This window comes from Hyperoodon ampullatus, assembly GCF_949752795.1.
Source record: "Hyperoodon ampullatus genome assembly, chromosome: 13".
In the NCBI taxonomy this organism is placed as follows: domain Eukaryota; kingdom Metazoa; phylum Chordata; class Mammalia; order Artiodactyla; family Ziphiidae; genus Hyperoodon; species Hyperoodon ampullatus.
Window position 1 is genome coordinate 18020639 of NC_136926.1, and position 70303 is coordinate 18090941.

The following is a 70303-nucleotide window of genomic DNA, read 5'->3' on the forward strand; positions in this document are numbered from 1 at the left end:
CACCTACTAAGTGCCAAGGGGCTGGTCCTGCAGCTGCAAATGAGACAGATGTGATCCTTGCCTTATAGGAACTGATACCCATTTTTCAGATGAGAAAACTGAGGCACTGAGAGGGAGATGCTCTTGCTCACGGCTCCCACCTCATCAGTGGCAAAACAGAGTTTGAACCCACGGCTGGCATAGGGGCCAAGACCCAGCTTCTTGACCCAAGATGAGTCACTTTTTTGCATGGGGCCTCAGTTGCCCCGTCCATGAAATTGGGTTCAGGAGGGAGCTGGGTTAACCATAAGGATGCTGAGGGCTCATACCTCTTCCCCCTAACTTTGGAGAAGAGCAGACACCCTCCCCGACCCTATCTTCTCTCGTCCCCTCCATCACCTTCCTACTAACCTGAATTATCCCTGTCATTTTCTTTTCATTTGAGAAGGGTCTTTCTGCAGAAATGGGCTCCAGACTAGTTATGCCCATGACTCCTCTGCTTCCCAACCTGGCCCAGCCCCAGCCCCAGCCCCAGCCCAGAAGGCCCCCAACAGATGGGCTTTCCATCAGGGAAGTATGAGGGGCCCCCTGTTTACATTCCTCACTGCCAGATAGCTGCCTGTCTGCTCTGTTTAAGATCCTGGAAACCCAGAGTAAAAAGTTTCTCTTCCCCATCCCCTCATGGAGGGAGCTTTGGAGAGGCCACACTACCTTCCAAGCCTCAGTTTCCCATCTGTAAAATGGGCACAGCAATCCCTACCTCATAGCCTGGTGGGAGGAAGGTTTACATGACACCCCCCCACCCCACCCCTTGCTCAGCGAGTTCATTATTAAGGTTTCTTTTTGGTAAATGTTTCACACTGGTGGTTTGAATTTTATTTTAATTTTTTGTCTGTTCGTTTTGGCCGTAAGGCATGCAGGATTTTAGTTCCTCGACCAGGGACCGAACCCATGCCCCCTGCAGTGGAAGCACGGGGTCTTAACCTCTGGACCACCAGGGAAGTCCTCAAACTGGTGGTTTGAACACATCACTTCCATTAAGGTTCTCTGTCTCCAGCGATTCTCAAATTCCACTTTCTAGCTGCCGAACCGACACCCCATGGGAACTATGTCTACTTGCAAGCTCAGGAGGAAGGACGTACCCCACTGTCTTCCCAGTGGGAGAGTTAGCTCAGTTTAGTAAAAACAATAACGATAAAAAGGGCTAAGAATGCTCCTTGGGCTCTGCACAGACCTGGTGCTCCCAGCATCTTCACTGTGATGTGAGGTGGGGACATATCTACACCGCACTCTACAGAGGGGACACTGGAGCACAGAGAAGGGACCAGCTCTTCAGTTAGTGAGTCACAGAGCTAGGGCTTGGGCTCAGGGAATCTGGCTCGAGGCTTCCAACCAGTCCCGGCAGAAGTGAGCTGCCCGTCCCATGGAGGTATTCAAGTGTCTGGGGTAGAAGGTGTGTCTGGGTGGTGGGGCTTACCTTCGCCATCTGATAAAAAAAAAAGCACTCGTTGATCTCCTACTCAGTGCCAGGCTCCGTGCTAGGCGCTGGCTAGAGGTGAAGTTAAGAGGAGCTCACATTGATTCAGTCCTGGACCTGCACTGTCTGTAACACAGGTGTCTCCCCTCCTGGACGTGAAGCTCCCTGAGGCCCGGGACCTACCGCAGACCTGGCTCTGAATTGTCTGCTGAATGAATGAACGAGCGAAAGCGGGGAGGAATCAGCGAGATGCCCATTAACAGATGAGGAAGGAGTCCCAGGCTGGCGAGGTCAGGAGCCCATGATCTCAGGATTCCAGCCAGAGCCCCCTCCACGGAGCGCCTGCCCCTCTACCAGGGATCATGACGCCCACTTTCCAGGTGAGAAAACTGAGGGCCCGCCTCTGCCCCCCGCAGGGGAGCCGATCCCGGGAGCGGGGTAGGCTCGGTGCCACAGCTGCAGGGCGGGCAGGGTGGGCGGGGTGCAGTCCGCGGGCGGCGCGCGAGGTGGAACCTGAGCCCGGGGAGGAGGGACGCGGCGGCGGCGGCGGGCGGGCGGGAGCGGGGCCGGCTGCCGAGATTCAGGAAGCGCCGCGCTCCCGGCCGCCGGCGCCGAGCCCTCCCGGAGGTGAGTGGGGCCTGGAACTTCGGGGCGGGGACCCCGGGAGGGACGGCCCAGCCGAGGACCTCGCGCGCCCGCGGGCACATCTTGGAAGCTGCGGAGTGGTGGCCTGGAGCGCGGGAGGCGCGGGACCCGCGGGGGGCCCTTGGGCCGGGCACCACCTCTCTGGGCTTCGGGTTTGTTACCTGCGAAGAAGGCGCCAACGTGGGCTCTGTGGATGCAGGCCCAGGTCCCCCAATATCCAAGCCCAGGAAGCAAACACAGAAGGCCCTGCAGCCCACCCCGGAGTCACCTCCTTTTTGGAGGGCTTGGAAGAGGGAGTTGGGGTCCTGAGGTTTGTCCCCCACCTCTGGTAGGGAAGTGGGAGCCTGGAACTTCCAAAGGCCACTTCTTAGTTACTGAGTCCCAGAGAGATGGCTCTTTCCCCGTAAGAGCCAGGAAAATCTTTAACCTCCCCTCCAGCTCTGCCTTGGAGACTCCTGGGAGGTCTCTGAAGACAGGGAGAGACCTCCCACCCTCCCCGCATGGCTGGCCGTTCCAGCCACAGGCACCCCTGCCTGGCTCAGCCCCAGCGGGTTTCTCCATCTGTCTTCCCCATTTTGCAGATGAGGAAACTGAGGCTCTCAGGTCGGGGATGTAGCCAAGTGGAATTTAAACCCAGGGCTGTCTGGCTCCAATGTCCTCCCTGCCTGGTGCCCAGGGGGTGTCTTGGAAGTTGCCCAGGAAGGGGTGGACTTATGGCTGCTGAGTGTCTGCAACAAGGGCTTCTGCTGGGAGCGGGGGTGGGGGCCTGATGTCGTGTGTGAGCTTTGGTCTGGGACGCTAAGACCCACTGGAGGGTTTAAGCTTTGCCACTTTATCTCTGGGGCGGGTACAGCGGGGTGAAGAGGTGGCCTTCAGCGGGGTGAAGAGAGGTCAGGTACGAGGGTCGGCCCAGGTCATCTGTGAGGTTAAAAGTGGGGCTTGTGTGGGCCCGAACCCTCTCTCTGCCACCCCACTACTGTGTGACCCTGGGCTGCTCCCTCAGCTGCCTGAGGGACAGAGAGCTCATCTGGAAAATGGGGGTCGGCTGAGGGTGAACCCCGGGGCTGGAGTGAGGACAGCAGACCTGTGAGGGGTCCCACGCTGTGCCTGGAGCCCCAGCTGTTACTATGCTCGTGCTGTTGTTGCCCCAACGTCTTCTTAATGGAAGGGGGTGAGAAAGGTGATTGGCCATTTCCGCATTTCTCAGCATCATTCTGTTTGAGTAACAGAGGGAGCCAGAAAGGCTGGGGGCCCCTTTCCCCACCTTCATTGATCAATCGGAGCAGGGAGGGGCTCCCAAGACAAATGGCAAATGGCGGTCATGGGCCAGTCAGGCTCACATTTGTGAAAGCAGGGTGGGGTCATTCTGAAGTGGAGTTTTCCGAGGTCTAGGGAATAGGCACCTGAGGAAAAAGCGTGCAAGAGAGCGCCAGTGGAGATGCCTGGGATTCCCCAAGCTAAATCCAGACCAGATGCCTTACATCCGGGCCGTGGATGTGGACACCCCTCCCACCTCCTCAGGTGTGAGCTGGGCCTCAGCCATTTCCTTTGTCCATCGAACCCTCCGGGAAAGCCATCCTGTGCCAGCCCTGGCCTGGGCACTGAGGCACCTCAGACCCAGCCTAGCCCCAGCCCGAGGGGCGTGAACTGAGCGGTCCAGGAGAGCCGGTGAGATGGGAGGAAGGGCTGCCCCTGTCCCACGGCTGCCTCCCTGACCCTGGGGTTGCCGCTCATGCCAGCTGTGGCTTCCAGCAGGAGCACCCACACCAGACCTGAGGGCGCCCAGCAAGGGAGCACTGTGCTGGATGCCGGGAAGGGTGTGCTGCCCGTGAATGGGGGCCAGGAGAGCGCTCTGGGGGTGGCACTGTGACAATCCAGTACCCGGGACAGCTTGATCAAGGTGGCACTTGAGGCTCACCTGGAGGAATACATGCAGATGTTGGACAAAGGGTTTTTAGGTAAAGACCTGACTTCTACCTGTCACCAGGTGGTAAAACTCGGGTTTGGAGAGCTGAGACATCGTCCTGTTTGTCTGGAGTGTGTGACATGAACAGGGAGGACAGGGGATCAGACAGGCAGGAACTGGGTCAGACCCAGCAACCCTACAAGTCCAGGCTGGGAAGGACATGCCGGATGTGTGGTCTTGAAAGGTCCTCAGAGTGGGGGCCAGGCAGGGAGGCCGGTCCCCAGGCAGGGGAAGTCATCCAGGCCAGAGGTGTGAGGCCCCAGGTAGGGACTGGCAGGGGCAGCTGGAAGGTGTAGGAGGAAGAGAGCCACGCAAGCCTTGGCCTCACTGCACCTGGCACGTGGTGCTCAGTAAATCACTGTTGCACGGTTGAGTGACTGAAAACATCGTTTTGAGAGGGCCAGAGTCCTTTGAGGTCCTTCGTGTGTTCCCAGGAGGGAGGGGGCCACATGGAGCAGGCGGCTCTACCCTTCCCAGGCCCGCGGCCTGCTGTCTGCCTCAGTTTCTCCCATTTGACTCCGGGAAAGACACTCCAGGCCCCTCCCCAATTCATGGGGACCCAGGCACTAGCTCCTCTTCTTGTCACACACACGATCTGGGGAGCCAAGGGAACATTTCATGCTAGCAAGCCCTCTGGAATGCTCTGTGTCACCAAGTTGGGGCAGAATTCACCTGTTAAAGATTAATTCAGATCTCTTGAGATGCTTATGGTCCTGGGCCCCGCAGCTGCCACTCTGAACTCTGGGTGCAAGGTTCTTTCTGGCTTTAGCCAAGCGTGGGCTGCATTAGTGGTCATTACGATGGTTGCGAACATTTATTGAGCACTTACTGTGTGCCAGGCACTGAGCCCAACACTCAGTACATTTGGATGCAAAGCTAGGATTATACCCATTTTTGAGAGGGAGGAACTGAGGTCAAGGTGGTGAAGTCGCTTGCCCAGCTGGGAAGGGCCGGAGCTGGGATCTGAACTCCATTTATCTGATTCTAAAAATCCATGCCCTTAACTTCCTAAAGTGGCCTGTCCCCATTTGTCTGGATCTGGAACCGTGGGAAGATAGTCTGCAGTTTAGAGATAAGAACCTGAATTGTTCAGACACGCCTGGGTTTAAATCCAAGGCCTGCTGCCTTCTCACCAGGGCAGCTCGGGCAAGTCACCTCATCTTTCTGAGCCTTAGTTTCCTCATCTGTCAAATGAGGCTGTCAACCCCCTCTTTGCAAGGACAGTCCAAGGCACACAGATGGGGCTCTGAGCATTATCTTCTTCCTCATCCTGTCCCCCGGCCTGTGCCAGGGTGCATTTTCCTCCAGCTCATCTCTCTGAGAACCCCTCTGTGCCAGGAAAGCAGGTGGAAGGTAGCAGGGGCAGAGCTAGACTTGCATTTGGGCAAGGGGTGCTGCCTTTTCAGCTACAAACTATTTACGGGCATTGACTGAGCGCCAGGACCGTCAGAGTTTCCTGCTTTCCTAATGTAATGCTTAAAAACAGGGCCAGAGCCTGGCTACCTGGTTCAGATCCCAGCTCTCAGTAAGTTCCCTTACTTCTTGGGCCTCAGTTTCCTCATCTGTAAAATGGGATAATGTTAGTGCCTGCTTCGTGGGGTGGTTGTGGACAGTCTCCAGAGCAACACGGACTGTTCAATGTGTAACCAGTGTCTATTGCCTGACAGTCACCTTGATGGTGTCACGGCATCACCCCCACTGGCGGTGGGCAAGGCAGGAATACTGAGTCCCATTTTACAGCAGAGGAAAGAAGTAATTTGCTCAGAGAGGCTCAGAGAGAGAAGTAATTTGCCTAGGGATGCCCCGCTGGCTTATGGAAGAGCTGGACCTGAAAGCCAGATCCCAGTGACTCTGGATGCCTTGGGTCCCTGAAAACCAAGTGGGTGGCTCAGCTTCCTTCCTGGAAGGCCACTGGACTCTCCCCTCTTGGAGTCTGACCCACCTTTGTTCACATCCCAGCTTGGCCACTTGCTGCGGTGTTCCTGGGGCTGCCACCTGGGATTTGCTGGAGGTCAGAGCTCTGCCAGTTGAGGAGATTTGGGTTATTCTGGCTGCCACTGCTGCCCCGGCCGGGACTCCCCCTGCCTTGGGTGCCCTTGGGTCTCCCTGAGCTGTCACACTGGCCGAGCAGGAATGAGGAAGGGAGGCCAGGCCCTCACTTTCACTGTGACTCTGACTTCCTTCCCACCTCTGAGCCCCTTCCTGGTCATCGGCTTCCCCTTTCTGCTCCGAGCCCTGCCCACTGCAGGCTGTGTGACCTCAAGCAAGTCACCCCACGTCTCTGAGCATGTTTCCTCAATTGTGAGGGATGGTCACAGGCAGCACGCCAGGGGCATAGGAGGCCCTCACAGGTCTGCTCCAGGTGAGGTCAGAGGGTGGGAAAGGCTACGGAAGGAGGTGGTGGTGTGGCGGGGCAGACAGGAGGGCCATTGACCAAACGGGAACACGCTTATTTTTCTTCGGGTGGTGAGTAACGGCCGCCCCTCCAGCCCCCGCCCTTGCCTGCCGCCGCACAAAGCGTCCTCAGTCTCACTGGACGTCTGTTTTTCCCTGAGGGTGGAGTGGCCTGGCTTCCACCCGGATGACCTGGAGGGCTGACCACCTTCTGGGATAGCTCGTCAAGGGTATATATGGGGGGGGGCTACTTCCAACGTGTGTCCCCAGTGGGCTCCACAGGCTCAGGGGGGACCCCGGTGGGCAAGGGGCCAACTGACCTCAGACAGGGACTGGTTTGCCTGATTCACTCCTGTCCCTGTGTCCCTTGGCAGAGAGGAGGGGCTGAGGAATACCCGTGGACAGAGTAAATGGTAAAGGAAGGAAGGAATGAGTGATTGAACAGATGAATCAGCAAGGCGGGGGCATCAGGAGAACCTGCCTGCTCAGATTCGGACTTGGGTTTGGGCAAGTGTCCTGGCCTCTCTGAGCCTCAGTTTCCTCATCTGCAAAATGGACTCATGATAGCTGCCGCCCTCATGGGGGGACATTGAACATCATAGGTCAGAGAGCCCAGCACGCAGTAGGTGCTCAATAAATTATGTTAAAGGATGGGAGGGAGGACGTTAGCTAGCTGGGTAGAGGTTCAGCTGTGGAGATCTGTCTTCCCTGAGGAGAATGACTTAGCTGTTTGTGATTCCTTTCACTTATATACATGCGTTCATTCATTCGTTTGTTCATTCATTCAGCAAGTATATCGTGGATAGATACTATGTGCCAGGCCCTGTCCTAGGCACTGGGGACTCAGTGGTGACTGGAACAGAAGAGGTGCCTGCCCTCCTGGAGCTTGTGTCCGCGTTCCCATCATTGGGGGCTGCACTTTATGAGGCTCTGACACCCACAATGACCATGCAACCCAGCAGTGGGTGCTGTGATTAGTTCGCTTTTAGAAATGAGGAAACTGAGGCTCAGAGAGCTGACATAATCTGCCTGGGGTCACACATCTACTAAGTGGCAAAGCCACGATCGAAACTCCAAGTCTTTTTGTGCCCAGCCGGCTTTCCCGGTGACTTCCAAGGGGCGTGGCATTTAGAAGGATGACCCCAGGGAGAGGGCTTCATAGACCCTGAAGGGATGAACTCAAATGGGCTTAAAAGCAGGTGGTTGGAATCCTAGCCACATTCCCTTCCTGTTGAGTTGTGACCTCGGCTGGGTCTCTTGGTCTCGCCGAGCCTCAGTTTGCTCATCTGTGAAATGGGGATGAGAAGTAAACGCGAGAGTGCTCAGCACATGATGGGTGTTGGATAAATGTCAGCCCCTCCCCTCCATTCTCCCCAGACGTGGTTTATTCATCTGACAATGGAGACGATGATATCTAACTTCTAGAGTTATTTTTTGGATTAAAAGAGATAGAAGATGCTGTGTGACATGTACCAATGGGAGGGTAGGCACTGCTAATGTGAGATTTCAGGCCTTACTCTCAGCCATAATTCCAAGCAGTTAGCCAGAGACGCAGCCTACTGTTGGCATAGGCTGGTGGTGAGGCCAGCTGGGGCAGAGAGAGGATCTCAAACTGGTTTTCTGCTCCCTGGGGCTCCCTTCCCAGCTCCTGCCCGACCCATTCATTCCACGGGTGTCTGCTCTCTTCTCTGACTTGGTCACCTCGGGACTTTTGCACGTGGCTATGAGGTGGAGGGGTGTGTGTAGGTATGGGTGGGTGGGTATCCTGTCTCCTCTGGGCCTCAGTCTCCCAGCTAGGAAATGGGGCCGTGATGGAAGAGAGATGGAAACGAGGAGGGGAGAAAACTCTTTCAGAAGACCAGGTCTTCGCGTAGAGTCACAAGTCCTGGGTCACGTCTTCCCAGCTGTAAATTGAGGGAATATTAACAATGAAAAGGCAGCTGCCTTTTGTTAACATTTACTATGCACCAGGCGCTGTCTTAAACTCTTGAATTATCAACTCAATCAATTATCTTCCATTATCATTCAATCCTCACAACAGCCTTTTGGTGTAAGAGCTATCATTTTATTTTTTAATTCAAAGCGTGAATGTGGAGTCCAACTGATAACTATAAAGCAAATATGGGTTCACCCCTCCCAGGTGGCAGTAATTGTTTCCCCCATTGTACAGATGAGGAAACTGAGGCCCAGAGAGAGATGACTTGCTCCCGGTCGCCCTACCAGGAAGTGGCAGGTGGGGAAGAGGACATAAGTTGGGTAGTTTCTGAGGCCACAGAATCCTCTCTGGGGGGGCTCTCTGTGGCTGTGACTGTCCTCCAGGAGAGGGGCTGGGCTAGGGAGAAGGGGCCTCTGTCTTCCTAGCTGGATCTGGGTAGCATCACGCTCTGAGCAGGGCTGAGTTAGAGGGTGGAATCCAGGGCTGTGCTCTGATGGGAGGGGGCGAGGCAAGGGAAGAAGGAGCCGGAGCCTCCTGGGACAGGGACTTCATGTCCTTGAGCCCCTGCTGTGTGCCAGCCCCTGTGCTGGACCCTTTATGAGCGTCCAACCTCACGACGTTCCCTTGTTGCACCGAGGAAACTGAAGCTCCGGGAGGGGAAGTGACTTGTCTGAGGTCACCAAGCTGGGAAGTGTTATTGAGATGTAATTCACATGCATCTCACCCTTTCAACGTGTACAATTTAGTGGCTTTGTAGAGTGTTCAGAGTTATACAGACATCACCACTGTCTAGTTTCAGTGCCTTTTCATCACCCCCAAAATGAACCCTGTACCCATTAGCAGTCACTGTCCCCCCCACTCCCCCCAGCCCCTGGCAACCACTAATCTGCTTTCTGTTTCTATGGATGTGCCTATTCTGGACATTTCATGTAAATGGGATCCTATCACATGTGGCCTTCTGTGTTGTTCAGCGTGTGCTCTTAAACCATTCAGCCACACTGCCTCCTGGTGGCTCCCACCCTGGGGCCGGGGACCTTGGAAGCAAATGCGTGCCCGTGAGAGCTCAGAGGGGTATTTGTGTGCACTGTTGGAATCCCTCTGGCCAAGGACTTGCCGAATGACCAAGCAACTGCTGTGGTCACATTGGCCTTGCCCTCTCTGGGGCCCAGTGAGTCACCCCAGCCCTGCCCCGCCTGGGCACCCTCCTGGGTGGGGGGACCCAACAGGACACTGGGGCTCTGTCAGCCCTGGTCAGGCAGCCACTGTGTGGCAAACAGGAAGCGGGCTGGGCTGAGACCTGCTAGGTAAATACAGGCTGTCTGGGGAAGGTGCCTGGCATGGCGTGATGCCCCCTGTTGCTGCCGCCCGCCAGGGCCCAGGGAGCCTCGGGCAGCTTGGCAGGCAGTGGGTTTTGCCTGGCCCAGGGGCTGAGCTCCCAGTGGCAGCTGCTCTGAGGTGGCTGCCAGAGTCCCAGGCTCTGGGCCCAGCCACTCCACCGTCCCTAGCTATCATACCTTCCTTGGTCCTCCGTCTGTCTGTTCATCCATCTTCTAATAATGATGATGTAATGATACTGATGATGCTGACAACAGCCATCGTTTACTGGGTGTGTGCTCTCTGCTGGGTGCTATCTTATTTAACCCTCTCAACAATCCGGAGATAGGTGCTATGATCATCACCATTTACAGGTGAGAAAACAGGCACAGAAAGGCCAGTGACTTGCCCAGGGTCACACAACTGGTGAGTGGGCAGTTTGCCTCTGGGGCCCCTGGTCCCCACCACTCACCCTGAACGAGTCTTCTTCCACCCCCATCTTCCACCCTTTTCTTCTCGAGTCTCCTGGTCCTTGTAAAGTATCCACTGAAGGCATAGGTCCTGGGGCCACGTGGATCCTAGACCTGCTTCTGCCTCTAAGGAGCTGGGCAACCCTGTAAGAGCGACTCCACCTCTCTGAGCCTCAGTTTCCTCACCTGGAAGGTGGGGGGTTGGACGGAGCGGGTGTTTTCTCTCTCAGCACCAGCAAACCTTGGGATCCATCCTCATCCTCCTCCCCACCTCCCCATCCGCCCACCCACTCACCCATCTTTTCTTCCTTCCTACCTTTCTTCTCTGATGCCTCAGGCTGCACCGTTCCTCAGTGCCCCCTGCTCTTTCCCAGCTCCGTACCCTTGACCTTGCTGTCTCCTCTGCTCTTGTATCCCATTCCATTTGTCAAGCCCTCCTCCTTGCAGCCTCTCCCTGTGCCCGTCAGGTTTAGTGCTGCTTCCTCCCGCCTTCCTCCTTCCAGAACTTCAGAGGACCTTGCCTTGCAGCGTATGAATTTACTGATGCCTCGGCACGATGCTGAATGCTGGGGAGACAGCAGACACAAAATAGTCCCTCCTTCATGGAACTCAAAACTCTAGAGGAGAAGAGAAAAGATGAATAAAAGAATGATATAAGTAAATGTCAGTCTAATCATGAGAAGCGCTATAAAGAGAGGCACAATTTGCTCTAAGGGTGAACACAAGGGAGCCGGTTTAGACTGGGGGGGCCAGGAGGGCTTTTCAGAGGAAGTGCTGGTTGAGATGACCCTCAAAGAAAGGGTTAGTGGAGGAAGCGCATCCCAGGCAGAGGGGACATCCCAGGCAGAGGGAACAGCCCAGGCAAAGGCCTGGAGGGGGAAAGCCATCTGCCTTCCCTCCTAGACTGTGAATTCCCTGAGCTTCCACTCCTGTTTGCCCTGCAAGCAGGTGGCACTCAGCAGATGGAGTGCACTGATCCCAGCTCCCTGGAATTCCTCCCCCTGGGGTGGAGCAGCCCCTGCATGCCTAAACTTGCCCCCAGATTTAAGCAGCTTTCCTTGGTCACGTAATCAGGAGGATGGGATTTGACATTACGTGCCAGGGTTTCCATGAGATCAGGCAAAGCCACGGGGTAACAGTGAGGATGGGTCCCTTCTTCTACCCTCTGCGTGGGGACAGGGGGATGGAGCAAGAGCCTTCCACCTGACCCCTGCTGAGTCCAGGATTCTCAGAAGGCACCTGCCATTCACGTAGTCTTGCGGTTTGCTGTTTACTGAGGGATTAGCCTGTGCCAGGTGCTTGACTCAATTCATATAATTCTCACGATGACCCAGTTAAGTTCCTCAAGGAAAGGTGAGGCAAGCGAGCCTCGGAGAGGCTAAGTAACGCTCTCAAGCTCATCCAGCTGGTGAGCGGTGGGTCTGGGAGCCAACCCCCTGATCTGTCTGACATCTTTCCATGCCCCTTTAGCTCCTACCAGGTGCCCCCTCCTTAGGGGGGAGGGATTGTGGGTTTGGCTGCTCTGACTGAGTGCGCGGGACCATCAAAGCAGAAGGCATGACCTTCAGCCATGTTTCTGGAGAGCCTGGAGTCTGACCCAGGCAGAGAGGAAGGCTTGGGGACCCTGGCTCAGCACTGTATCTCCTCACCCCGCCCGGGACCCCTGCACCCCGGAACTCGGCCACTCCCGAGCCCTTCTGGTCTAACCAGCGCTTGCCACCAGACAGGCCTCAGCTTCTTGCTTTGTCTAGCTGTTTCTTCTGTTTTCCCACCAGGTCAGCCCCAGCAGGGCAGGAGTTCTTTGTCTTGCTCACGTCTGTGTCCCCAAGACCTGGCACACAATAGGTGCTCAGTAAACATTTGTTGAGTAAATACATAGGTGAATGGTTTCCAGTCCTGCTCTTTTTTTTTTCTTTTTTTTTGCGGTACGCGGGCCTCTCACTGCTGTGGCCTCTCCCATTGCGGAGCACAGGCTCCGGACGCGCAGGCTCAGCGGCCATGGCTCACGGGTCCAGCCGCTCCGCGGCATGTGGGATCTTCCCGGACCGGGGCATGAACCCGTGTCCCCTGCATCGGCAGGCGGACTCTCAACCACTGAGCCACCAGGGAAGCCCTCCAGCCCTGCTCTTTGATGCTTAAAACAAAAACATTTGAAATCTGCTGCGTTAAATGAACACAGCGGTCACACAGTGTGTGGGGATGTCCACGCTCTGCATAAATGTCCTTCGCTGAGCCCCAGACATGCTCCTGCTGCCATCTGGGTGCTACATGCTGCAAAGGCACTCCCAGGGGCTCACAGCAGGCATGTGGCATGTGCCCGATCACATGGGGAGAGACAGGAAGAAACACACACGATATTTACACACGGAGGAGATGAAGGAGGACTCTCAGCCTCTCTCCTGCCCTGTACCCCTCCTTCCCTCTAAATCTGGCCTGGGTTTGGAATGTGTAATAACAGCCTACAGGGCAAATTAGAACAGGGAGTGAACTCTATCCCCAACCACAGAGAACAGGGCAGTGTTTGGGGAGGGGATGGCCACAGAGCAGGCTGTGTGTGTGTGCACGCACGCACGTGTGTACACGCATATATGTGTGTGGATGTGCATAGTGGTGTCTGTACACACTTGAGTTGTGTGATGTGGAAGGAGTCCAAGTTTCGGAGTCCAGAGGCCTTCTTCAAGGCCATTCACTCTCTGTGTGGCATCTCAGAGTCAGTTTCCTCAGCTGTAAAATGGGAGCAGTAGCCCAGCTTTGCTCACCAGGCTCTGGCCGATTAACCAAGGGAGAGGCTGGGAGGGCTTGGTGAATGTTAACCTGGGCCGTGACTGCCAGGCTGTAGTACTACCACATGTGTGTGCCCGGCAGGTGGGGTGGCGAGGAGGAAACTGGGACCGTATCATAATGGCGATGATGATTAAAGTATTTGTTAAGTGCTTATTAGGTGCCCAAGAGACACCTGACTTGCCCATTACAGCAGCCCTATGGGATAGAAGCTGTTTTGCAACCCTCATTTTATAGTAGGGAAACCAAGGCTCAGAGAGATTAGCATGAGCTGATAGTAGTAACCCTTAACTCCCGGGGCTGTTGTGCACCTTGAACAAGATATTCTAAGGGTCTGGTGTGGCGCCTGGCTCCCAGGCCATGCCTTCAACTGAGGGGTTAGGGTAGCCCAGGCTCCACAGCCAACTGCCAGGATTTGAATCCTGGTTCTGTCGCTAACCTGCTGGGTGGCCTCAGGCAAGTCGCTTAACCTCTCTGAGCCTCAGTTTCCTTATCTGTGAAAGGGGAATTATAGCAGTACCTACCTCCAGGGCAGGATTTCTCAACCTCAGCACTATTGACTTTTTGGGCTGGGTCGTTCCTGTGGTGGGGACTGTCCTGTGCATTGTAGGACGTCTGACACTATTCCTGGCCTTGACCCACTAGATGCCAGTAGCCCTCTCTCCTCCGCACAGTGTGACAACCAAACATGTCTTCAGATATTGCCGAGGGTCCCTGGGGAGCAGAAGGGCCCCCGGCTGAGAACTGCTGGTCTAAGGTTGCAGTGAGGACCGGATGAGAGTGTGTGTATGAAGCACTTGGGCCCATCAGAGCCACATAATCACGATGATGATGGGGGTTTAGTTCAAAATTACTACTTCACCATAATTCATATTGATCTCTGTGTGTCTTGTCAAGGCTACGAGCAGTGTGTGAGTGACTGAGGGGGGATTTGAACCTGGGGCTGGCTGACTCCAGACCCCCTGATGTGGAGTCCCCAGAAACCCTGGATGCATCTGAGTTGAGATTTCTTAGGGCAGAGGGTGCAGGCATGGCGGGGGTTTGAGCGGCTGCCTCCTCTGGCCCCCCCCAAGGCAGGGGCTGTCCTGCCCCCGTGGGGCCTGGGACGGGTGCAGTAATAAAGAGGGTGTTGACAGCAGAAGCACGTGCCCAATGCCTCCTCTTCCCCTGACCCTGGGTCCCCATTGAGGTGAACAGGACTGGGCCGGGGGAAGTCTAATCTTCCCCCTCAATGCCTGCACCCCAGTGGACACCCTCTCTGCCTCCACATACCCCTATTCCTGCATCACTAAGCCCAGACTCATGTGGCAGCCACTAGGGGTCTCCCTTTCCCACCCGGCAGGTGGATAGGAACTAATGTCTCCTGAAGTCCTACTAAGTGCTGGCATCAAGTGGGTGCTTCAAATTCCTGAGGGCACTGACATTTCCCAAGAGCTTTAGGAGGAGGTGTGGTTACCCTGGTTTTACAGGTGGGGAAGCTGAGACCCAGAGAGAGGAAGTGATTTGCCCAGGATCACACAGCTGCTAATTAACCAGGGCCAAGATGGGAACCGGGTATATCTGATTTCAGCAACTGTGCTCCTAACCCTTACTTACTCCTTTGATTATAATCATTGACAGCCCCCAGTTTAATCCCAGGGTTGACACTGGACATGCCTGATCTCATTTACTTCTTCCTGCAAACGTATGAAAAAGCTACTACTATTGTACCCATTTTACAAATGAGGAAATGGAGGCTCAGGTAGCTAAAGTCACTTTCTCAAGGTCATTCTGCACATAAATAGCAGAGCTGGGGTTAGAACCCAGGCCTGGAAGACTCTAAAATCTAGGCTCTCCCTACCCTCTGGTGCCTAGAAGGGGGTCTGTCCCCGGCAGGAGCTCTGACCCTCTGTGTGCCCTACTGCGCCTGCCAAGAGAGGCCTCTTGCAGTGCCCTAGCCTTCCCTCCTGGCAGCCACAAAACAAACAAGGTGAGAATCAATCTTTATTTGTTTTTCTTATAATGTGTGGGGAGGGAGAGATATAGAAAAGAGGGCTTTCCAGACATTTTCCTGCAGCCCAGGTGGGATGGTAGGAGTTCCAGGAAACTCACCCTTGGTGTCCAGCCCTCCCAGTGGCATGCTGCAGAGGACAGGGGGCTGACAGCCAGCAGGGCCTTGCCCCTCCCTTGCCCTTCTCCTGGCTAAAAGTGGGGCCTGGGAGCCAGAGAGAACTGGGTTCAAGTCCAACTCTTCTCCTTACAAGCTGTGTGACTTCCCCTCTTAAAGCTCCATTTTCCTCATCTGACAAATGGGAACAAATAATACCTTTGTCATCAGGTTGTGTGTCCATGTGGCACCCTTCTAGGTGTCAGGGACACAGGAGTGAACGAGACAGATGCATTCCCTATCTTCTCGTGCTCACAGCTCAGGAATTAACTAATCTCACAAACAAATGGTCAGGGAGGGCTTCCCAGAAGAATGGACATGAGCTGGGATCGCAGGTGGGCAGGAGTTAACCAGGCAAAGAGGGGAGGGAAGGGGTCAGTGCTTGGCACTGGGGAGCAGAGTTTGTGCACTGTGGGAAGTTAACTAAATTCTCGGAACCTTGGTTTCCTGTTCTGTGAAATGGGGTCATAATGATGGTGCTGGGAAATTGAGGGCTACTGACTCCCACAGTGGGTTCATGAGTATTTCTGAGCACCTAGTGTCCCTTAAGCATAGATTTGATGGTTATGTTGTAGTAGGTGCTTACGGTGTGGCAGGCACGGCACTGGCCACTGGAACACGTGCTCTCTGCTTCAGCATCCCCATTTCACAGGTGAGGAAACTGAGGCTGTGAACCATCCACTTTCGCATCACATGGTTGCTAAATGTGGAGCTTGGAACTTGAACCCTGCTCTGGCGGCCCCGAAGCTGGCTTGGTTGGCCAGGAGTAAGCCCCAGGCTCCAGATCTGGGGACCCAGTGTGACTCTGACGCCCTTTCTCCTCCAGCTAACGTCCAGGGTAGCTGGACCCGAGGCAGACTCATGTTTCCAGGTCCCTGAAAGAGACTCTGTTGCAGCTCCTGCTGGGGGCTGGCAGCCAACCACATCTGGGAGTGGCCACCCTGAACCCCTGTCATTACAACGGTGGCTTTGAAGAAGCTGGCAGCAGTGCTGTTTGCCCACGTGGGAGGGGGCTTCCTGAAGCCGGCCTGACTCCGCTCCTGTTCCCTTGCAGGCCGAGCAGTGCAGACAAGTCCAGGGGCAGCATGGCAGATCCCAGCGAAGGCCCCCGCGCGGGGCCTGGGGAGGTAGCCGAGCCCCCCGGGGATGAGAGTGGCATCCCCGGCGGGGAGGCCTTCCCCCTCTCTTCGCTGGCCAACCTGTTCGAGGGGGAGGACGGCTCACCGTCGCCCTGTCCGGCTGATAGTGGTCGCCCCGCCGGCCCAGGCGATGGGCGACCAAACCTGCGCATGAAGTTTCAGGGAGCCTTCCGCAAGGGGGTGCCCAACCCCATCGACCTGCTGGAGTCCACCTTGTATGAGTCCTCAGTGGTGCCTGGGCCCAAGAAGGCGCCCATGGACTCACTCTTTGACTATGGCACCTATCGTCAGCACCCCAGTGACAACAAGAGGTGGAGGAGGAAGGTCATAGAGTGAGTATTGCTGGCTGCCTGGCTGAGGGTCTCCTCCTCTGTATTGAATCCATCCATCCATCCATCCATCCATCCATCCATCCGTTCACCCATCCATCCATCCTTCTATCCATTCATTCATTTGTCTACCTATTCACTCATCCATCCATCCACCTATCTGTCCACCTTTCTGTATACTTGTCTATCCATTCATCTGTCTGTCCACTTATCCATCCATCTGTATATCCATCCATCTGTGTATCCATCCATTATCTACTCATTCATTCATCCAGCTACCTATCTTTCCACCTAGCCATCCACTTGTCCAGTCCGTCCATCCATCCATCATCTACTCATTCAAATATCTATCTACCCATCTATCCATCTGTCATCTATCTGGCCAGTCATCCACTCATACAACAAACCTTCCATTTATCCACCATATACTTACCCAAAATCCATCCATTCTCCCATCTACTCACTGTTTCTGTTCATCCAGCCCGTCAGCTATCAAACTATTCATAATTCATTCATTCATTTCACTTCCATGTCTTTCTTTTGTTCTCTCTTTCTCTTTCCCTCTCTTTCTCTGTCGTCAGCTACCCACCTTTCCATCTGCCCATCCACTTGTCCGGTCCATCTGTCCATCATCACTCATTCAAATATCTGTCGACCCATCTATTCATCTGCTATCTCTCTGCCCAGCCATCCGCCCATGAAAACCTCTCTCAGGCCTCTGTGTGTGTCTGGAGGAGAGTCTTGAAGTCTGCAGGTGTCCTGTTGTCCCCTGGTCCTCCTCTGTTCCCCCTTGCTGATCACAGACTCATTTATGCCCTTGGATGAAGCCCACTCACCTCCTCAGCCCTTGCTTTGTTTCCTTTATTTATTCACTGAGCCACCGATTTGTTCGGTGACTGTTTTCTGGAGCACCCACCACATGCCAGGTAGGGTGGTTGGCCCTGGGGCTCCAGGGGTGAGTCAGACCAGATGTTACCCCTACTCAGCTCAGACACTGAGTAGCTGTCACTGGTACCTTCATTTTGGAGGGCAAGACAGGTAATAAGCAAGTGATTAGACAGTTTACTTTGGGGGCGGTGCTGAGGTGGGAGAGGGAAGCTGAAACAGAAAAGGTAGTCCAGGAGGGCTTCCTGGAGCAGGCGACGTTTAAGCCCAACGCTAAGGGGTGAAAAAGGGCAGCCACACAGCAGGGGTGGTGGGAGGAAGGTATTCCAGGTGGAGGGAAGTGCAGGTACAGGGGCCAAGGCTAGAGAGGCTCAGTGTATCCAAGAAATGGGGCCTCGCAGTCCACATGCTGTACTGGACAAATTGCATAACCTCCACGCGGAGGTGGAAACAGGCCCAGGGCAGCAAAGTGCCCTGGTGTCCCATCCCTCAAAGGTCCCGTTGGAAGCTGGTGGGCTCCCTGTCTCCTTTTCCCCTCCCTCAGATCCCCTCCTTCAAGCCCTCATCCCCACCATTACCCCAGACAGCCAGGGCTAACGGCTTTGGGGGGGCCGCAGAGGAATTGGGAGGTGGCTAAGCGGCTGAGGTCTTCAGAGACCCCGAAGCCTGCCTCGGTGAGGACTGGGGGCGAGGGTGTTACTTCATCTCATTTTTTGGCTCAAAGGTCACAGTTCAGGAGCAGATAAAATGGGGGCTGCCCTAGCCTGTGTGCCCCTGTCGTCAGGAAGCACCTCTTCCCCCTTCCCTGGCCCCCCATCACTGGAGGCCCTGCCCTGGGGTGTAAAATCTGGGCCCCGGGCAGAGGAAGGAGGGAGAGCGGCTGTCCACTCCTCCTGGTGAGCCGCTGGCTTTCTCTGCCCTGAAGCCCCTGCCTCAGTGTCCCTTCCCCCTCTGGCCCCGCCCCCTCTGTCGTGGTTCACTCTCTGCTCCCCTACACCCCCTCTTCTCCCTCCCCATCTCCACCTCTTTCTCTTCTCCATCCTGTCCTCCTTTCACAGATTGTTCTTCGCCCTTGTATGTTCCGGGCACTGGGTGCGTGAGGACATGACACAGGGCATCCCTGCCCTCATGGTGCCCCTGGGCTAGTGCTGCTCCAGCTCTTTGGCTCTCAAAACCTAGCACACAGTAGGTGCCCAATGAATGTTTATTGAATGACTGAATGAATGTGTGTTTTTTCCCTTTTTTCTTTCTCCATTGCTTCCTCTCCCCCAGCCCTCTCCATCTTGTTCTGTCTCCACCTGCCTCTGTAGCTCGGCATTTCTCCCACACATACAGACTCTGGACACACAGTAGGCGCTAAATAATAACAGGAATATCAGCTAACATTTATTGGGTATTTACTTTGGTGGGGCCTGGACTAAGCACCTATGTGTATGGCCCCATTTGTCTCAAATGTTTGTTGAATGAATAAATCAAGGAGTGAATGATTAAATAAAAGATAGAGTTGCTTTATCTTTTAGTCTGGTGTTCCTCCTTTATTTTCTTACTATCTTTGTCTCTTCCACTCTGTATATTCTTAAGTACTTAATAAATGACAAATGGATGGATGGAGGGTGGGTGGATGGGTGGGTATGTGGATGGGTAGATGGATGGATGGAAGAATGGATGGGTGGGTGTGTGCATGGATGGATGGATAGGTAGATGTATGGATGGATGGATGGATAGGTAGATGGATGGATGGGTGGATTGATGGGTGAATGGATGGGTGGGTGGATGGATGGATGGATGGATGGATGGATGGATGGATGGATGGAAGAATGGATGGGTGGATGGGTGGGTGTGTGCGTGGATGGATGGATGGATGGATGGATGGATAGGTAGATGGATGGATGGGTGGATTGATGAGTGGGTGGATGGGTGGGTGGGTGGATGGATGGGCTGTGTGTTTCTTTCTGTCTGTCTCCAACCAACACACAGTAGGTACCAGGTACAGTCTATTGGGATAAAACATTCCTTTGTGTCTCTAGATGTCTTTCTCCTCTCAGTCTGGTCCCTCCCTAGGGCTCCAGCTGCCCCCACCCCCCAATCCCTGGGCCCCTAAGGCTAGAGACTGTGGAGTGGGCAGAGGATGAGCCCTCCTATCACTCGGCTTCCTCCCCCTTCAGGAAGCAGCCACCGAGCCCCAAAGCTCCCACGCCCCAGCCACCTCCCATACTCAAAGTCTTCAACCGGCCTATCCTCTTTGACGTCGTGTCTCGGGGCTCCACCGCTGACCTGGATGGGCTGCTCCCCTTCCTGCTGACCCACAAGAAGCGGCTGACTGACGAGGAGTTCCGGGGTAAGCCACCCAGGAATAGCAGGCGGGCCAGCTTGGGGTCGGGGGAGGCCTGGCATTGGGGGTCCCCTTCCCCCTCAGCATTTTCCCTTGGGTTAGGGGGCTGCACTAGCCAGGAAGAGCACTGGACAGGGAGTCTGGTCCTGTGTGTCCTTTACCATATTACTTAACCTCTCTGGGCCTTTGCTGCCTTTCTTTGTTCATTCATTCAGCCTTCATTTATGAAAAGATTAGTGTCATAGGTGAGCAGAGTCTACCCACCTGGATTCAAATCGCACCATTACCACTTAAGGGATGTGTGGCCTCTCTGGGTCTCAATTTCCTCATCTGTACCCTGGGGAATAATAATAGCATAGTCCTGGCCTCTGAGGACAGAGAATTCCATAGTGCCAAGCACAAGGCAGCTGGGCTCCCAGGAGCTCCTGCCCCCTCTGAGGGGAGCTCTGGAGTGGGGAGCAGGGCGTTCCTGCTTCTGCTTCTGAGGCTCTGCCCCCCTCCCCGCCCAGCTTTCTGGCTCCCCGCTATAGGCTGGAGCCCAGTCACCATTGCCCTGGGGCTCACTCAGCCCAGACAGCTCACTCTCCAGCCTCGTCCAGGCTCAGAACACCCACCTCGGGGCACTAGCTCCCTCCGCTACCCCAGGGCTTCCCTGCAAATCGGGGAAGGTGGACTGTGAGCCTCTCCACCCAAGTCAGCCACCTGCTATGTGCCGGTGCCAGGTGAGCTGTAATTAACTGGCCGAGTGACCCCACAAATCCATATAAAATGTCAAGAATTGTGGCACCTGCTAGGAAGGAGGGCCTGTCTCGGGTGGGCCGGCCATGGTAACAGCTCGGGGCTGATGAAGCTTCAGGGAGATCAGGGGCCATTTTTGGAGACTTTAGGTACTTCAGGTAAATTAAGTGCGAAAGTCGGCTGACCGGGTCTGCAGTATATTTTTCACATATACCTTTATCAACCAGATTCTTTGAACACCAAAACGATACGATGCTGTATCATTGTGTCCATCAGAAGAGAATTACCGGACTTACAAAAAATATTCATTCATTGTGCCCAGCCAGGTGCTGTGGCCTTGTTTGGGGCACGAGCTTAGAGTTGCGGAGAGGGTCTCCGTGATGGTGTGAATCTCATTTGGCAATAACCCACATTTAAGCCCTGGCCAAATGGCCCCACCTGGCCCCCCACGTTCACCAGGCAAAAGTGGGGAGCTTTGGGGTGGAGTGAACCCCTGTGAGATGGGGATCATGGTGCCTGTGCTTCGGCGGACAGAGCAGCGCCAGGCTGGGCTTGCCAAGGCTTCTGGCTTCTCCTGAGTTCAGGACTGAGCTGAAAGGGGGCTCTAAGCCTAGGCTGGGAACCCCCAGGCCAGTGTGTCTGCATGAGGGTGGGTGGGGGACCCTAAGATAGGCTGGGAGAGGGCCCTGAAATTGTACAGAATAATGCATCTGTAGAGGGGGATTTACCGTGAGGCCCATTAATTAGGCTTCAGGCCCCTTGCTTGCTCTGGCCCCTTGTAGCCCTGGACCTAATCTGGAACTCGTAATTGTGTGTTCGCTTTCATTAACAGGATCCCCAAATTGTGTAAGTCTCAGACTCCACAAAACCTGGATTTGCCCCTGCGTGTTTTTCTAGCCAGAGGCTCGTGAGCTCATTGATTCTTAGGGGAGTCAGTGACCGGCCTTCCCCTCCGCCCACACACAACCTCCAACTTGGCAGTTAATTTAGGGCCCTTGGCTCCAGCCTCCACTCATCCCCTCGTGGGCAGAGCCACTTCGCCACCTGCTGGTGGAGTCCGTAACTGCAACCCCTCCCCATTTCTGGGTAGCCGCCGTTCTTCGTTTCTTATACCAGGACCCAGGCTGGCAGCCCCGGACCCTGCTACAGCCTGGGCCTGGGGGTGTGGAAGTCCAAATCCAGGGTCTAGTTCCACATCCCACACAAACCACTTGAGCTCCTGTGGTTTGGAATTCCCTGCAGTGCCCAGCTTGCCCCTTTGCTGAATGTGTATTAATTCAACAGGTGGTTATTGGGCACCTACCAAGTGTCAGGCTCTGTGCTGGTGTGGGGCGAAAGTGGTGAGTGAAGCAGATATGACGCTGTCCTCAAGTTGCTCTCAGCCTCGAGGGTGAGACCAACTTGATCAAGCAATCACAGAAATAAATACACAATTACAAACTGTAATGTGTGTCCACAAGAGGCTGTATTGGACAATTTGACCTAATCAGGAAAATCTGGGAGAACTTCCAGGAGGAGGTGACACTTGAGCTGAGTCTGAATGAATTGCAGTTAGCCAGGTAAAAAGAGGTGGAGGAAAGATTAGAGAGGAGGTGAAAGAACAGCATGTGCAAAGGCCCTGTGGCTAACCATGACCAGAGTTGGACTCAGTCGCTATGTGGAAAGTGGATTAAGGGACGTCCAGAGAGGCTGGTGGAAACCAGGCGTGTGAGAGAAATGGTGGCTGGGCCAGGTTGGCGGCAGTGGAGATGGAACGTGGTGGAGGGGTTGGAGAAATAGGTAGAATTTGTGGGACTTGCTGGATGTGGGGAGAAGGGGGGAAAAGATAAGAGTGACACAAAAGTTTTGGCTGGCTGGGGACACCATCATCTACGGAGGGGACACATGCAGACCGGGTTGGGCTTTGGGGAGGGAAAGATAATGAGGTCAGCGTGGAGAATCATGAGTTGCCTGACAATTAGAAAACGGACTGATTGAGGTTCCCCTGAGTGCGGGTGTGTCTGGACAGAATCCCCAGGGGCCTCGGCCAGCATTTGGGGTCCCCTCCCCCTTATGCAGATGGGGAACTGGAGTCCATTATCATTCGGTACATAGTTACCTGGTGTCGACTCTGGGCTGGGTGCCAGGGGTGTAGCGAAAAGTAACCAGAACGAGGCTTGTCCAAGCAACCTCACTCCTAGGAGCGGTGGGACAGAAATTCAGGTCTCTGCGTTTTCCCCACTTCGCAGCACCTAAGGAGAGGCTCTAAAGCATTTCTCGTGGAGTAATAAATGCAGCAGTATTACTTATTGAAGACTCCCATCTGCCTGGCTCTGGGCTCATCAACAAATACCTATTAGCTCACGATTTCCCTTTTATATATATATAAACTTATTTATTTATGGCTGTGTTGGGTCTTTGTTGCTGCACGTGGGCTTTCCCTAATTGCGGCGAGCAGGGGCTATTCTCTGTTGCGGTGCGCGGGCTTCTCACTGCGGTGGCTTCTCTTGTTGAGGAGCATGGGCTCTAGGCGCATGGACTTCAGTAGTTGTGGCGCACGGGCTCAACAGTTGTGGCTTGCCTGCTCTAGAGTGCAGGCTCAGTAGTTGTGGCACATGGGCTTAGTTGCTTCGTGACATGTGGGATCTTCCTGGACCAGGGATCGAACCCATGTCCCCAGCATTGGCAAGCAGATTCTTAACCTCTGCGCCACCAGGGAAGTCCCACAGTTTCCCTTTGTAGCCTCAATTTAGCTAGACAAGAAACTGAAGCAGAAAAGGTCACACAGAAATCAGGAGCAAAGCCCAATTCGAGCCCCCAAAGACCTGGCCCCAGAGCGGGCCCCTCAGCCCACACCTGCCTTTCCCATTCCTCATCCCTTTCCTGATCCCCTTCCTGCATCTGGCCGCTTTGCCCCCTGCCTGATTCACAGGTAAGTTCTCTTTTCATTGACTCGCTTTTTTAAAGATATAAATCAACTCATGTCACCATAAAAATTAATACAAGGGGGGCTTCCCTGGTGGCGCAGTGGTTGAGAGTCCGCCTGCCGATGCAGGGGAAACGGGTTCGTGCCCCGGTCTGGGGGGATCCCGCATGCCGCGGAGCGGCTGAGCCCGTGAGCCATGGCCGCTGGTGTGCTCCGCAACGGGAGAGGCCGCAGCAGTGAGAGGCCCACATACCGCAAAAAAAAAAAAAAAAAAAATTAATACAAGGGAAGGAAAATTGCAAAGGGACGGTAAGCGTTAGTGAGGTTAAGGACCCATTAGGACAAAACGAAGACTGACTTCACAGGAGGGATTTGACAAGCGGATGGAACCTTGCACACTCGGGTTTTTACTGTTATTATCGCTGCATCTGCAGAAGCCCCCAAATCCTCGAAGGTAATTTCACGTTCACTATAGCTCACAGCCTCCACTTTGGGGAATGCTGCACTCCCTCTGCTCCCCTCTAGGGGCACTAGTGTAATCACTTCATGGGAAAAGGATCTATGTGCAAATAGGCAGGCAAAGACTGCCTCCTGGGTCTGCTTTTAGAGGTTCACAGTCCTCATTACCAGATTAAAGGTTCTGAGAAGTCCTATAGTGAAGAAATACGGTTGGCTTTGTTTAACCCAGCATTCCCCCTTTTTATTTGATTTTTTAAAATTCTCTCCAAATATGCTTTGGTAAACACCAACCTCTCTACAGGCTGCAGCTTCCCACGTTTTAAAAAACTTCTGCTCCTGGGCTTCCCTGGTGGCGCAGTGGTTGAGACTCCACCTGCCGATGCAGGGGACACGGGTTCGTGCCCTGGTCCGGGAGGATCCCACATGCCGCGGAGCGGCTGGGCCTGTGAGCCATGGCCGCTGAGCCTGCGCGTCCGGAGCCTGTGCTCCGCAATGGGAGAAGCCACAACAGTGAGAGCCCCGTGTACCGCAAAAAAAAAACAACAAAAAACCCCAAAAAAACCCTTCTGCTCCTCTGAGTTTATTTGACCTTCTCAGTACCATGGGGAGCAGATAGGGAACAGGCTCGGAGAGGAGGACCGACTCCCTGCCCAGTGCCCTGTCCACAGCTGCCCAGCAGTTTGGGCCATGGGCCGAGCGCCCCTTCTCCTGCACGTCTCTCCTCACAGAGCCATCCACGGGGAAGACCTGCCTGCCCAAAGCCCTGCTGAATCTGAGCAACGGCCGCAACGACACGATCCCTGTGCTTCTGGACATCGCTGAGCGCACGGGCAACATGCGCGAATTCATCAACTCGCCCTTCCGGGACATCTACTACCGAGGTGAGGCCCTGGGCCGGGCGGGAGGGGGGCACCGTCTTCACTTGTCCAACCATCCCCCCAACCGAGAGCTTCAGTCTGGGCCCCAAATGCCAGCACATCCCCAGGAACCAGTTGTTGAATGAATGAATGAACGGACGAAAGGACAATAACTACCCCTTCCAACTTTGATATTCTGAGCTTCAGAATCAAAGGTTCCAAGGTTCTCAGAAGCAGTGAGCCAAAGGGGCCATGAACCTGGAAATCTGGACCCGAGATGCTCAGGTTCTGGATACTCTGAGGCTTTGTTGTAATAGTTCTATGAGCCAACAGCTCAAAAAGGCACAGGTGTCACCAGTGCCAGCTCCCTGGGTCTAAATTCTGAGATCTTTGAATCCAGCTTGACCTTCCAGATTCCTGGATATGCAGATTCAAAGGCTGTGAATTTTATCTCCCAAATTCTGTGAGACCACGATGCCGCTGCTTCCTCTAGGATGAAAGCCTCTTTTGAGTCTGAAAAGTTCCCACATTTGGGACCCTCCAAGTTGGATATTGCTTGAGCCTAAGATCGTGCTTGCATGATGCAGCAGATCTGGGACCTCGGGCATCAGACTCCACATCCGGGAATGTCTGAAGGTCTATTTGCTGCCCGCGGGTGGATTTCTCCCTTTTGCACCCCAGCGCCTCCCACGACTGGTCGGGTCTCTGCCCCCGGTGACTGTCCCCCACCCCATCCCAGGCCAGACCGCCCTGCACATCGCCATTGAGCGCCGCTGCAAACACTACGTGGAGCTCCTGGTGGCCCAAGGTGCTGATGTTCACGCCCAGGCCCGGGGACGCTTCTTCCAGCCCAAGGATGAGGGAGGCTACTTCTACTTTGGTGAGGAGGGGCCCGGTGGGGCCTGGGGCCCACGGGGGAGAGGCTGGGGGCTGGGGGCCTAGGGTGGTGCTGGCAGCCCTGACCCCTCCCCAAACAGCCAGGGCTGCGCTGGCCACGGGCCCAGACAGCACCCGGTACGCAGGCCGCCTTACTGGTCCTGGTCACTGAGGTCTTGTCTTTGAGGAGTAGAGCGTCACCACACTGCCCTGAGCCTCGGCTTCCCCATCTCTACAGTGGGATCGTGATGGGATCAGAGGGCTGTGATGGGGTGTCCCCGCCCCTTAACACTCGCGTCCTCCAGTCTGACTTAAGCTGGGATTGATGGTCGGATTGCAGGGCCCAAATTCCATCACCGCCACGTCCCAGTTGGACCCATGAAAGATTTTAAATTTCACCCCTGCTTAAAGGCACATGTTATTTGGGGTTCGGGCACAAAGTCCCTTAAAGAATCCCTGACAGCCTCCAAGTCAAATGACCCCCATCCCGTCTACCCGGGGGCATCGCCTCCAGACACGTGGCAGTCAGCCGGGGCTCGTCCACGTTGACCGTGGGCGCTGCGTCCACTGTCATGGTGTCTGTCTGCCCCCGGGGCCCTGTCACTGACCACCCCCCTCACCCACAGGTGAGCTGCCCCTGTCGCTGGCGGCCTGCACCAACCAGCCCCACATCGTCAACTACCTGACAGAGAACCCGCACAAGAAGGCGGACATGCGGCGCCAGGACTCCCGTGGCAACACAGTGCTGCACGCGCTGGTGGCCATCGCTGACAACACTCGTGAGAACACCAAGTTCGTCACCAAGATGTACGACCTGCTGCTGCTCAAGTGTGCCCGCCTCTTCCCCGACAGCAACCTGGAGGCCGTGCTCAACAATGACGGCCTCTCGCCCCTCATGATGGCCGCCAAGACGGGCAAGATTGGGGTGAGCGCAGGGCCGGGGGCACACACCCATTCTTGCCCCTCCATACACACACACACACACACACACACACACACAGGGGAGGGACTGCTGCTGGCATGCATTATTATTAATGTGCATACCCACCTCCCATCCTGCCAACCCCAGTGTGCAGATGCCCCAGCTCAAGAACCTGCTATGGCTCCCTATTGTCCAGCCAAGCTATTCAACCTCATCCCAGAGCCTCTCTGCTCATCCCACCCCATTGGATGCTCACTGCCCCATTCCCACCAGCCAGGGCAAGCCACTGACAGAGAACTGAGTCTCAGAGCTGCAGCCCTGCAGTACTCCCCTCTACTCCATGGCAGGGGTCCTGGCTCAGCCTCTAACCTGCTGAATGGCTGTGTGCCAGTTGCTTCCCTCTCTGGCCTCACAGCACAGGGCCTAGAGCAGGATTTCTCAGCTTGGGCACTAGTGACATTTGGGTCTGGATGTTCTGGGGCGTGGGGCTGCTCTGTGTCATTGTGGGATGTTTAGCTGCATCCCTGGCCTCGACCCACTAGATGCCAGTAGTACCCCCCACCGATTGTGACAACCCCAAATGTCTCCAGACATTGCCAAATTGTCCCCTGGCGGGGGCACCCATCACCCTGATTGAGAACCAGATCTGGGGTTCTCTAGAGTCAGGAGCACCTGGGTCCAAGGCCAGGCTCTGCCACTTCCCAGCATGTCACCTCAGGCATCTCACCGCTCTGTGCCTCAGTTTCCTCATCTGTAAAATGGGGATAACAATAGTGCCCTGTGGTATAGTGTTCTGACAACTCAATGAGATGATCCACTTAAAGCTGTTAATAAAGATCCTGGGATGGGTAATAAGTGTTCAATAATCGGTAAGGGTTATTATTCCTCTATTAAAAATATAGCAAAAAATTACTAAAATCACAATTATACCAGAGTCCTGAGGCGGTAGAAAAGGCCTGGGTTTAAAATCTGGCTTTGCCTACTGAACTCTGTGGCCTGGGGGGACTCCCACCTGGATCTGTTCCCCAGTTCCCCTGTGTGTAAGCCAGAGATAGTGGGAGTAGCAATAAGAAGGACCGAATAGGATAATTATTACTAGATTTAACAGATCAGTAAGATGGATTAATTGCTGTTTTAATTATGTAAAGAAGATACTCATGACAACTCAGATTTTTAAGGCTGACCTGGGTTCAGTCTGGCTTCAGTGGGCTGTGTGGCCTCAGGGAACATCCTTCTTTTCTCTGAGCCTCTGTTTGCTCATCTGTCAACCAGGATGGTAAGGGTAGGAATTAGACAAGATGATGTGAGGAAAGGGTCCGGCATACAGCAGGTGCTCAGTAAATATTTTACCCTTCCCTCCATCCTGCTCTCTGGGGAGGTGCTATTTGATGGGCTGACCAAGCTCCCAGGGTCCCTCCAATGTGTGTGGCCCAGCAGCAGTGCTCCCTGCCCCCTAGAGGACCCCCTGACCCTCCCTCCTCCCATGCAGATCTTTCAGCACATCATCCGTCGGGAGGTGACAGACGAGGACACCAGGCATCTGTCCCGCAAGTTCAAGGACTGGGCCTATGGGCCAGTGTATTCCTCACTCTATGACCTCTCCTCCCTGGACACGTGTGGGGAAGAGGCCTCTGTGCTGGAGATCCTGGTGTACAACAGCAAGATCGAGGTAGGCATCAGGGCAGGAGATGGGGCCCAGTGAAGGAGGGGCCCAAAGTGGTGGGTCTGTGAACTGGATGCAGAAGAAGAGGCCAACTAAGTGCCCAGAACAGCATCTGGCACTGGGGGGAAATGGGAGGTTGTAAGGGTCGGGCTTCAGGGGCAAGCAGGACTGGTTCAGAATTCTGGCTCTGTAACTTACGTGCTGTATGACTCCGGACAAACTACCCAACCTCTCTGAGTTGCAGCTTCCTCTTTTGTACCATGTGGATAAAGATAGAGCATTTCCCATTGGGTTGCTGGGAGGACCAAATGAACAGCCTGGCGCAGGGTAAACATTATGTGTCAGCTATTATCATTAGCATTTGTTATATGAAGTTTTTAAAAGCTCTTTTTTTTAACTTAGGAGTATTTTATGAACATCGTTCTGCACCATTAAATATTCTTCTGCAATATCATTGCTGCGTGGAAATGTACCACATTCTAATTAACCATTCCTCTATTCTTGGTCATTTGGGTTTGTTTCTGCACTTAACTATCAGGAATAACACTGCAGTGGCATCTTTGTGACTACATAATTGCACAAGTCCTTGATGATAAAGAAACTCAAGTCGTTAAAGGGACAGGATGCTGTACAAATGGGGCAGAAAGTGCTGGGTCCTGGGTGCAGAAGGTCTCCCTTCTAGTGCCGGCTCTGTGAGCTTGGACAGATGCCTTTCCCCTACCAGAGCTCACTTCCCTCATCTTTGAAATTAGTGACCAACTTGATTTAGATTGGGGATGGTGGGAAGTTTAGCATCTCTGCTGCAAACTCTGATTGGTAGTGTCTGCCCAGGGAACTGTATAGCGAACTATTGTGTGGGACTCAATTATTGATGTCTGTCCTGGGTTCAGAGTTGGAAAATTGTGGTGAGTCAAGTATTTATTATCCTTGGGCTAAATTTCCAAGTCCCACTTCCTGAATCAGAATTTCTGAGGTTGGAACCCAGGAATTTTTTTTTGTTTTGCGGTACGCGGGCCTCTCACTGTCTTGGCCTCTCCCGTTGCGGAGCACGGGCTCCGGACACGCAGGCTCAGCGGCCATGGCTCACGGCCCCAGCCGCTCTGCGGCACGTGGGATCTTCCCGGACCGGGGCACGAACCCGTGTCCCCTGCATCGGCAGCATCGGCCGGCAGACTCCCAACCACCGCGCCACCAGGGAAGCCCAGGGATTTATATTTTTAACAAGCTCCACAGGTGATTTTGCTGCCAGCGGCTTGGCACCATCCACAGATTGGAGTTTGGGGACCACAAGAATAGATATTCTTTAGGGATCTTTCTAGCTCTGGGTTCTATGAGTCTAGAACAGGCTGGAAAGGTAAGTTGGGGGAGAATTGGGCAGAGCCTCGAATGCTGAGTGCAGAAGTTTGGGTGTCATTGAAGAATGAATTAGGAGGAAAAAGTGCTCCCACGGCAGAGGGTGGGGGAAGGCGTACTGGAGTCAGCCTGTCTAGCCCCCTGACCACCCCGCCTTCCACAGAATCGCCACGAGATGCTGGCCGTGGAACCCATCAATGAACTACTTCGGGACAAGTGGCGAAAGTTTGGTGCCGTTTCCTTCTACATCAACGTGGCCTCCTATCTGTGCGCCATGGTCATCTTTACCCTCACCGCCTACTACCAGCCGCTGGAGGGCACTGTGAGTGACCGTGAGCCAGGCAGAAGCTGGGGCACAGCGGGGTCCCCCGTGGGAGGGACTGGAGAAGGCTTAGGGATGGATACGGGGAATTCCCTGGCCGTCCAGTGGTTAAGACTCCGTGCTCTCACTGCTGAGGGCCTGGGTTCAGTAAATCCCTGGTCGGGGGAACTAAGATCCCATAAGCTGTGTGGTGCAGCCAAAAAAAAAAAAAAGAAACGGATGGGGAGGTGCCTACCCCACACCCAGGGGGAAGAGGGTGAGGGAGGGAGGAGGCTCCACAGGACGTAGATGTTTGGGGCACTGGGGAACATATGGATCTGGCACCAGCTGTTGGTGGGGCTGGGGGAGGACTTGCATGCTCCCTGCCCCCCAGCCGCCATACCCTTACCTCACCACGGTGGACTACCTGAGGCTGGCCGGCGAGATCATCACGCTCTTCACCGGGGTCCTGTTCTTTTTCACCAACGTGAGTGCTTGGCCTCCCCCCTCGTCCCCCCGCCCACCCTGCCCGTCCCCCTCCTCTCCCTCCGCCTCTTTTAGCTCCGTCTTCTGTTGGCTCCACCTGTCTCACACGTCCCCTCCCTTCCTCCAGATCAAAGACTTGTTCATGAAGAAATGCCCTGGAGTGAATTCTCTCTTCATCGATGGCTCCTTCCAACTACTCTAGTGAGTAGAGGTCCCTGGGTGAGTAGAGGCAGCTTCTGGGTGAGGAAGGTGGGGTTGGGAGGGACATCATCCAGGTTTGGTAGTGGGATAGGGGCTGACTCTGTTAGGAGTGAATTCACCCAGCCTGATCAGGACAAGGCCAGTGTCAAGCAAAAGGGTCTTCTGGTTAAAGCAAGATTCTGGTTGCTAAAGAGTTATCACCATATACACCATGGATAGAAATAATTTAACCTCTTATGCTTGTGATTAATTGCTAATGTCTGCCAGGAGTGCCCATGTTAAGAATCTTGAGGCTATGTCTGTGTTTAGTGGGAAAGAGTGCTGGGATTGATTAATGATGTCTGCCTAGGGCACAGGATGTGTTGTTATGTGTGCGTTACTTCTTTTCCCTTTTCCTTAGAGTTAGAGAACAATGAAAATTCACTTAGCCACAAAATCGCCACTGAATCTTTCTCTACCAATTCCAAAGGACATCACTTTGGGTTCTGGTAGGGTCTCAGGGCCATTACACACGTATCAGTTGCTAATTAATTGAGCGTTCAGGTTAACAGGATGCTGGGGAACCCAATGAATCCACATGGTTTCTCTTCTGGGTGTCATTGGACTGTGCTACTACCTAGAAGGCTTGAGGGCATGCCTCCCCCTCCAGGGCGTCATTCTCCTCTCTCCCCTCTGGCCCCTCTTGTGATCTCTGCTGCCCTGTAGCTTCATCTACTCTGTGTTGGTGATTGTCTCGGCGGCCCTCTACCTGGCGGGGATTGAGGCCTACCTGGCTGTCATGGTCTTCGCCTTGGTCCTGGGCTGGATGAACGCCCTTTACTTCACCCGTGGGCTGAAGCTGACAGGGACCTATAGCATCATGATCCAGAAGGTATGGGGTGGGGGGGTTTCCTCTGGACTTGTGTGTCCTTGGAGGAAGCCACACACACCACATATGTACAGACAGTGCTGGCGGCCTTGAGGCTGTGGGGTGCTGTGGGGGCAGTGGGCAGGGCCTGGACATCGGAGAGGGACAGGGTAGAGCTGGAGAGATTTGGGATGAGGTGTTGGGAAAGCGAGAAACCATGTGTCTCATCTTTGCCTCCATATTCCCGCCGGGGTCTTTAGATCCTCTTCAAAGATCTTTTCCGCTTCCTGCTGGTCTACTTGCTCTTCATGATTGGCTACGCTTCAGGTGAGCTCCGGGTGCCCAGGTGGGCCTGGCGGGGGTGGTACTGGGACGGGAGCGGCCACCACAATGTGTGGAGGAAAATAACCAGGGTTTGTAGAGTTCTCATTGTGTGCCTGGCACTGGGCTAAGTCCTTGCCCATTCCTGCCTCATTTAATCCTCCCAACAAGTCTGTAAGGGAAGTGCCTTTCTTATCACCTTTTACAGATAAGGAAACTGAGGCTTAGAAAGGTTAAATAATGTGCCCAAGTTCAAAAGCTAGGGAATGGTAAAACCGGTGTCTTAGCTATTGTTGCAAAAGAAGCCACCCAAAACTTAGTGGCTTATAACCACCACCACTGACGATTACATTCAAGTCTGTGGCCCAGCTGGGTGGTTGTGCCGACCTGGGCCAGGTTTGGCTAATCTTGATGGGCTCCTGTGTCTGTGCTCAGCTGGCGGGTTGGCTGCTGGCTGACTGATGTAGCTAGGGGGTGGCCTCAGTTGGGGGTGACTTCGCTGTCTTCCCTGGGGTCACTCCTCTCCAGCCAGCTAGTTTGGACTTGGTCACACGGTGGTCTGAGGGTTCCCAGAATGTGAGCGGAAGTGTTCAAGGTCACTGCCTGGCACAGCATCACTTCTGCTTCACCCTATTGACCAAAGCAAGTCTTAAAGCCAGCCTTGATTCAAGGAGTGGGAAATAGACTCTACCCTCTTGGTGGCAGAAGCTACAAAGCCACATTGAAGGGGTGTGGTTACAGGGGAGGGTGCATTTTAATCATTCATCTACCAGCCCAGGTCTTTCTTTTTTTTTTTTTTATTATAAATTTATTTATTTTATTTTTGGCTGCGTTGGGTCTTTGTTGCTGCGCGCGGGCTTTCTCTAGTTGCGGTGAGCGGGGGCCACTCTTCGCTGCGGTGCGCGGGCTTCTCATTGCGGTGGCCTCTCTTGTTGCGGAGCATGGGCTCTAGGCATGCAGGCTTCAGTAGTTGTGGCTCGCGGGCTCTAGAGCGCAGGCTCAGTAGTTGTGGAGCATGGGCTTAGTTGCTCCGCAGCATGTGGGATCCTCCTGGACCAGGGCTCAAACCCATGTCCCCTGCATTGGCAGGCGGATTCTTAACCACTGCACCACCAGGGAAGCCCCAGCCCAGGTCTTTCTTAAGGCTCAGCACTGGCTCCCTCTAATAGGCTTTCTCCTTGATGACCTGATGCTGTGGGACCTCAGTGGCACAGACCATGGGGGAAGGACCAGGGATGGGGAAACTAATCAAGCTTTTGGTCTGGTTCCCAAGGGGTGGGTGATCTGCCATCCAATGCCCAGTATCCAAAAGGGAGTGGCCAACTCAGGCTTCACCAGGCCACATTCACATCTGAGGAGGTTGGTCTAGGAACCAGCCCTGGCAGCAGGAATCTGATGATGGTGATATTTTAACCCAGATGGTGCTAAGGCTCTGTGTGGATTATTTTGGAGAAGGAGAACTGTGGCCTTAGCTTAGATGGGGAGAGAGGGACAGGGTCCAACTGCCCCTACCAGGAGTAGGACTGGAAAGAACTAGACAGATTGTCAAGGGTTCTCCAGTGGTTTGAAAGTCATATCAAGAGTCCAGACGTACCACAGTCCTAAATATAGAAACTGAGTCAGAAACCTAGGGGTTAAAGTAGCAACTTAGTGATCAGCTTGGTCACAGGGCTTCTCCTGCTAGGGAACACTAGATCCGCATTCTGAGGCTGACATATCCCAAACATGGTACATGTGCTGCTGTTTCCCACTATTGTGCCCATGACAGACATTGCTAATGGATCACAGAATCCTTCTCAACACATATTTCAGCAGTCGCTACAGATTTGAATAGCATTAGTATATGAGTTGGAACCTGCTTCCTGTAATCCCAGGTTGAAGGCATGGTGACAGTCTATGCCCCACTGACTGAAGGGGCTCAGCCCCCTCATGCTCCCTGCTGTGAATGGTGTAGGAGCAGATGCACATGTTGGTGCTAAACTGTGTTGAGAAGGACTCTGAAGCTTCTTCTGGGTTTAGTGGGAAGGGATGAGCACCACGATCAGTTTGAGATGTCTAGAGGGGGTGAGGGCCTTAGTGAGAACGGCTTCTTCCACCCTTCCTCTCTGGGCTGCTGTGAGCTGGGAAACAGGAGCACACGAGAGAGTCTGCCCCCAGAATGCTGGCATTCCAGGCTCCCAAGACCTCCAAGAACAATAGGCACGATGAGATTTTTCTTAGCCTTGGCACTGCTGACATTTGGGATCAGATAATTCTCTGTGGTGGGAACTGTCCAGTGCATGGTGGGATGTTGAGCAGCATTGCTGGTCTTTTTTTCTTTCTTTCTTTTTTTAAATTTTTTTGGCCATGCCGCATGGCATGCGGGATCTTAGTTCCCTGACCAGGGATCGAACCCATGCCCCCTGCAGTGGACGTGCGGAGTCTTAACCACTGGACCACCAGGGAAGTCCCAGCATCCCTCATCTTTACCCACTAGGTGCCAGTAGTGCTCCCCCCTCCAGCTGTGACAACCAAAAATGTCTCTAGACCTACCAAAGGTGCCCTGGGGGAAAAATTACTCCCGGTTGAGAACCACTGGACTAGGTCCTGGGAACCTCTTCCTTGTTAACAAGAGTCTGTGGACAGAGCAAAGGCTTTGCATGCAGGAGGGCCCAGATGTGACTGCTGGCATGGCTTCCTCGCTTAGTAACCTTGGGCCAGCGCTCTCCCCTCACCAGGCCTCAGCGTTCCCCTCCGTCAAATGGGAAGGGTCCTCCCCACTCCTCAGCCGGCGTCCTCACCCTTGGTGAACCATCACCGCCGTCCCTCCCACAGCCCTGGTCTCCCTCCTGAACCCGTGTGCCAACATGAAGATCTGCAGCGAGGACCACACCAACTGCACCGTGCCCACGTACCCCTCGTGCCGCGACAGCGAGACCTTCAGCACCTTCCTCCTGGACCTCTTCAAGCTGACCATCGGCATGGGCGACCTGGAGATGCTGAGCAGCACCAAGTACCCCGCGGTCTTCATCATCCTGCTCGTCACGTACATCATCCTCACGTTCGTGCTGCTCCTCAACATGCTCATCGCCCTCATGGGGGAGACGGTGGGCCAGGTGTCCAAGGAGAGCAAGCACATCTGGAAGCTGCAGGTGAGGCCCCAGGACTCCCATCCCCCACCGCCAGCCACTCTTCTCCTTCTAAGATGGGCCCACCTGACCCGCCTCACCTCCTCGGCCTTGCGTTCTGGGCGAGCCGCACCATCTCATTCTGCCTCCACTGCCCTGTCTGTAAAATGGGCACCGAAGACCGCCATCTGTTTCCCAGAGCCGCCTAACACACTTCCAGGTGGCTTCTTGCCTGACCACTAGCAGTGGACTCAGATTCCCTTGTGGTCCAATTTGTGGTATACAGTCAGCTTCACCCGGCTCCACTGAGCGAGCTCTGTCGGCACAGGAAATGCTCAAAGAGCATCACATTTCACATGTCAGTGAGGGTTCTGCAGTGAGCACGGGGGGCAGCTTCCGTGCCCCACCCTGGCCCAAGAGACAAGGCTGGCATGCGTACAGGCCACCCCAGAGCCGGGAAGCGTCAGCATTCTCATCAGAGGGGCTTTTACCAGCCCAGGGGTAGCTTCCAGGTTCCCCACCTGCCCCCCGCCAAGCAGATGTGGTTGGATGTAGATGCGGGCCTCGTGGGCGCTGGGGAGCTGCTGCCTTTGCTTCCCACAGGTTGCGGTGCAGTCCTAGACAGCAGAGGCCCTGGGAGTGGGCGTCACAGCCCGCCTGGGTGCATGCAGTTCAAGAACTGGGGTTCCCAATAAATTCACTGTCGCTGCAAGGCCCGGGAACGCAGCATCCACGTTTACCATCACTTGGTACATTTCCAGGAAAAGGCGCAGTGAGAAAAAACTCCAGGGTCCTCCTCCCAGGTCTGGGTCTCAGGGAACCTTCTGGACCTGCTCTTAACCTTTATCCTTACTGCTTACTTCCCTGGGCCTCAGTTTCCCCACTGGGTATAACTCATAAGATGCCACTGGCAGCCTATGGACTGGATTTGACCAGCCCAGATTTATTTTTTTCCTGAATCACCATATTTTTTTTAATTAATGCAAAACTTTTAAATTAAGAGATTTCATAGAAAAATCCATATTTCTGGCCTTTCTTGAAAGGTTGGAAGGCTGGCAAGGTGAGCTCACATTCCTGCCTGGCAGCGCTCAGATCGATGAGAGGTGGCTGCCCCCTTTACACAGGGTGGGGGACGTGCACCCCCTGGCCTGCACCAGTCCCCACCCCTCCCTGGGGATGCCCAGCACCGAGGGGACACATGGTGTCCTGGGGCACAGGCTGCTGGTCCTTCTTCATTCATTTTCTTCCGCCAGGCCCCTGTGGGTATTTGAGTTTTTAATCCAGAGGCAGTGGGAGCTGGGAAGCCTAGTTCTTTGCCCAGACTGGCCCACTGAATCATTCCTGCCTTGAGAGCAGTTAGGCGAGGCTGGGGGCGGCTCACCCATGCCTGCCCGCCCTCCCTCCCTCCCCGCAGTGGGCCACCACCATCCTGGACATCGAGCGCTCCTTCCCTGTGTTCCTGAGGAAAGCCTTCCGCTCCGGTGAGATGGTGACCGTGGGCAAGAGCTCAGACGGCACTCCAGACCGCAGGTGGTGCTTCAGGTGAGGCCGGGTGAGTGGGCAGGACAGGACCATCGGGCCTCCTTACATTTTCTACCCATTGCCACTTCCCGAGCCACTGAGGCCCCCATGGGCCCAACCAGAACTCAGTTCCACCAGCTGATCTTGGGCCAGTTGGTTTAGTTCTCAGCCTTGGTTTCTTCATCTGTGAAATGGGGACAATGATAGCATCACTCCCTCGGCCATCTGTGTGGATTAGACGGGTTGGCACGTGAGATGTGCACGGCCAGCACCTGACGCATGTTGGGACAGACACCCCCCCCCCGATCCAACAGGTGTTACTGCTCTGTCCTTTGGTGGAGGAAGCAGACTCAGAGGCGGGTTCTCATCACAGGGCACCGCCCTCTGTTGGCGAACCAATGGGGTGGGTTTCAGGTCTCCGGCCGAAAGGGGGAATCTGAGCTATCAGCAGCTTCCAGGGCTTGGGACGTTACCCAGATGCACAGGGAATGCCAGCTTCTTAGGGGAACCCCTGGGTGAATCTTTTCTTTTAAGGGGACTCAGTCTTTGTAATGTGGTTGCCAGCACAGAGCCTAAGCATCATCTTTGGAGTCAGGCAAAGTCAGTTTCTGCTATGACAGCCCCCACCTCATAGGCCAGCTAGTCAGTCCTGTTCAATTTGAATTTGAAGTTCAAGCCCCGACTGTGATTTATCAGCTTTGTAACTTTGGATGAATAGTTCAAGCCTCGGTTTGCTCATCTGTAAAATGGGAACAGAGAATGTATCTTCCTTGCTGGGTCCTGACCCATAGGAAAAAATGCTTAAAAAATGGAAACTGAATGAAAATAACTTAAAAATAATTTTAGAAAGGAAAAATTATCTTGAGCCCATTTGGGCCCCAAAAGGTATAACCTGACTTTAGGAGGGTGTCTCAATAATAAGAGTGAGAATATCAAGAAGGAGGGTGTCCATCTACAGATGAGTGGATATATAGCCGTACAAATAAGGTCTTTCCACACAATGGAATATTATTCAGCCATAAAAAGGAATGCAGTACTGATCGAGGCTACATTGTGGATAAAACTTGAAAACATGATGCTAAGGGAAAGCAGCCAGACACAAAGGCCACATGCTGAATGATTCTACTTACATGAAATGTCCAGAATAGTTAAATTCATAGAGAAAGAAAGTAGAACAGAGGTTACCAGGGGCTGGTGGGAAGGGGAATGGGGAGTTATTGCTTAATGGGTACAGAATTTCTATTTGGGGTGATGAAAATGTTTTGGAAATAGGTACGGGTGATGGTTGCACAATCTTAGGAATGTATTTAATGCCACTGAATTGTACACTCAAAAGTGGTTGAGGGGGACTTCCCCGGCAGTCCAGTGGTTAAGACTCCGTGCTTTTACTGCCAGGACAGACACCTGGCAGGGAAACTAAAATTCTGCAAGCTGCGTGGCGCAGCCAAAAAAAAAAAAAAAAAAAAGTGGTTGAAATGGCAAATTTTATGTTATATATATTTCATCAGAATAAAAAAAAAGTAGGAGGGTATGCTGGGAGGCTGGAACAGGGATGCTGCCTGGGGGTGGGGAAGGGGTGCTATCTCTGGGGGGCTCCCCTTGACCCTCCCTCCACTGTGGCCCCACCAGGGTGGACGAGGTAAACTGGTCTCACTGGAACCAGAATTTGGGCATCATTAACGAGGACCCCGGCAAGAATGAGAACTACCAGTATTACGGCTTCTCGCACACCATGGGCCGCCTCCGCAGGGGTGAGTAGAGGGCGGAGTGGAGGGGTGGGGGACATTCAGGGGTGCAGAGGGGGAGCCCTGGTCCTCCTCATCTCTGATTTGTTTTGAGCAGTCCTGTCCCTTTTCTGGGACTCAGTGTTCTCATCTGTAGAATGGAAGGGTCTGATGGGCTGGCCACTGAGCTTCCTCCGCTGCTTGTGAAGGCCTGGGGCCCCTCCGTTCCACTCAGCTGAGTGCATGAGATGCAGTGGAGAGGTCACGGGCACTCAGGCGTCCTGACCCAGGCTTGAATTCTTATTCTTTCATTTACTCCTCTGTGTTCCTGGGCGGACTCTGTGACCTCTCTGAGCCCCACTTTCTACCTCTATAAAACAGGAATAATATACCTCCTCCTTTAGAGCCCTGTGGAGTGCCCGGTACACAGAAGGTGCTCAGTATATGCACGTGCACTCTCCACCAACCCTCACCCTTCCCTCCGCCGCGCTCACTACAGATCGCTGGTCCTCGGTGGTGCCCCGCGTGGTGGAGCTGAACAAGAACTCGAACCCGGACGAGGTGGTGGTGCCTCTGGACAACGTGGGGAACCCCAGCTGTGACGGCCACCAGCAGAGTTATCCCCCCAGGTGGAGGACTGACGACGCCCCCCTCTAGGGGCTGCAGGCAGGAGTAGGGTCCCCTCCACCGCCCATTTCTAGTCCACCCGCATTTCAGCGGCACCTCCTGGGGTGTCCCCCGCACCCTCCTTCGACCCCCAGAGGTGAGGGCCAGGTGGAGATGCCAGGGGGGCCCCAGGACCCTCTGGTCCCCAGGCTCCTGCCTTCAGCCCCACCTCCCCCACTGGGCGCGGGGCTCCTGGCCGCCTGTCTCACTCCCATGGAGTCACATAAGCAACACCAGTCTCTCCGCCCACCGGGGCTCAGACCCTGGCCTCTCCATTTATTTATTTGCTCTGTTCTCAGGAAAGTGGCACAACCTCCACCCCCAACTGGAGCCTGGCAGAGGCCTCAGGCCCCTGTCCCAGGTGCACTGCCGCCGGCTAAGCCCCCGGCCCCGCCCCACGCACGCCGTGGCCGCACAGGCCACCCTGGGCTGAAGTGGGGTGGCTTTGCTGAAGGGCCGGGCCCTCGGGGCGGGGCTGCGCCTTCTGTGTGTTCTGTAGGGGATTGTTGGTGCTCAATAAATGTTCACTGATGGTGGAGACGGTGGGGAAGACAGTAACAGGCACGGGGAAGACGGCACAGAGATGGACGAGCTAAGAGATGCCTGTGTCGGGGGGACGGGGCGGTGGGCATGAGAACAGAACGGGGGTTAGTAGTAACGACCAAGGTGATGTTTAGTGTGATGGTTGGTGGGGGGTGGATGGGGGGTGGTGGCCTGAGAGATGGAGGTGAGAGTGGAGTGTGACGGGAAGGTAGAGACAAAGGGAGTGAGGAGAGGAGGAGTGCCGGCGGAGGGATAGTGATGCTGGGGGGAGATGGTAAAGCTCATCATGGGATGGTGATGCTGGTGGGTAGGAAAGCTGCTGGGAGAGGGCAGGGCAGAGGCGGAGTGGACAGGCACAGAGATGGGTGAGCCATCCAGTGTCAGCAGTGGGGTGATGCTGAGGATGAGAGCGGCCTTGGTAAGGACAGCGGTGGTGACTGGAGCCGTGAGAGTGCTTGTGGATGGGACCGCGTGCCATCGGGGCTGTGAATGTGAGCTGGAGTTGAAGGCCGACCTGCTTCCCTTCTGAGGGCAGCCATTCTTCCCAGGGTCACACCCCACCGCTGATCAAGCCCCCAGGGCAGCTCCAAGCCTCTGGGCATGAGGAGGGGCCCCCAAAATACCCCATCCTGCTGCTCCACCCTGAAGTGGAGGAATCTGCAGCCAGCTGAAGTTACCCTCTGACCTCCCAGGTTCCTGGTCCCGGCTTGGACTAGGCCTTGCTTCCTCTCTGAAGCTTCAGTTGAGAAGAGCTTGGGTCTCTGAGGACCTGGCCAAGGGCAGCTGCAGTGGGAGACGCACAGGGCGTAGGGTCTGTAGACCCGAGTTCACACCCTCTGCCCAAACTGTGGCAATGGGTCCCTTTACTTTGGGCCTCCACGTCCCCGTCTGTCAGAAGGATGTCATATAGTCTGTTCAGCTGTATGAGAATGAAGGGGAGACTCACTGTATTACCGCTGAGGGTGGCTGAGGGGCGCCAACCTTCCCACAGACGCATTCTTTCCATCTCCCTCTACGTTGCTGATGGGCTTCCGGGGCTGATGGGCTTCCAGGGGCCGAAGGGCTCTCCTCGTGATCCAGGGATGACCCAGCTTCTCCCAGGGCTACTTGCTTCCTCATTCCACTATTCTCAGTGGAGGTCCCAAGAGCCATTCTGATTGGATGGACTCGGGTCACATGTCATGCCTGAGCCAATCCTGTGCTGGGGGATGGGATGCCCTCCCTGGCTGAGCCAAGCCTTCTGGGTAACCATGGGTAGGACCTAAACTCTGATCCTCAGTGTCCTCATCTGTAAAATGGGGCACAGCTTTTGTGAGGGTCAGGTGATTCCCTGGGCTTTTCAAAGAAGAGAGGATGGTGGTTGCGATGTTCAAACAGTTATGTGTTTGGGGCAGCAAGTCAGAAAACTTACACTGGCTTGAAGAAAGGAATATTTATTGTCTCGGCAGGAAGTCCCAAGTTAGGGAGAGCAGTAAGGCTGGTTAATTCAGTCTCTGTGATTCATTAAGGGTTCTGCCAGCTCATTTATCCCTTCAAACATTTATCAGGCATGGTGCTAGGCATTACCCACCAGACGTGCTGGCTTCTTCCTCACACAGGCCTCCAGCAAAGAAACAAGATGGCGCCACTGTTTCAGGAATCACATCCAGATTCGGCAGCATCCAGAGGAAGAAGGAGAAATAGTTCTTCCTGTGTCTCTTTTTATGAGGGAGGAAACCTTTCCCTGAAGTCCCCCAGCCAACCTCCCCTCTTGTATCATTGGCCAGAATTGTGTCATGTGTCCCATGCTTCAGCCAATCAGCAGGCTGGAAGCAGCTGTTGTCCTAAAGCAGCAGAAGGCAATATGGAGAAAGGTAGTTTCCCCAGCCAGGTCTCGGTTCTGTGGGAAAGGAGGATGGGGAAACCAATATTGCCTGGGCAGCCAGTAACATCTGCGACAAGCCTTCTCCCAGATGCCCACCCTCTACCCCATGTGGGCAACATTGTCATGGAAAACAGCTATGACTTCTTCTGGGGCTATAAAGAGGTCATTTCTCTAGGGGGTTTTGTGATGGGCTGGCCCACAAAATCAAAACACCCTCTCAACTCAAAGAGACTCCATAAATTATCGAGGTGAATGTTCATTCATTTTTAAAAAAATAATGAAATAATTGTAGGCTATGAATTTTCCTCTGAGAACATTTTCGGCTAAATACATAGTAACTTTTTCAACTGTGATTTTCTAAATATTTGATGGTTTGGGTGTGGATATTCTATAACTCAAAAGCTGTTTAGGGGGAACTTAAAATATTTTCAGGCCATTGAGATTTTGTTTGTTCCTGTAAGATCTGAAAGATGACCTTTCCCAATGTCCTTCAAAATATAGGGCACATACTGGTGGTATGTCAAAATATTTTCAGGGGACACACTGGACATAGAATCACTTAGAGGAAAACGTCCCTCCTGATTAGGACATGGTCTCAGTTTGATGTTTCTGGGCTTTTGATACCTTCCTAACACTCACTAATCTCTCTTTAATGGAGAAACACCTGAGGCTCAGAATCTCTGAAAGGTAGAGCTAGAACCAGGGATGATGTTAACTTCTCCCGGACTACAGGGACTGAGGATGGGGAGGGGAAGTTCCTGAGGAAAGTTGGATACCTGTGCTAGACTGCTTCAGTGGCCCTGACTTTTCCCTTTAGCCATTCATTCCTTTGCAGTACAACTTTGTCTTTCGACTGTGGGCAAAGCATAAGTTTGCATCCCTGGGCTTAACCATGTGACTTGTTTTAACCAGTGGCATGTTAGCAGACGTGCCGGCGCCAGCACCCGGGAGGAGGATGAGAGAACGTGGAATAGAGCTATGTCATCCCAGGCAAGCCTCACAGAGATCAGAGGGACCCCACAGATGCGGGACCAAAAACATTTTTTTTGTATGTCATTGAGTTTTGTGATTTTTTTCAAGTGCAGCCATCAATTTTGTGGCAAGAGCTAATGAATACAGACAGTAGAAGAAAGAGTAACTAGAATCTGGTGAGGCCAAAAAGAAACAAAAACCAAAAACCAAAAAACTGAATGTCCACAGCACTCCATGTTATAAATGGGGAAACGGAGGCTCAGAGAGGGGAAGACACTTGCCCAGGGCAGCTGGCTGGTAAGTGGAGGAGGTGGGATTTGAACCCAGGCATTCTGCCCTCAGACCCCATCCAGGGGAGAAAACACTCTGACCCCTGAGGGGTAAGAGGTGGTGAGGCCAGATCGCTTCTGCAGTGGGGTAAGACCCTGGCTGTTGCCTGCCACTTCTGCTGAGCCCTGGAGACTGTCAGTCTGAACATACCCCTAACTTTATTCCAACAAGGATTTCTTATTATGTGCGTGTATGTGTATTTAATAATGTTAAAGCACTTGTATGTCATATGTGACAGCAGGGTTTTTTTCATCCCAACTTTAAAGCACTACTGGGAAATAATTAGTGCTACCAGAGTCAAAAACAATGGGACCCCATCAGAAAAGACAGTCTCAGAAACTCTTGGATCTTAATTGAACAATTACCTCTTATGCCTGGGATAGTTCATTATTACATGCACTGTTATTATTGGCTGTTATTATTGTTTTAGATGAATGCTGGGGATTTTTTTTTTTTTACTCAAAAGTCATTTTCAACCATACTGTTCATCTCCTCCTGGCGTTTGCACGCTTCTGACATTTCCGAATGTAATAATGTCGTAGCTGGCAGTCAGTCTCCATACCTTGCCCGGATAACGGTGTATTCTGACCACTCTGGTTGTTTGGACGCGGTGGTTAAATACTCCAGGCCTCTGTTTATACTGTTATTAATTTTTGACTCCCTGGCAAAAGCATTTGCATGAGAATCGAGCACTTCCTGTCTTTTATTTTTTAGGAATCTGAAGTCATGGGGGACAATGGGGAGATCCTTGTTCATCCCAAGCTTTTGAGACAGAAACAAAAGGAGGTGGTGGTGATGGAACCAGAGGACAGGGTAGAAGGGGCATTGGGCAGTGGAGACCCCAGCCCCAGGGATGGAGGGCGGGAGGCTGGGTCAGGAGAGGCCAGGCTGGGAGTCTTGTGTTTTTGGAGGGAAGCACACAAAGGAGAGAACAAATGAACACACATAAGGCACCTGCCATGTGTTAGGTGCTGTGCTCAGTGTTTGGCATTCATATTTCAGGAACCATGTGTGGGACCTCGTGGGCTGGTGTGGATACCTCTCCAAGAGTCATGACTCTCTTCCTTATTCACAGCACCTCATTTTGTTCAGAGTTCTCCACTCTGCTCTACAGTCATGGGCTTTCGCCAGGCCAACCACTGTGACTCTTATCTCCCTTACTAGGTATTGGTATAGGAATAGCCATGTGAACCAGTTCTGGACCATGAGACAGAAGGGAAAGTCTGCCAAAGGGGGAAGAATTCTGGGGAAAAAAAGAGAAATATAAAAAACACTGTCTTCTCTTTTGCTGGGCACTGTCAGGTCTGGATGTGATGCCCAGAACTGCAGCAGCCATTTTGTGACCATGACAGGGCTTGGTGGAACAGAAAGATGAAAAGGACATGGGTCCTTGATGACACCATTGTGCTATTAACAAACCCTGGAGCTACCCTACCATAGGGTTTCTTATAATTGTTTGAGATAATCAATTTTTTTCCTCATTTATACCAATGAGTCAGGGTTTCCTATTACCCTGCCAAAACCATGAAGATACAAGAACAAATTTTTCTGCCTATTTTGCAGATGAAGAAAGTGAGACCCAATGAAGTAAAGGCATTTGCTTAAGTACACACAGCCTGGATGTGGTGGACTCAGGATTTGAATCCCCTGGCTTAGAAGGAGACCCCTGCTGGGAGGTGGCAGGATTTTCTTTCTTTTTTTTTTTTTTTTTTTTTTTTTTTAGCGATCTGGCCTTTCCACAGCACGGGGACATTCTGTTTTTCTATAGCAACAGGCTGTGATGGCTTCTAACAGGTGAAGATGGGACAGGTTGGGTGGAGATGGGACTCAAACCCAGGTCCCCATATCCCAGCTCAGAGTCTTCTCAGCATCTCAAGGTGCCCAGTGGCATCAGAGACTCCCCCCTCTATCTCAGCCCCCCTCAGTTTGGGATATACCCACTGGATCCTACAGATCTGCCTTTGGCCACTACAGGGTGGGGCGGCTGGTCGTGGAGATTGGCCACCAGGGGCTGCTGTAGTCATACCCAGGAGTCTCCTCGGAGGAGGCCTTAGGGAAACTTGGAACCTGGGGACGTGGTCGGGAGGAGCCCCTAGAGTGAGCTCCCCATTAAGTGAGGCTGACGCTACAAGACTGAGGAAACCCTGCCACTGCCACTCCCACAAGGAGAAAAAGGAGTCTATATCTGCCTCTGGAAAGTCTAGGACCTAGTTGCTATGTGCTCTCAGGCAAGTTGCCTCCCTTCTCTGAACCTAACTTTTTTCATTTTCAAAATGGAGGATCATCCCCAGTTCTCAAATAAGGGCTTCCTTTCTCTCCCTGGTGGTCTTCCCCTTCTTTTGGGCCTAGCTCTACACAGTGGACAAAGACCAATTAGGACGTGAGGCCCAACGACTCAGGTCAGGGTTGGATTCCAGTTCTGGCTCTGCAGCAAACTCATTAGGAGTCTTTGTGTTGCAATTGGGGAAACTGAGGCCCAGTGAGGAGAAAGGACTTAGTTTCCCCAATTGCAACACAAGACTTAGGACTCAGTATTTCCTTAAGTCCCATTTGTTCCTTGGGATGCTAACAGATAGAAACAAAAACTTAGGTGATCGGAAAAAGTTAGGGAAATGCTGGGTTAAAGCTGGAAGGGTATCTTGCCTGCAGGACTTTTCAGAGCCTTTAATATGCTAATGTGATTTGTGCATCTCCAAGGTGGTGGGGGGAGGGGGACATAGGCATCTATTTCTCAAACTCTTTTAACCTAGAAACCCACTTTCCAAGGTGAAAATCAGCCAGACTAGGTGAAGACAGAAATAATACATCTACGGAACAGGATCTGTGCTGCCTAGTGGATTTGACTACCCGTCTCCTCTGTTCAACACCACATGGTACGTGCATTGTAATATTAGTTTCACTTTACATTTGAGACATAGGTGGCTCAAAGAGGGGCAATCACTTGCCAAAGGCCACATGCTGGTGGGCAGCAGCCTCAGGACTGGAACCTTTGGGCCCCACTGCTCTGGGGGTGGGTCCCACTGACAGGACTCATTTGCCCTGTTATCCTGATCACACATCACCTGATGCCATCCCAGTCCTTCAAATGCCTCCACTCCCTTTGACAGAGGCTCAGAGAACTGGAACCAAGGCTCAGAGAGGCCATACAAGTCACCCAGGGTCACACATGGAGTCTATGAGGACACTGAGGCCAGTTTTTCCTGACTCCTCCCCTCCTCCTGCCACTCTTTAGTGAGCTGGTGATGGTGATGATTTAAACAAAAAACCTTTTGTCCACCGGGTTTGCTCGCCCCCCTGGCTGGGCCCCCTTCCAATGGCCAGCGAAGGGGGCCGTGTGGCGGCCGTGCGGGCCCTTTAAGAGCACCCGGGACGCGCAGGCGCAGTACAGCACAGGGGGAAACCCAGGCGCACGTGGAGTCTCAGATGCAGCTTAGAGCTGAGCGGTGCGGGTTCGAGTTCGCTGCTTGGAGGCAAGGCAGGGCTCGAAACGGGAGCGGGCTCTAAAGGCTGGGATGAGTCAGGAAAACACGGAGCCACCCTGAAAATGTGAGTGTTCCCCACGTGGATTCCCTCCACTCAAATGTTTGTCGAAGCCCTCCCTCCAGTCTGATGCCTCTGGAAGATGGGGTGATGTTCTAATTGTTGTTATGACCTGAGTGGTAGTAATAGACGCGGTTCTGGGCCAGCCACACGTGGTTACCGTATTGGACAGCTCAGCTCTAACTGGGGGTGAACCCAGGACAGCTACACGGAGAAGAAGAGGCTCCGAGCGTCCTTATGAAGAGAAAGGCTTGCACCTCGGGTGGGGGGAGGGGCTGGATCGGCTGGCAGCGGCTCCCCTCGGCCCCTCTCCCTCGTTCACCCAACGTGAGGTCCCGGCAGCGCGGGGTGTGGCACCTGAGGCCGGACCTGCGTTCTGGAGCCAAGCAGGCCATATTTGGGGGTCGGTGGTGGTTTTCGTCACTGCATAGCACAGCAGTTAAGAGCTTAGACTCTGAATCAGAGGGTTGGTGTTCTACCCGAGCTGCTTCTCTGATCTCCATCCCCAGCTGTGTGACTTTAGGCAAAGTGATTGCTCCTCTCTGGGCCTCATCTGTGACGTGGCAATGTGCGCCCATATCACGCGCACCTGAGCGGTTGTGAGGACTAAATACCATTTAGCGCTGAGCCTGGTAGCCAATCTGCCTGCAGTAACTGGGCTGTGTGTAATTGTAGTAATGATAACATCGTTACCACCTGTGCTGCTCCTCCAATGTGGTATAAAGGGCAGGAGTGTCTCATGCCAGAATGACGAGGCTGGAGGGGCCTTTGAGGTCAGCTAGCTCAGATCCCAGGGAGAAGAAACCTGGCCAAGGCACCCAGGGAGCCAGTGCTAGGACAGGGCTAGAACCCCAGCTGGGTCCTGGGGCCATGCCCCGACTGGCTGTGCTCCGTGCCTGCACCTGCCCTGCTTGCAGACCCACCCTGCAGAGGGTAAGATTTTTCCCAGGATAGGGGGCGGGTCCTCACCTCACCCCCGGTGAGGGACCTGACCTGGAGGGTGGCTCCCATCTCTGTCCTCTCTCCTGATGCCCCAGTGTGGGCGGGCCTGGTGGTGGGCCCAGGACGTGGGGACCTGGGCTACCTAGAATTGGTGCTGGTAGCCCCTTAGAACAGCCGAGCCACAGGCTGCCACCCAGCCGTAAACCTGGCCGTACACCCTGCTGCTCTGCCTGTCTCCCAAGTACCCGCACTGTGCTGTGGTCTCCTTGAATCCCATCTCTGGTTCTGCGCTGCCCCCTTTGGGGATGGACCTGTTCCGGGTCACTCAAAGTACCATTGGTAGGATTTGCACCCAGGGCTAGCTCACTCCAGGGGCTGGGTTGCCCTGGGCGCTGCGATGCCCCCAGGCATACTTCAGTGATGGATGAGGGTGGAGCCTCGAGGCAGCCTGGCCCAGGGTGTGGGGCCTGATGCCAGAACCTGGCGCCCTCTTACCATCCTTGTGGCCGTTTCTCAGATTCTCTGCGTCCTCATCTATAAAGTGGGGATGCTTTTATTACATACCCGAGAAGGCTGTCATGAGACTCAATTATGTGTGGTCAGAAAAGCACTGTGTCAGCTGCCGTTTACATCCTATTTGTGATAACTCCCAGTGGCCTTTCACGCAGCGCTGACTTCCCTAGCTTGTCACCCAGCAGGACCCCTGCTCCTGCTCTCCAGGGCCTGGGTGGTGTGTTTGGTTCATTGACCCACCTCAGAAGGGCCCGGGTCCGGCCCTGGACACAGCCTCTTCCTCTCGGAGCCTCCATGTGCTGCCAGGCTTGGGGGTCTGGCCTTAGGGAGGTGGATGTCTGCACTGTAAGGTCACATCCAGGGTGTCCCCTCTGTCCCTCTTCTGCCCTGAACCTACCATGCCAGGCATCCAGACAGGGCTCCATGCATGAGAGGGGAGGCCTGAATCAGACTGGGGACTCCCCCTGTTCAGACATTGGGCCAACAAGCCAGGGGAGAAGGTGGGGACAGGACGTGAGGAAGAGTCTGTGCTTTGCTGCTTGAACTACAACTTTCCACAGACTTGCTCTGTGACCTCAGGCAGGTCGCTTCACATCTCTCAGCCGCTTCTTCCTCTAGAACACCCCCTACCTTGCAAGCAGTGGTGAGGCTCCAAAGAGCTGCCGTGTATAGGAAAATGGCCAGCACACAGTAAGTGCCTGATAAATGCTGAGCATCCTGGAGCAGAGATGGTCTCCTGGACATCCCCAGGCACCAGGGCACGGGGTGGGTGTGTGCTGGGGCTGGCCAGGGAGATGGCCACTGCTCAGCCACTTTGGCCTGTCCCCAGGCACTCCGCCTCCAGGGAAGCATGGATGGTGCCAGGCACAGAGGAAGAGCTGGAAAGGAATTTAGTGATGCAGGGGAACACCAGCCCCAGACCACCTCTGTACCCCTGAAGGAATGAGCCAGAGCGGCCTGGGCTCAGTTCTGTCTTGGCTGCTCTAGGACCGATCACTGACCCAACTGAGTGGCTGACACGTAAACAGGGTAAATGACAGTGTCCACTTCGAAAGAGCTGGAGAAGTAAATGAAATATTGCATACAAAGTGGCCCAGCAGAGGAGGGGCCAGGAGGCTCCTGGCCTGCTTCCGAGGGCTCCAAGCCCAGTCGGCAGGGGAGGAGACAGCGCGTTTTAATCCTAAGGGGAGGAAGGAAGAACGAACAGAAACGAGCTGCAAAACACCCCACAGCTGAGACACCATCTGTGTTTTCCTTTTTTTTTTTTTCTTTCTCTTCGTTTTTAAAACAATATAGTGCAGACCGCACTTCTCACAGTAGAATATAATGGTCAATTTTAGTATAAAAAAAAAACATTCTCAGATATTTGTAAATGCACTTAGTGCTTGAACAGGCCTTGGAGAGAGATACAGTACCGCTTCTGGAGTGCCAGAGGGGCCAGGACTTGGGGAAATCGGGCCTTGGAGACTTAATGGGGGGGACGCCCTGCCTGCCTTATCCCCCGGAATGGTGTGGGGCAGGCCTTGGAGGGTGGCTTGCAGGAAAAGAGTTGGACTGGATCTCCCAATTAAAACCAGCAGGTTGCCCCCCGAACTGGCTCCTAGGAGAACCCCTGAAGGAGGCGGGGTCTGGTCCCTCTGACATTGTTAGCCCCTATGGCGCCTTTGTGCACAGAGGTAAATGGTGCCCCTTCCTCAAGATTCAGAAAACTGCTGTAATAAATATACAAGTCTAGGATGCAAATGGTGTCTCCTCAGATGAGTTGCCTTGTGCAGTACACAGCCTGCACAACTGTGCCCAGAAGCCCTGTAAGATGTACTGAAGGGAAGGGAGAAGGTGGTAGTCCAGGGTTTGGAGAATGGAGATGGGATTCTGTGTTGGGAAGGAATGGTGGGGAGGGGAAGAGTCTAGAAGAGGAGGAGCAGGGGGACCTGTAGTCCCCGGAGCCTGTATTCGAGTGGTCTTCGCCTGGAGAGAGCAGTGAGGGCGCTGTGGGCTCGATGACCTCCTCTAGGCCCCCTCTGCTCTTTTTCCAGGAGACGGGGGAGCTCGTGGAGGGAGGAGCTGTCTAAGCCCGGGGGGCCACTCTGATCCCACCCCGACTCTAGACCCTAACATTTCCTTCTGCATCCCGCTGTGGTCTGACCCCCTCTCCTGGAGAGCCGGAAAGAACCGCTCCTGTTTTAAGTGGTTTCTCTCTCCCTGCCTCTGCCAGCTTGGATGGAGGAAGGCATGGATGTCGGCAGCTGCCCCCCGCCCTCCGCGTGTCCTGGGGCAGCTGACGGTGGGGAGGAGCCTTGGCGAGTGAGGTCACCTTGCCACTCCCTGTCAGCAGCAGCCGGCAGCAGCCAGCCTGGCTTCCCTGTGGGCATCAATGGGCACTCGGACACAGGGCGGGGCTGGCGCCCCCACCCCGCGTGCTGCCCACCCTGTTCTGCGGCCTGCCTCCCCCCTAGGCGCCCTGTCCGTCTGTGCATCTGCCAGGCAGGCTTTATCTGTAGACGGGCAAGCGGATGTGGGCGTGCTGGTGGTCGAGCAGCCGGGGCACAGCCACCGTCTCGTAGCCCTTGCCCAGCATCTGCTCCTTGATGCACGGGGGCCGGATGTCGTTGATGAGATACTCCAGTGACTGCAGGCTGCTGCTCAGCACGGCCGTGTTGCACACGCTCTTGCTGGGCAGGCCTGAGAGGGTCTCCGCCGGGGGCCCCGCCAGCTCCCGGGCCGCCCCCGGCCCCAGCTCGGTCACGGCCACTGCCGCGGCTGCCGGATTGTAGCAGTCGCTGGTGGGGGTCACCAGCACGCTGTTCCAGGGGGCGGCGAAGTAGTGGCCCACGGTGAAGCTGGTGGGCAGCCCCACGCCGCAGTTGACGGGCGACCCGCCGGCCCGCTCGTATACCCGCCCCCCACAGGCCTCGGGGGACTTGCTGGCCACCGTGCCGCCGCTGTAGGCCCGCAGTGGCTGGGGCGGCGGCGGCGGGGGCGGCTTCTGCGGCCACAGCAGGTAATCCAGGCCCCCGTCTGCGTACCCTGTGGGCTTGGTGGCCCCAGCCAACGTCAAGGCCGGCGTGGTTCCCTGGCCCAGCTCGGCGCCCTTCCGGCAGTCGGGTGGGCCAGCAGTGGCCGGGTAGGCCAGGCTGGGAAAGCTGGGCACCGGGCCGTGCTTGGCTGGGCTGGGGTGGGGAACGGCCACGGCCTGGCAGGCGGCGGGCACAGCGCCTGGGGCCTGGCACTGCTGGTTGAGCTGGTAGAGGATGCTGTGGATGGAGGGCAGGTTGGAAGGCGGCAGGGGCAGGCCGCGGCCGGGCAGGGGGATGACGGAGGCGGCGGTGGCCGCGGCCGCGGGCAGGCCGGGTGGTGGGGCGGGCGCCTCGGGCGGCTTGGGGTAGGCCAGGGGCCCCAGAGTGCTGGGTGCCGGGTAGGGCGCGATGCCCACCTGGACGGCGGCCGGCGACAGCTTGGTCCGCTTGCCCTCGGCGCTCTTGAGCACGCTTTTGGTGAGCCCGGGGGGCGCAGCCACGCCGGAGGAGGAGACGGCGGCCTTGACGACGGCGAGCAGGCCCTGGTAGCCGGCCGTATGCGGCGGGTAGGGGCTGTAGCGCTGGCCACTGGTGTCGTAGCCGTTGACGGTGCGGCTGAGGTGCTTGTGCTGGGGCACGCGGATGTTGGTGGGGAAGATCTTGATGGAGAGCGGGCTGTTGGCCACCTTCTCGGCGTAGGCGTCCAGCTCGGCCGGGCTCGGGTAGCGGGAGGAATGCATGGAGCTGGCCACCGTCTCGCCTGTGGGGACACGGGAGGGGAGGAAGCACAGGTGAGAGCCGACCCTGCGACCCGGGGAGGGCCGGAGGCCGCAGCCCGCCACTGTCCCCGGAAGGACTCGCCAGCCACCCCTCCCTCGCTTTTTCCATCCAGTCACTTGCTCCTTCATTCATTCTTTCTAAATCGTTAAGCTTCGGATCAAAGTGTAAAGTACGTTAAAGGAAACCATACATCACAAGCTTGCTGCACTTTCACAAACAGAACACACTCGTGTGACACCTAGGTCAGGGGAGAGGCCTGTGCCAGTCCCCAGAGGGGCCCCTGCGCCCCCTCCTAGTCAGTACCCACACCAAGGGAACGGCTCTCCTGGCTCCTAACGGCGTGGACTCGTGGTGCCTGGGCCTGGCACAGGTGAGCTGGGATCCTGCAGTGCATGCTCGTTTGCACTGTCGGGTCTCCGCCACTTAAGGTTATGTTTCGAGGTTCATCCGGGTGGCCATGCACGTGGCGGTCCGTTCATTCTCACGGCCGTGTGATGTTTGAGTGTGACTACATCACAGTTTACTCATCCTTCCCACTGCTGATGGCATGTGGGTCATTTCTGGTTTGGGGCTGATACAAATAGCGTGACAGCCCCTGGGGCACGTATTCAGTGAGTCCTGCTGGGAATAGGCCCAGGAGCAGAACTGCTGGGACAAAGGAGAGACGGGAACGTTCAGCTTCGGGAGAGAATGCCCAACAACTTGCCAAGAGACTGTGCCAGCTGCGCTCCCCGCACCCCCCCGCCCCCAGCACGGGAGTTACGGGGGCTCTAAACCCTCCACTCCACCTGCCTGGTACCGTCGTCCATTGTATTGGGTTGGCCAAAAAGTTCGTTCAGGTTTTCCCGTGCCATCTTACGGAAAAACCAGAACGACCTCTTTGGCCAACCCCAACACCACCGCTCTGGTGGGTGTTCATTCCTTCCGCCCCTTTACGTGTCCTCTCGGCGCCTCATCTGTAGAATGGGATGATAATGGCCCGTGGATGGTTCAGTGAGTTGCTACATGGCCTGGCGCTGGGCAAGTTGCCGCAGGTGGCTTTCATCCTGGTGCTCACCGTCCCTCGTTCAACCAACAGGCAGCCGGGAAGGAGGGGTTTTGCCCCCGCTGGCTGCCCCTCCCCTCCCCTCCCCAGGTCTGCCTGTCACCTGCAAGACCTGTGTGGTGGCCACTGCCTTTTTGTGAGCTGTCAGCACATGAGCTGAAGGGTGTACTTTATTTTATTTATTTATTTTTTGGCCACGCCGCACAGCTTGTGACATCTCAGTTCCCTGACCAGGGATTGAACCCGGGCCCTCGGCGGTGAAAGCGCGGCGTCCTAACCACTGGACCGCCAGGGAACTCCCTGAAGGGTGTACTCTGTGTGACAGGCTGAGTGTCCCCGCTGTCAGTGGGCACAACTGGGCCCTGCTGTGGGGGAGGCGGGTTGCCGGTGGGTAGACCCCCTTTCCCCATCCAAAGCCCCTCCCTGGTCCTCAGTGCCGCCCAGGACCCCCTCTGGGGCGGGGAGTGGAGCAGGAGGCCTGCGTGAGGCAGATGGAGAGACCCTGGGCTTTGGAGCTGGCTGCCTAGGTGGAGTCCTGCCTGGTTGCAGGGCTGTGTGGCCCTGGGCAAGTTGTTGGCCTGGCCGAGCCTCAGTTTCACCACCTGTGGAATGGGGATAAGGACCGTGGCAGATCTGCAGGGTGGCCTCAAGGAATGTCTGTGCCAAGGGGCCGAGCAGGGGGTGAGACAAACAGTAGGTGATGGGAGATCGTGACCTGGCTGGGCCCTTGGGTGAGGAGGACCCTACAAGGTCTCATGGTGCACTGCCTTCCTCTCGGCCCTGTGGGCACCCCTGGGACCCAACAGTGACTCCTGCGGTGGTGTGGGGGAGGGGTGTTCACCGCTCTGAGCCTCAGTTTCCTCATCTAAAATGGGGTTATACCGCTGCTAACACTGCCTCCCAGGATGGCTGTGAGGCTTTCATGAGTCGTGCGGTGGAGCGTTAGCAGAAGTGGGTCTCTGTAAGTGTGTTAAGACCCTTCCCATCTGCCTGGCACAAGGGTCTTCCTGGGAGAGGGAGGGGTAGGGCTTGTGCATGGGTGGGCCTGGCATTGTGGCCGGGACACAGTGCAGACCCCACAGCCTTCCTTAGGCCTTCCCACCACATCCCCTCCTTCCCGAGCCTCACCCCTGACTCCCTTGTGGACTTAGAGCCAATCTGAGCGAAATGCATGCCGTGATGGGGGAGCCTCACCCCCAGGGCTTCAGAGGCAGCTTTCTAGAAGAAAGAGCATCCTTGCTAAAGGCAATGGTGAAAGGAGCAAGGAGGGAGGAGAGAAACGTATTTCAGCAGAAGAAACTGCACAGGCAAAGGTCCAGAGGTGAGGAAGCCTGTCCCAGTGGGAACTATAAACCAGAATAAAAGCAGAAGCCCAGAGCAGGCATGCAGGGGAGGAAAGACCACGACAGGCAGCTCAGGAGGGTGTCGGGCCAGAGCAGGGCCTCTTCGCTGTGGGGCAGTGGTTCTCAGTGGTTCTGTCCCCAGGGCACACTGTTGACATCCGCAGACGAGTTCCGTTGTCATAGCTTGCAGAGAGGGTTCTACGGCAGTTAGTGGGTACGGGTCAGGGATGCTGCTAAACGTCCTGCGATGCACAGGACAAAGACCCCACCACAAAGGCCTGTCAGGCCCCTAGTGTCTGCACTGCTGTGTTGGGAGCCCTCGCGCAAGGCATTGGCAGCTGTGGAAGGTTCTAAGCAGGTGAGGGGCAGGGCAGGCCTGCGTTAGGAAGACCATTCTTCTCTGCCCTGAGGCGCAGGGATGTGGTCTGACCTGGGCAGGACAGTGGGGAGGGAAGAGGCTGGCGGCACCGAGTACCCCAAGGAGGCTGGGGCAGTGCCCCTCCATCCATGTGGCCTAACCTGGGCCAGGTGGGTGGAGCTGACCCCAGGCCCCCCATCCTGACCCTGCCTGGGGCAGCCCCCCTCCTAAGTGGCCTAAAATAAACTCGGTGTGGAGAATGGAAATGTCACTTTGGCCAACGGGGGAATCTTTCTCCGAGATTGGATTTAAACTACATTATACAAGCAATTTCATGGGCACTTAGCGCCGCTCGGAGAGTCCCGCAAAAAAGGGACCAGCTCTTCATTTACCAGCCATAAATCAGCAGTTGCTATAATGAGCACAAAAATGTCACTTTTATGCAATTTTACAGATGAACAAAACTGGTGAAATTAACTGTGGTAACCTACTATAGTCAGCAAAAGCGGCTGCTGGGGGAAAAAAATTATATCTGTATGTATTTTTGTTCCTCTTAAACTCTCTTCCCAAGCAAGTTTCTGCCATTGCGGTGTGAAAACTCATTTGTCCTCACCATTATACTTTCATTCGGAGTTTATCTCGAGTATCCAATGAGCCACCAACTGTGAAAATGATTAAATCTACAAAATCTATCTAATGGATGGAATAAATTAGATGTTTAAAACCTTAAGAAGAAAAAAAACAAGAGCAATGCCTGTTACTAGTTTCCATTCATTGAAAGAAGGGGCCCATCTGGCCCCTCTGCTGGTCAACAGGGCTCAGCCAGGGTGGGTTGGTCTGCCAGTTTGTTGGAGCCGACAGTGGTGCTGTGACACAGAGGCTGTCCTGTGGTGAGCGCTTAGTATATGTGAGGCCCCGTGCCTACAGCTTTTCTCCACGCCTCTTGTTTGGAGCACCTGACAGCTCCGAGAGGTGGGAGATGGTCCCATTTTACAGATAAGGAAGCAGACAAGTTGTGGCATTTGGCAGGCAGCCTCCAAGATCTGTCCCCGACCCCAGTGCTTCTCACCTCCTGGTGTTCACGCCCTTCCACTCCACACGGGACTGACCTGTGTGACGTGTAAGATACCGTGGAAGTGAAGGAGTGTGACTTCCAGGGCAGGGTCGCGAAAGGCTCTGTGGCCTCCTCCCCTCTTGGATCACTTGCTCTGGGGAAGCAGCCGCCTGTGAGGATGCCGGAGCAGCCGAGGGGGAGGCCCCCATAGAGGGCCACATGCACCTTCTCGGAGGCAGGTCTTCCAGCCCTGGTCCAGCCTCCAGAGGACTGCAGCCCCTGCCAACATCCGCCTGCAGCCTCACGAGAGACAGGGAGCGGAGCTACTGGCTAGGTGGCTCCTGAGCTCCTGATCCACGGAAACCATGAGAGATGGTACGTGATTACTGATGCTTTAAGCCACTAAGTTTTGGAGCAACTTGCTACACAGCAGTAGATAACTAATCCAGGCCCCCATTTTACAGAGGAGGAAATGGAAGCTTCCCGAGAACACACAGCCAGGGAGGGGCTGAGCTGGGATTTGCCTTCCATGTCATCATCACCTCACCTGCACCCCAAGGCAGGCCCCGGCTGAAGCCAGGAGGCTCAGGAGGCTCCCCCTCTTCCTCCTTAGAATTAGGAGGCAGACAGTCCTGAGGAGGGACTATAGAGTCAGCCCGGAGGCTCAGAGAGGCAGGAAGTGACCCATCAGAGGACACACGGCCGGGCAGCTCTCACGGCTGCCCTCGGCTCCTGGAGACTGCTGGCTGGCGGCCCTTGGCAGGCCTCCCCTGGACACGTGCTTGTCTCTGGGTGGGCGTGGACCAGGGTCACCCTGTTCCAAACCCGGCTTGATTGCTGCACCCCTGTGAGCCTTTGCATCTGCGGCCTCTACTGTCTCCCTTGTTCCTGAAGGGCTTTCTGCTGAGCCACCCCGGGGGCCTCAACCCCAGCCTTGTCCACCAGCGTACAGTGGCCCTGGCTTGGGGGGGATCTCTGGCCACTCGGGCCAGGCTGGGCCCCCGAGTCCCACTGGGCGAAGGCTCCTGACCCTCCCCTGGAGGTGGGCGCCACCACCAGTGTTCAGTGCAGTTGCACAGCCCCATTTTGGCAAATGTCTTGACACAAAAAAAGCCTCACATGAAGGAACCAGCCAAGCCAGCTGTTTGCGGCGGGCTTCTACGCAGTGGCAAGGATGGGGGGCAGCGCTCACGGGGTTAATGGGCAGAGAAGGGGACCCGTGGCCCTGTGGGCCCCCTGGGGAGCCCCAGGGCCCACCTTGCCTGGTTCCCCGAGTTGGCCAGGGCACCCCAGCGAAGGTTCCGTCGGCGCCTGGTGCATCGCTGCAGGCACCACGGCAGATTCTGACTGCCCTGGGCTTGTCCTGCTGTCCCAGCAGACCGGGCTCCCTGAGCTGGCTTGTTCAGTGCTGTCCCCACTGCCCACAGGACAGGGAGTAGGAACTCAGGAACGTCGCGTTGAAGGAATGACGAGGCTGTGGCTAGAAGGACCCGTCCAGCCTGGGAGCCCCTGTTCACCACCACTCACGACACTTGGGAGAGTTGGTCCTGGGAGGAACGAAGCCAGAGACAGCCCCATGGAGAGACGCCTCCCCGCAAGCCCGCATCCCCCAGGTGTCTCCTGAGCCCGCCTATGTGCAGGCACCGTCCTGGGCTTGGAGACGAGCAGCGGTCAAAGCACACCAAAGTCCCCACCCTCTCGGAGCTGCCATCTAGTCGGGGGAGACAGACAATAACGTGTAATGCGTCCGGCAGCGACAGGCCCCGCGAACAAGGAGAGAGCAGGTGTCGTAGTTTATGTCCACAATTCTTTGGCATTCCTCCCACAAATAGCAGAGGCTAATTTTCCTTTACTTAAAAATGAACTAACTAAGCGGCTCGATTCTACTGACTAGAACGCGGCAGAAGTGGCGCTGGTGACTATCATGGCTCAGTCCTGAGGGCGTATGGCTGCCGCCTGGAGCTCCAGGTGGATCTGTCTCTCAGGAGGTCCATCCCTGGAGTCATGTCCATCCCCGCCATCATGTTCTGGGAAGCCCAGGCCACGTGGAGAGGCCATGTGTGGGTGTTTCAGCCAACGGCCCGCACCCACCACCCGATGCGTGAGGGAGCAGGCCTTCGGAAGATTCCAGCCCCGGCCTGGGTCTTCCCGCAAGGCCCCCTCCCCCAACCCCATTCCCAATGACATCACGGAGCAGAGACACCGCCCCACGGTGCCCTGTCTATAGTCCTGAGCATACGACAGAGCTGTGTGAGGCCGCTGAGGTTTGGGGTGATTTGTTACGCAGCCGTAGTCATCGGGACAGCAGGGCGTGGGGGATGGAGAGGGATGGGATGGAAGGGCACCCCGTTAGGACACGGCAGTCAGCGCAGAGGCTTCTCTGATAAAGCAGCTCTTCAGGACCAAGGAAGGAGGTGCGGGAGTGAGCCGCGTGGACGTCTGATGGGAGAGCGGTCCCGGCAGCAGAGGCTGCGGGAAGTGGATGGGCGCGTCTGGCGCAGCGGGGCCGGCGGGGGAAGGTCGTAGGAGATGGACCGGAGAGGCAGGGGGCGCACAGAGCAAACGGGCTGGGCCTTGGGGCCATTGAGAGGACCTGGGCTTTGCTCCACGGGGGAGGGTTGGGAGCAGAGGAGGGACGTGACCTGATGTGGGTTTTAATGGGACCCCTAAGGCTACTGGGTGGGAAACAGGAAGAAGTCATCCCCGGAGCAGCCTGACTGTCCCTGTGAGACACAGCACCCAGGAGGCCCCTGGCAGAAGCACACCTCGCCGGGCACTAACGCTTAGGGTGTTGGAAGGCTCTGATGATGCCGGGAAGTGGGTACAGTACAGGGGTGCGGAAAGAGGTCACAAAGGGGGCTGTCTGTCTTCCTCCTTCCCTCTCGAACCAACACGTGAAGGAAAAAAGCCCTGGATGCCAAAAGGGGCTGGCCTGGGAAGGAGGCATTTTATTTCTTCTCTGTGCTTTTCTGTAATTGCCGGTGGCCAGCTACACCTGAGTATTGCTTTAGGGTGGGGGACAGGCACAGGCTCCCGTTCCTCCCAGGGTGCTGCCTTTGATGTCTGCTTCAAAGCATCCTCCACTGCCCTTGGCCTTGAGCAGCCTGAGGCTCCCCGGCTCCCCATGTCATAGGGCAGCATCTGCTCCTGGGCAGAGCACAGAGGGTGGTCGGCAGCCTTTTGAGAAGGAATCACAGTCAAATCCCAGCTCTGCCACACACGGGCTGTGTGGCCCTAGGCAGGCCGCTGCCCTCTCTGAGCCTCGGTTTTCTCTCGTGTAAAATGGGGATGATACTGCTGTTGCTGAGACTTCGAGAGTTTTTGTGAACACTGGAAGGGGTGCCTGCCTTCAGTGGGCGCCAAGGTTGTTGGTGATGAATTCACTAAAGCCCCTTCACCGCCTCCAGGCCCCCAGCTGCCTTGCCTTTCTCTGTAAAACCCTCCCCTGAGCCCCCCATTTGCGTGACGTCTTAGCTGCTCAGGGTGGCATTCAGGCCACCTGGCCTTGACCTCCCTCTGCAGCGCCCCCTCCCCACAGGCCCCTGGATGCCTGCACGGTGTCCCCGGGCCTCCTGTACACGCTGACCGCCCCCCTCTGTTGAGTGCCACCTCTGGGTCCGGCATCGCCCCCAAACCCGGGTCTCACCCCTCTGCCAGCCCTGTGGAGGCCCCGGGAGGTGGGCCCTGGGTTCCAGAAGAGGAGGATAGGCATTCAAGGGACAGGACATCGGTGAGGGTTGCAGATGCAAATCCCTGCGTGGTTTGCTGACTGCTGGCGGACAGACGGGCTGCCAAGGAGCCAGAGCCCAGGTGGGGCAAGGATGGAGGTGGGCGGGGAAGGCGTGTCCTGCCCTGAGGTGTTCTCTTTTGGTTCTTTGTTTTATATTTTTTTGGCCCCGCGGCATGTGGGATCTTACTTCCCTGACCAGGGACTGAACCCGCACCCCCTCTGCATTAGAAGCGCAGAGTCTTAACCACTGGACCCCCAGGGAAGTCCCCAGAGGTGTTCTCTTTTGAAACAGTGTTCAGACACCAGCAGGAGACACCACACACCTGGTGGGCAGGTTGTGGCTCGTGGGCTGCCAGTTTGAGACCTCTGGTGGCAGAGAAACAATTTGTGAGCCAGGATTGGAGCCCCGGGCATCGGTGCCCTGGGCCCCTGCTCTCAATCACTGGGCACCGTGGACACCATGGCTGGACTGATTCTCTCAGGTTGATGCCGATGGCCTGGACACCCTGCTCGTCTAGTCTGTGTCCGTCTGTCTCCCCCGCCCCACACCCCGAGGAGAAGTGCCCCATCTCTGGGTCCCCTCCAGTACCTGATCTGGAAGGGTGAACCTGGGGTGGGGTGGAATTGTCCATGCAGTGCCCAGCACGCAGTAGGTGCCGGGAGGATGAAGAAGAGGTGTTGCTTACACCCCCTGGTCTGCTGCTCTGACCCTCCTGGTCTGAGACACGCCCCCCCGCCCCCATCCAGGCAGCCTTCCCTGCCTGCCCCCCAGCACTCCCCCGCTGTAGCTGTTGGCTTGTCTCCTGGGCTGGATTTGGAGTTGTTTGAGGGCGGGCCTTGCTCCTTCTCAGCACCCTGATGCCTAAAAGAATGTGTGGAACCATGGCAGGTGCCCGGGGAGCATTGCATGACGGTGCGGGGTCTAGCGAATCTCCCCCCACGAACTGGGCTGCCCCTGCCCCCTGCCCACCCTCCATGGCCCCTGTGAAAGCCTTGTCGGGCAATGTGAAAGGCTGGCTGGCTGGCTGGCGGTGCAGGCGCGCTGTCGCTGTCGTTAAGTTAATGTTATGGGCCTTTTACAGGTGTGTTAAATAGACGCAGTTATTAACGAGTACATTAAGCCAATTAAAAGCAGCCCTTTGAGTGGGATTTAATGTTGCCACAGGGAGACAGGAGAGCGGGCCTCAGTGGCACCCTACCTTCCAGAAGCTGGAGGGGGAGCGTGGGGGGAAGGGTGAGACCGGGGAGAGGTGAGCAGCTCGGATTCCGACTGGAGGCAGGCCATGGCCTTTTGACGCCCAGCTCAGCCACTTGCTGGGGGTGACCTGGGGCAGCCGCTGGACGTGAGCCTCAGTTTCTCGTCTGTAAAGGGCTGAAGGGGCGGGTGCATCAGGGGTTGCCGAAGTCAGCGTGATACTCTGTACGGGCAGGCACGTGGTACCTGCCCGTCAGGGGGCAGGTGGAGGTGGGAGGGGTGGCCAGGGCAGGACACCAGCCCAGGATTCCTGCTCCCACGCTCCGGGCTTCTCTGTGCTGCCCCGGTGGCAGCCCCAGGTGCCCCCAGGCACCTACCAGCCAGATGCCAGTCCCTGTGCGGCTGAGTGCAGCTTCCTGCTGAGTCACTGGACATCCCCACCAACCCCGCCCCGGCGAAGTCATTTCCTTGGTGGACCTCAGACTTTCTGACTGTAAAATGGAGCTATTGATAACTGTAGCTTTCCTAGAGGAGGGGTGGGAGAATGAAAGGTGTGCCGGGCACCGGAGCACAGCAGGTGTTTGATGAGTATGCCATTTCCTTCTCATGTTGTCACAGATTTTGCCTGTCACCTCCTCCCGAAGGCTCAGGAAGTGGACATGATCTGTGTTGAAACGGGGCTGGGGTGGGGTGTCCAGGACAGGAGGGGTCCCTGGGCCTGGGGCCTGGCCCCAGCCCCCTCGGGAGAAGCAGCCCGTATCTGCAGTCCCCTTTGCTGCTGACACTCTGCCCTTGGAGGTGGCAGCCTTCTGAATGCTCAATTAACGTGACACTAATTAGCTGGTGGCACCAGCAGAATCCCTAATGAGGCTGCCCCGGAGGGGGGCAGGGGAAGGCGCTGGGCCGGGGCAGACACAGCTGTTCTCTAGCCTCTGCTGGGAGGGAGGCAGGGAGGGGCAGGGCGGCGACCAGCCACCCCGACCTGCCCCCAGCCCACTGCCCCCGTGGCAGCCCCAGGGCCTTGGAGGTCAGGCCCGGGTGTCACTCCAGGTGCCCCAGCTACCAGCTGAGGGTAGGGGAGTGACCCCAGCTCCCTGGCCGCCATTTCTCCTAAGGGGACGGAGTGAGGATTAAATGAGAGGATGCGTGTCAGAAGGCCTGGTACATAGTGGTGCTCAGAGAAGGCTGGCTGCCTGCCTTCTAGCTCTTTCTGTGCCAGAGCAGGCAGTATAAGGTAGTGGTGGTCATTGGGCGCCACACAAAGGGTCCTCTCGTTCTCTAAGCATGTGTGTGTACACATGTCCAAGCTCACACACATGCTCAGATGCCTAGGGTCACACATGTGAGCCACGTGTGCCCAGATATTCAGGGACGTCCTGCACATGCAGAGACGGGCAGGTGTTCGCAGACACACATACCCGTGTCTACATCCTCCTTCCCCACTTCTGGAGCTCCAGCTGGAGCCCTGCGGTGGCCAAGGTGTCCCTCCCTGTAGGCAGGTCTGGGAGTACTTCAGTCCCTCCCCAGTCTGACGTTCCTGCACCTCGGTTTCCCTGACCTGCTCCCTGACTGGGCTCGGTCTCTGGGAGCCCACCCCTCACTCTCTCCCAGGACCCAGCAATGTCCATCCCCCGCCCTGGGCTTTGCCTGGGTTCCCGTCTCACCCTGCTGCATTGGCCATGATGCACGTGGGATCTTAGTTCCCCGACCAGGGATTGAACCTGCGCCCCCTGCGGTGGAAGCTCAGAGTCTTAACCACCGGACCACCAGGGAAGTCCCTGTCCCTCTGTCTTCGTGGCGGCTGTCTTTGCCCTTTGGATCTGCTGCCTCATCTCTCCCTCCTTTTGGCCATTTTCCTACTCCTGTCTGTCTCCGTCCACATCCATGCTGGTCTGACCCCCCATCCCTTCCCTCCCCCCTCCAGTCTCTGTCTCCAATCCTTAGTCTCACCCCCTCCCACCCACCACTGGCTCCCTGCCCCTCCCCGTTGCTGTCTTTCTGCCACCACATCGTGGCTCTCTATTCTGGATACTGGTCCGTTTTAAGTGCTGAAGACATCCTCTCTCAATCTGGGGGCTCATCTTGACTTTTTTTTTGGTGTATTTTGCTGAGTTTTAAATTTTATCATGGTCCAACATGTCTTTTCACTTGTGCTTTTTTTCCCCTCTCAGTTTGCAAATCCTTCCTATCCTGAGGATGACGTTCTCTGTCATTTTCTTCAAAGAATGCTATCTGTTTTCCATGGTTTTTTGGTCTGCCTAGAATTCCTGTTGCTGTATGGTGTTGGGTAAGGCTCCAATGTCATTTACTCCATATGGACAACCAGTTGTCCCAGCGCTGCATACTCATCCCCAGTGACCTGCAGGACCCAGTTCACCCTAGACGGAGCTGGTGGTGCGTGGATCTATTTCTAGATGCTCGGCTCCGTCCCCTGGTCCCCGCTTTCCCTTTGTTAGTCCCACGGTTTCAGCCTTGAGCCATGGCAGTACTGGCCCTTATACTTTTTTTTTTTGGCTGAGTTGGGTCTTAGTTGCGGCACACGGGATTTTTTGTTGCAGCGCGTGGGCTCAGTGGTTGTGGTGCATGGGCTTAGCTGTCCGGCGGCATGTGGGATCTTAGTTGCCCGACCAGGGATTGTCCCCTGCATTGGAAGGCGGATTCTTAGCCACTGGACCACCAGAGAAGTCCCTGGTCCTTATACCTCTTTGCCAAAAGCATTGGCCATTCTTGGCCCTTTGTTCTTTCCTTATCAACTTCCACACCAGGTTTTCAAGTTATACGCAGGATGGCCAGGATGTAGGGATTGGACTGAATTTTTTCCATATTGAATCTCTGTCCATGCACAGGACACATGTCTAAGTTTGTTCTGGTCTTTAAAAACTGTCATTATATAAACTTAAATTTTTCTCCATAGAGGTCATTTACCTCTCTTATCAATTTATTTTAGGTCCCTTAATAAAATGTAATAGTATCATAACTTAGATAAAATGGACAGTTCCTACATAGACACAAACTACCAAAACTGACTTAAGAAGAAATAGAAAATCTGAATAGACCTATAACAAATAAAGAGATTAAATTAGTGATCAAAACATTTACCCACAAAGAAAAGCCCAGGCCTAGAAGGCTTCACTGTTGAATTCTATAGAACATTTAAAGAAGAATTAATGCCAATTATTCCACAAACTCTTCTAAAAAAGAGACTAGGAGGGAACACTTGCAAACTAATTCTGTGAGGCCAGTATTACCCTAATGTCAAAACCAGACAAAGGCACCACAAAATAACTATAGACTAGTATCACTTATGAATATGTACTTGATCCTCCGTATCCACAGGTTCTGCATCCATGGATTCAACCGAGGACCAAAAATTCCAAAAAGCAAAACTTGAATTTGCTGTGCACCAGCAACTATTTTCATAGCATTTACATCATATTTACAACCATCTACATATCATTTACATTATTTTTACAACTATTTACATAGTATTTACATTGTACTAGGTATAAGTAATCTAGAGATGATCTGAAGTATATGCAGGGGAATTCCCTGGTGGTACAGTGGTTAGGACCCCACGCTTTCACTGCCGAGGGCCGGGGTTCAGTCCCTGGTCAGGGAACTAAGATCCCACAGGCTACGCGGTGCAGCCAAAAAAAGAAAAAAGATAGATTATACGCAAATACTATGCCATTTTATGTATCAATATAAGAGATTTGAACATCTGTGGAGTTTTGTATCCATCACCGGGGGGCGTGCGGGAGTCTTGGAGCCAATCTCCCATGGATACCATGACTGTACATGCAAAAATCAACAGAATACTAGCAAACTTAATCCAGTAATATATAAAAAGCATTATACACCATGACCAAGTGGGACTTATCCCAGGAATACAAAGTTGGCTTAACGTCCAAAACTCAATTAATGTAATACACCATATAGATAGAATAAAGGACAACTACCACATGATCATCTCAGTGGATGCAAAAAAGCATCTGATGTAATCTAAGGTACCTTCATGATAAAATATTCAACAAACTAGGATAGAAGGGAACTTCCTCAACTTGAGAAAGAGTATTTAGGAAAAATCCACAGATTATGTCACATTTAATGGTAAAAGATCGAATGCTTTCCCTCAAAAATTAGGAATAAGATTGCCACTTCTATTCAACATTGTACTAAAGATTCTAGCCAGGGCGATTAGACAAGAAAAAGATAAAAGTCATTCACATAAAAATCAAGAAGTAAAACTACCTCTTCATAGATGACATAATCTTGCACATAGAAAATCACATGAGGGCTTCCCTGATGGCTCAGTGGTTAAGAATCCGCCTGCCAATGCAGGGGAAACGGGTTCAAGCCCTGGTCCAGGAAGATCCCACATGCCACGGAGCAACTAAGCCTGTGCGCCACAATTACTAAGCCTGTGCTCTAGAGCCTGCAAGCCACAACTACTGAGCCCATGTGCCACAACTACTGAAGCCCGCACGCCTACAGTCCATGCTCCACAGCAAGAGAAGTCACTGCAACGAGAAGCCCACGCACCACAACAAAGACCCAATGCAGCCAAAAATAAATAAATAGATAAATAAGTTTATAAAAAAAAGAAAATCCTATGAAATTCACTAAAAACACTATTAGAATAAACAAGTTCAGCAAGTTTGCAGGATCAATATACAGAAATCAACTGTATTTCTATACATGCACAATGAACGGTCCAAAACAAAATTAAGAAAATGATTGCATATACAAGAGCATCAAAAAATAAAACTTAGAAGTAAATTTAACAAAAGAGCAAAAGTTATAATCTGAAAAAAATTTTTCAAAGAAATTAAAGATTTAAATAAATGGAAAGACATCAGACATTCATGGATTAGAAGACTTAATATCAAGATGATAATATTCCCTAAACTGGTGTACAGATCCAACACAGTACCGATCAAAATCCCAGAGGGCTTCTTTGCAGAAATTCACAAGCTGATCCTAAAATTCATGGGACCCAGAAGACCCAGTACAATCTTGAAACACAACAAAGTTGGAGGATTCACAGTTTCTGATTTCATGACTTACTACAAAGCTACAGTAATCGTGACAGTGTGGTACTGGGATAAGGAAAAACATGTAGATCCAAAGAACTGAGAATCCAGAAATAAGCCCTCACATTTATGGTAAACTGATTTTTGCCGAGGGAGCCGAACAATTCAATAGGGAAAGATTGGTTTCTTCAACAAATGGTGCTGGAACAAGATATCCACATGCAAAAGAATGAAGTTGGACCTTTCTTCACACCATACACAAAAGTTAACTCAAAATGGATCACAGACCTAAAAGTAAGAGCTAAAATTAGGAAACTCTTAGGCAAAAACATAGGAGTAAATTTTCCTCCTTAACGTAGGGTGAAGCAAAGCCTTTTTAGATACAACACCAAAAGCACAAGTGAAAAAATAAATTTTTACTTCATCAAAGTTAAAACCTTTTGTACTTCAAAGGACACCATGAAGAAAGTGAAAAAGGCAACCCTAGAAGGGGAGAAAATATTTGTGAATCATGAATCTGATAAGGAACTTGTATCTAGAATATATAAAGAACGTTTACAACTTAATTAAAAGACAGCCCAATTTAAAAATGGGCAATGGGGCTTCCTTGGTGGCACAGTGGTTGGGAGTCTGCCTGCCAATGCGGGAGACGCAGGTTCGAGCCCCGCTCCGGGAGGATCCCACATGCCGCGGAGCAACTGAGCCCATGAGCCACGGCTGCTGAGGCCCGCGTGCCTGGAGCCCGTGCTCCACAAGAGAGGCCACTGCAGTGGGAGGCCCACACACCACGGCGAAGAGTGGCCCCCGCTCGCCGCAACTGGAGAGAGCCCACATGCAGCGACGAAGACCCTACGCAGCCAACAATGAATAAAAAATAAAAAAAAAAAAAATTTAAAAATGGGCAAAAGAGCAGAATAGACATTTCTTCAAAGAAGATATACAAAGGCCTATATGCACATAAAAAGATGCTCAACATCCTTAGCCATTAGGGAAATGCAAATCAAAACTACAGTCATACCACTTCATATGCACTAGGATGGCTGGAATCAAAAAGATGACAAGTTTTGGTAAGATGTGGAGACACTGGAACCCTCATGCACTGCTGGTGGGAATGTCAAATGGCGCAGCTGCTCTGGAAACCAATTTGGCAGGTCCTCAAAAATGTAAGCAAACAATTACCATGTGACCCAGCAATTCCACTCCTAGGTGCATATGCAGGAGAAATGAAAACATACGCCCACACTGAAAATTATATACAAATGTTCATAGCATTATTCATAATTGCCAAAAATGGGGAGATGACCCAAATGTCCATCAGTTGATACGTAGATAAACAAAACATGGCATATTCATACAATGGAATATTATTCAGCCCTAATAAGGATGAAGTACTGATGAATGCTACAACATGAACCTTGAAAACATTAAGTTAAAAAAGCCATACATAAAAGGCCACATATTACATGATTTCATTTATATGAAATATCCAAAGTCGGTAGATCTAGAGAGACAGAAAGTAGTTTAGTGGTTGCCTAGGGCTGTGAGGGGGCTGAGAGGTAGCTGGGCAGTGACTGCTGTTGGGTATGGGGTTTCTTTTGGGGGTGAGGAGAAAATGGTCTGGAACTTAATAATTGGTGATGGTTGGACAACTGTGAATTTATGCTAAAAAGAATTCACTAGTATACTTTTAATGGGTGAGTTGTATAGTCCCTGTTACCATACACGTAAAACTGTCCCCACCCCCAACTGAAATAGTATCTTTTTGTAATACATATTTTCCAACTCTTTGTTATAGATACAGAGCTGGCAAACTACCACCTGCAGGCCAAATGTGGTGTGCAACCTGCTTTTGTAAATAAAATTTTATTGGAACCCAGCCACGCACACTCATTTCTGTGTGTCTGTGGCAGTTTTCGCACCACAATGCCGCGGAGCTGAGTAGTTACAATAGACAGTGTATGGCCTGCGAGGCCGAATATCGGCTCTTTACAAAAGTTTGCCCACTTCTGCTGTAGAGGAATGAAATTGCATTTGTATGTTGATTTTTAAAAAAATTTTTTTTCTATTCACTTTTATTTTTTAAAAACTTTGTTGAAATGTAGTTGATTTACAATGTTGTGTTAGTTTCAGGTGTACAGCAAAGTGATTCAGTTATGTGTGTGTGTATATATATACATATATATTCTCTTTTAGATTCTATTACAGGTTATTACAAGATATTGATATAGTTCCCTGTGCTATACAGTAGCTCCTTGTTGGTTATCTACTTTATGTATTGTATGTTGATGTTCTGTCTGCAAATCTTGCTGAATTCTTGTTCTCTTGAGGTTTCTATGCAGACAGTCTGACTTCTTTCTAATCCTTAAAACTTGTTATTTATTATCCCCTGTCTTACTGAGATGGCCAGGACCTCTGTACCGTGTGGGAAGGCAGTGATTTGGGTCTCTGTCCCCCTCTGGTTTTATCAACCCTTGGGTTGGTTTGTGGTGGATTGTGGCTGTATCCTCTGTAATAGAAGAAGGAAGTTGCCTGCCGTCCTAGTTTGCTAAGAGCTTTATTTTTATTCATTCAGTCATAAAAGGAGGCTAACTCCATCCGGGCCTGTCCTGGCCATCACCTCTGAGCGTCTCTCCTCTCCTGGGTTCGGTTCCGAGGCAGGGGTGGCCCTGGACCATCCCTCCATCCCCGGGGCTGTGCTCAGCAACAGCTCTGTAATTGAATCTGCTGTGCGGCCAGCGGTGGGTTTTTCATTTTATTGGAATTTTTAATTGCTTTGTTTCTTCCTTATTTTATTAGTGTTTGTTAGTGGAAGCAGCTGCACCTGCAGGAATGCTTGTGGGGCTACGGCCCACAGGGGCAGTGGCGCCAGCCTTTGGGGTTGGGGGCGTTGGGCAGGAGTCAGGTGAGAAGGGGTGGGCGTTGGGGAGAAGCTTCATCTGTGAAGATGCGAGGGCTGGGCTGGGGAACCTCTTATCCCTTTGTGGGTGTGGGTGTGGGGAAAGGGGTCCTGCCCGCTGGGGGAGCTGGGGGCAGGCAAAGGGTTTGAGTCTGCTGCCAGGCCCTGGGGATTCTCTCCTTTTCTTCTTATTCCCACGTCACAGCGGAGGAAACTAAGGCCTAGAGAGGGCCAGTCCCTCATTTGCCCAAGACCACACATATATCCCATTCAGGGCACAGCCAGGATTGGACCCCCCAGGCCATCTGGTCTCAAAGCCTGTGCCCTGGGGGCTCCTGGGGAGGAGGGCAGGGCAGTCACTCAATCCTCATCTTCAGAGGACCAGCCTGAGGCACAGAGAGGCTGCGTCCCTCACCCAGGGTCCGGCAGGGCGAGGCTGGACGCTCACACCAGTCTCCTGGGGTAGCTGCCACGGCCCCTCCCTCCCTGGATGACAGGCCCCTGAGTCTACCCCTGCACCAGCCAAGCCCCCATGGTGCCTCTCTGCCTGGCCCGTACTTTTAGCGGCGTGTGACTCAAAGTTTGTGTATCAAAACCACGATGAGAAAGTCAAATATTTATTAGGGGCACGGTCCTGAGCAGCTGAGAAGAACAGGCTTCTGTCCCAGGGGTGGGTGGGTCCTGTGTGGGACCCAGGGACTCTACCCAGCTGGGAGTAGCCCAAGATCTTAGGCCTGAGGTAGGGAAGGGGGGTGGACTCTCCCTCCCGCCACATCTTTTTCCCTTTCTTTTTCTCCAGGTCACTTTCTCCGGTTAGCTGGAACAGGCTACAACAGCCAAGCCGCCTGGGCACGGGGCTGCCCGCGCCCCCGGCTCGGACACCTGCCTGACCTCAGGTCCTAGAGAGGTAAGCTGCAGCCACTTCTGGTTCACTGGCTATGTTCTGGGCACTTGTGGAGGTCAGTCCTCGTGTAGCCCAGTGGAGTCAGGCCGCTCTGATCCCATTTCACAGGAAGAAGAGGGAGGGGGGGCTCAGACCAGAGGCCACGTCTTCTCCCCAGCGGGTTTTTGACATTATCATCACAGATGGTCAGAGCTGGATGGCTTCTTAAGTCCATCTGATCTGACCCCTTGCTTTACAGAAGGGAGAATGCAGGCCCCAGGAGGCCAACTGACTCATCCAAGGTCACGCTACATGTGGCCCAGTCAAGACCTTTCTCCCTTAGTGAGAAACAGCACAGCCCGAGGTCTGGTCACAAAGCTCAGGGCCAACCCTTCCTGTCTCGGTTCTGCCTGGGGGCCACAGGGACAAGAGGGTCAGCCTAGGCCTGAATGCCCGGGAGTCTTTCCAGGCCTTGACCAGGCAGCAGGGCACCCAATTCACTTTGCTCATCTCCCTTCCTGCCGCCCTCTCTCCTGTGCTCTTCAGTTACAGGCAGAGTCAGTGTCTTTTCCAAGAAGTGCAAAGATGTCATAGGGTCTGAGTGGGCGGGGGAAGCAGGACATCCTTGGTGGCCCTCCACATTCTCTAGTTCCAGCCTTGGAGAAGGAAGGAAGGACTGGCCCAGGTCATTGTGCCCAGCCCTTATCTCCAGCCAGTTGGCAGCGGAGGGCAAGGCAGGAAACACTGGTACCTGGACAGTGGCAATCAGAGGTTAAAATGCACAGATCCTTTAAGCCAGCAAGCCCATCCTGGAAGAATTTTTTGCACAGATATACGTACGTGTACGAAGCTGATGTTCATTACAGCACCGTTCAGAATAGCAAGAGACTAGAAACAACCTAAACGTCCATCAACAGGGAGATGGTTAAAACGTTATATTCATCTGTACAATGGAATACGAGGGTACTCTTTCTGTCAGGTGAGGCATAATCTCCAAGACACATCGGTAAGAAAAAAGGCAAGGAGCTGAGAAGTAGGTCGGGATGCAAACGTTTACATAAAAGGTATTTGCTGCCTCTCCTACGTGCATGCATTTTTTCAGGAGGGTATTTAAGACACTGCTAATGCTGGTCTCCTCTGGGAAGGAGAGTTATTTTTCACTGCAAATTCTTATGCCTTCTGAATTATGTGCCACGGACAATCTATTCAGTGAAGTATCTAATTTTATAGAAGAGAACGTGTTCTCCCTGGAGGCCATGTAAAGGAGGGAAGGGGGCTGTGCATGAAAAACATTTTCCCTTGAAACCGAAGGCCCTTCCAGATTATCTGTCATTGTTCTATTTTTGGTGAGGCAGACATGTATTCTGTAAACCCCTATCTCTGAAAGAACACCATCAGAGGACCTTCAGTTCTGAGGATGTTGATATAACATCTTAGGTCCCCCTTGTCTTTCTGGAAATACCCTCCAGAGGCAAGTAATCAAAATTGAACCAGCATAGGACCTAATCAAAATATATAAGAAAAG

General features: G+C 54.1%; 2 protein-coding genes across 5 annotated transcripts in view; one reads left to right on the top strand and one right to left on the bottom strand.

The window, feature by feature from the left end:
* Positions 1–16165: 16165 nt before the first annotated feature.
* On the top strand, positions 16166–38731 carry TRPV4 (transient receptor potential cation channel subfamily V member 4; the record flags this gene model as incomplete). 4 transcript variants are annotated; one of them, XM_079717851.1, is made up of 15 exons in its annotated part: positions 16166–16579; positions 19627–19799; positions 24624–24776; positions 25492–25632; positions 26255–26553; positions 28040–28219; positions 29730–29888; positions 30262–30354; positions 30481–30554; positions 31260–31425; positions 31662–31728; positions 34537–34853; positions 36244–36371; positions 37980–38101; positions 38574–38731. In XM_079717851.1, 15 exons carry the CDS (start codon positions 16194–16196, stop codon positions 38729–38731), a joined length of 2616 nt encoding a protein of 871 aa, XP_079573977.1. The 4 variants fall into 4 exon arrangements, with proteins under 4 accessions (XP_079573977.1, XP_079573975.1, XP_079573974.1 ...); XM_079717849.1 differs by lacking the exon at positions 28040–28219 and having other exon boundaries at positions 16194–16579; XM_079717848.1 differs by lacking the exon at positions 25492–25632 and having other exon boundaries at positions 16194–16579.
* An 11204-nt stretch (positions 38732–49935) lies between these two features.
* The window catches only part of FAM222A (family with sequence similarity 222 member A), a gene marked incomplete at its 3' end in the record, with an annotated part of 26732 nt that continues 6364 nt past the window's right edge, over positions 49936–70303 (bottom strand). The window contains exon 2 of the mRNA XM_079718222.1: positions 49936–51221. Within this exon, the coding sequence (XP_079574348.1) occupies positions 49936–51221 (1286 nt within the window). The remainder of the gene's footprint in view (positions 51222–70303) is intronic.